The following is a 72,089-nucleotide window of genomic DNA, read 5'->3' on the forward strand; positions in this document are numbered from 1 at the left end:
GCTGTTTTCTCGCCTTTCCACCTAATCTATATGACAGGTTAAAACCTAGATTACTGTCTTGTATCCTCCGTTCCAGGTTTATCATATAAAGCTTGAACAGCACCGGTGATAGAGGACAGCCTTATCTTAATCCTTTGCATACTTTGACATCATCCGTACTTCTTATCCCTTCCCACGTAATTTCTACTTTGTTATCCCGGTATATTTTCTGTAGGAACTCTATTATCTCATAACCTATACTTTCTTTTTTAATATGTTCCACAGGAGTTCCCTGCTTACGTTGTCGTACGCCCCGTTTATGTCCAGGAAGGCCAAATACAAAGGTCTATTTTCCACTCTAGATATTTCGATGCATTGGGCAAGCACGAACAGGCTATCATCTAAGCGCCTACCATTTCTAAAGCCGTTCTGAAGTTCTCAGAGTATCTTGTTACTTTCAACCAATGCTTGCACCTTTAATTTCACCGCCTTTATGGCTAACCTGCACATAACAGATGTTATGGTAATCAGCCTGTAGTATTTTATGTGCATCCTGTCTCCTTTCCCTTTATGAATCAAATTCATTTTACCCTGCCGCCAGCAGTCCGGAATAGGCTTATTCGTTATGACTGTTTCCAGAGCTTTTTATAACGTTTCCTTACTTTTTGGACCGAGTTCACTAATCAGCTTGATCGGAATTCCATCTATTCCTGTGGATGTGTTTTTATGATTATTTTTCCCTGCCTTTTTCCAGTTTAGATTGGTCAGTTCTAAGCTGCTTTGTACTCTGCTACCTTGTGTTGCTTCCTGATTTGCAGAGATTACCCTATCGTCGCTATTAAATGACTCGGCTATAACTGATGTAATGTAGTTCCCTTGCGTTATCTCCTTTTAAACAATTTCCCTCGTTATCTTGAATCCGATCCTGCTTTCTTTGATTCTTCTTCCCTAGCCAGATTATATCGTTCCAGAATTTTCTTGCTCCGCCGCTAAAGGCATCGTGTATATCAGCCATGCAGCGATCGGTGGACTGTCTTATTTTACTTTGGACGAGGGCCTGCACTTGAAGTTTCTTTTGTCGATATGATTCCCATTTTTGGTCGATTTCCTCCTGAGATACCTGTGCTTTCTTTGCCATTCGGTGTTCCCTTGAAGCAGCCCGTCGTTGTTCAATAGCTTCCCTGATTTCCTTATTCCACCAGCTCCGTGGCTTCCTCTTTCCATTCCAGCGGTTTGCTACTTTAAACTCCTGAATTTTCCTCCTTATGAGTAGATCTGCCTGTTCATAATCCCAGTCTTCCATGGGGCTTTTCTCTATTGCTTCCTCTATGTCTGCTGTTATCTGCGCTATTTGATCGTCGTTTAATTTTGCGTTTACGTTTTGTCTAAGTTCCATTTCTCTTTTCATCAAGGGCCCAATGTGCAGACTAATACGTTTAGGGTCACTTCCCAGACTACACTTCCCTTCTTCGTCTATTTCCATTTTTGTGACCTTGCTATAAATTTCCTGCGACATTAGACAGTAGTCAATGGTCGTCTGCCTGTTGCGGAATTCCCACATGATTTGGCCTTCACATTTTGTTTCTCTATTTACTATAACTAGACCCTGTCGCTCATCGAAATCTAGCATTAGCTTGCCGTTACACTCCGTGTATCCATCCAGATCGTCGATGTGGCCGTTCATGTCCCCCAGTAGAAAAATATTGGCCCCGTTTCCGTTATGTCGTCACTGAGACATTCAACAAGATCCCTGTTTCCTTGCCTGCATTGATGTCCTGTTCCTAAATAAACTACCCCTAGCCATGTCCTTATGCCGGCAATTGTTCCTGAAACCCAGTTATGTTCTTTACAAGATGATTTAATTCGTTGCCAATTTGTTCCCTGGTGTATCAACATACCTACCCCTCCACCCTTTTTTTCCGTTCTCGTTCTGTTGCACCCTTCCCAGACGTAGCCTTCTATAAACGGCGGATCTTCTAGATCCCTGAGATGAGTCTCGCAAAGAGCGTAGACACCTATTTTGACATCCTTCAACTGCTATTCTATCTCTAGCGATTTTGCTCTTTTTCTACATCCTTGCATGTTTATGTAGCTGATCCTAGTATTAAATTGTCCTAGTGGAATGGATGGATGGATGGAATATAGGAGCGTCCCCTTTGAAACAGGGTGGTAGCAGTAGCTATCATGCTCATTTTCCTCCCTATATCTTAATTATTGATTTAGAATGGTTAACTAAATCATCATTCTATTTATTAAATTTTGTTCCTACATTACTAACATTATGTCACTTCTCTGCTTTAGGGCCACTAATCTTCCAGCCGTTTTTTGCCAGTTTCCACCGCCGGCTTATTCACCCGGCCACTGTTATCTCTAAACCCCAGGGCTTCAGGAACAGTGATTGCGTCTGCATCAACTTCCGGATGGATACCATTGCATTCGAGTAGAATATGGTCATTTGTTTCACTGGGGTTTCCACATACAGCACATGCGTCATCTCCATTGTTAAACTTCTTTTTGTAGCTTCGTGTTCTAAGGCACCCTGATCTAGCTTCAAAAAGTAGGGCACTGCCTCTTGAGTTATCAAAGAAATCTTCCTTCCTGATCTGCATTTTCCACTTTCGGTATAATTCCACACTCTATTTTTTTTTTCATCAAATTTATCCAATTTTTACCTTCTCTGTTTTTCACCTGTTGCTTAATGCTCTTTATTTCTCCGTCTTTATTACTAGCATACTTACTAGTTAGTTTCCTAGTTCTTTTCCTCGTTTGTGAGTCAACGATTTTTAGGTACAGGTATTTAAATACCTTAGCTCCCCATCTGTTACTGTCCAATTTCCTCAGGCGCTCCTCATATAATAATTTACTCTGAGCTTCCCGTACTTCGAAAGATGCCCAGCCCATATCTCCCTGTACCGCCTCATTTGTAGTTTTGCCCTGGGCACCTAGTGCTAATCGTCCAACGGATGTCTGATTTGTTTCTAATGTCGACTGTACCTCTGATTTTAGGCACAAAACCGCATTGATGTCCATTACAATAACACCACCTGGTGGCGATTTCTCCAGAACCGCATAAAGCCGCCTATGAAGCAGGTGCCGCCCATCTCCTTGTGATAGTCACCGGTCTTTTTAACGCGAAATACGTTAAGCACCATCAATTAAGCCGTCCTCGTTTCCGATATGCGTCACAATCAGGCGCTGACGGCTGCTTCAGACCCGTCGCCAGACGATGTAAGCAGGCGTCGCGGTGAAAAGCAACAGCCTTATATATCCACACAGTCGATAGAATGTGTCCTGGATTCACCCATGTTGTGTCCAGTAAACTTGCTCTTTCGCCTTCTTTCCTGTACCTCACGATGCCATGAAGCTATCTTAGCTGCCAAGGGACGAGGTCGTCCCCATCAATCAGCCGCAGGTCCTGGCCCCTCTTCTGACTCTTGATTACTATATCATGAAGCAGTCGGCAGAGTTTGTGGCTTTTAGAGGTGTAACGTCGCCACTGGCGTTGAAATTGGCGGGAACGTTTCTCACAGTTGGGATCTCGTTACGGCGAAAAGTCCAATGTACACAAGACCGATATGCGCAGTTCGTGAAGTCCTCACAGATCTCTCTGCGTCGTCTCTTGTCTGCGCTTCGTGGGTGCTTCCTGAAGGGCGATGTAACTTGTTCATCATTTTCCTTCACCTCCTCCTTCACATCGATCACAAACCCCATGCTGACTTCAAGAAGGTCGCTCACTGCCACGCACAGTTCTTCCAGGCTACGCTCTGGCGGCTGATACACAAGCGACCATCCGCATTTCAAATCATGTCCTCTCCGCAACTGCAGATGATACGACCCCTCCTATTCTTCATGCACCATTTCCGAGGCGTGGCCATTAACTCTCTACGGTCCTCACTCGAGAATAATGAAACACATTCTGATGTCACTGCGTAGGGATAGCCCTTGGCGAAAACGAGATGCAGTGAAGCGCTGAACAAAGCCGTTTAGTGAAATTCAGTTCAGTTCAGTTCAGTTCAGGCGTTCAGTCGTGTCCGACTCTTCGTGACCCTATGGACCATGTCACGCCACGCTTTCCGGTATCTCACTATCTTCTTAACATCACATAGCTTCATCTGCAATGCCTCGAGAATGCCATCTAACCATCGCGTTCGCTGCGTACCCCTTCTCCGGCGACCCTCAACCTTTCCCAACATCAAATCTTTCTCCAGTGACTCCGCTCTTTTCATCAGATGACCAAAGTAGCTGAGTTTTAACTTTAGAATTTGACCCTCCAATGAGCAGTCAGGGTTTATGGTCGACAATATCGACTGATTTGATCTTCTGGCAGTCCAAGGAACTCTTAAGAGTCTTCGCCAGCACCACAATTCAAACGCGTCAATTCTTCGGCGGTCAGCCTTTTTCACAGTCCAACTCTCGCATCCATACATCACAACTGGAAAGACCATAGCACGGGTTATACGGATCTTGGTTGGCAGACTAATGTCTCTGCTCTTTACTAGGCGGTCAAGGTTAACCATTGTTCTCTTTCCCAGAAGCAGGCGTCTCCTAATTTCATGGCTGCAGTCTCCTTCCGAGGTAATCTTGGCGCCCAAGAACAGAAAATCTGTCACAGCTTCCACTTCTTGTCCATTGATGCTCCAGGACTTGATAGGGCAAGACGCCATGATCTTCGTCCTTTTAATGTTCAGTTTAAGCCCAAACTTTTCACTCTCTTCTTGTACGCGCATCAGAAGTCTCTTGAGTTCCACTTCACTTTCTGCCATTAAAGTGGTATCATCCGCATATCTAAGGTTGTTGATACGTTTTCCAGCAATCTTCACTCCAGCTGAAGACTCGTCCAGACCGGCCTTCCTCATGATGCACTCTGCATATAGGTTAAATAGGCAGGGCGACAGTATGCAGCCTTGCCTCACCCCTTTCTCAATCGGAAACCAATCAGTAAGACCATGCCCAGTTCTGACTGTGGCCTCTTGCCCTTCATAAAGGTTCCTGAGGAGACAGATGAGGTGAATTGGAACTCCCATCTCTTGGAGAGCTTGCCACAATCTGCTGTGATCTACGCAGTCAAACGCTTTCGCATAATCAATAAAGCAGAAGTAAATGGGTTTCTGGAACTCTCTTGCAATTTCCGTGATCCAGCGAAGGTTGGCAATTTGGTCTCTAGTTCCTCTGCCCTTGCGAAACCCAGCTTGCACGTCCGGAAGCTCCCGATCCACATACTGCTGCAGCCTACCTTGCAGGATTTTTAACATCACCTTGCTAGCATGCGAAATAAGCGCGATCGTGCGGCAGTTGGAACAATCTTTGGCACTGCCTTTCTTTGGAATGGGGATGCAAACTGACCTCCTCCAATCCTGTGGCCACTGTAGGGTTGTCCAAATCTTTTGACATAATGTATGCAGTGTGTTAACAGCGTCGTGGTTGAAGTTTTGAAGCAACTCAGCTGGAATACCATCAATTCCGCTAGCTTTGTTCTTAGCAAGGCTGGCTAAGGCCCATTCAACTTCACTCTTCAGGATGCCCGGCTCGAGATCAGTAATCACAACCGTCCTATTTTGGGTTTGCACATCCGGGTCCTTCTTGTACAGTTCTTCTGTGTATTCCTGCCACCTCTTCTTTATCTCTGAGGCTTCAGTGAGGTCCTTGCCTCGTTTGTCCTTTATCACGCCCAAATTAGCACAGAAGCTTCCTTTTATATATTTGATTGTCTTATACAGAGCTCTTGTGTTCCTTAATTGGCTGTTGTCCTCAACTGCTTGACACCGTATGTTCAGGAAGGCATTCTTATCTCTCCTTGCTATTTTCTGAAAATCCGCATTGAGAACCTTGTATCTTTCTCTTTCCCCCATACCTTTTGCCATCCTCCTTTCCTCAGCTATTTGCAAAGCCTCTTCAGATAACCAGTTTGCTTTTTTGCATTTCTTTTGCTTTGGAACTACCTTAGTAGCAACTTCTTGTATTATATCACGAACATCAGTCCACATCTCTTCGGGCTCTTTGTCTTCTAGATCTAATTCTTGAAATCGATTCCTCACTTCCACAGCATATTCTAATGGAATCTGATCCAGATCATACCTGAAAGGCCTTCTAGTTTTTTGCGTTTTCCTCAATCGAAGCTTAATTTTGGCAACAAGAAGCTGATGATCGGTGCCACAATCGGCCCCAGGCCTTGTTTTTACTGCTTGTATAGCGCTTCTCCATCTCTGCCGGCAAATAATATATTCGATCTGATTCCTGTACAGACCGTCCGGTGAAATCCATGTGTACAGGCGCCTCTTGTGCTGTTGAAAATGAGTATTCGCTATGGTCAGGTTGTTTTCTTGACAGAACTCTACTAGCCTCTGCCCAGCTTCATTTGGCTCACCAAGACCGAACTTGCCTGTAATTCCGGATATTTCTTCACTCCCGACCTTAGCATTCCAGTCTCCTATGAGAAAAACGACGTCTGATGATGGGGTGCGGTCTAAAAGGCATTGTAGGTCCGCATAAAATCTCTCAACGTCAGCTTCTTCAGCAGCAGTGGTCGGTGCATAGACTTGGATAACTGTTATGTTGAAAGGGTGACCTTGGATCCGAAGTGAAATCATTCGGTCGTTTTTGGGGTTGTACCCTAGCACTGCTTTGCCCATTCTTCTGTTTACTATGAGAGCAACCCCATTCCTTCTCTTGGATTCGTGCCCACAATAAAAGACATAATTCAGATAGTGCCCACAATAAAAGACAGTGAAATTCAGATAGTGCTAAAATTCACCATTTGAATTAATCATTTTACCTGTTATACTCCGACGAGCGAACAATTATTCATTGAATTGAGTAAAGGTATGTATTTTGCTGTAACTCACCAAGCATTTGGGAACTATTTTCTAGCACGGAAACACTCGATGAAACCTATGTGCCAAGTGCTACTCATAGGTTCAAAGCGGTCAGCCATGATCTCAGGGTATAGCTCGGCAGCTATCCCTTGGAGAGGTTCCTTTAAAAGCTGGATGCCGCTTTTTTATTACACTTATACGACTATGGACAGTGAGGACACATCACACGGAATCTTGCGAACAGATCACGATCACGCGACATGTTGAGCCTTAGTTAAAAAGGTTTACGCCTTCAATAGACATCTGTGAAAAGATTTATTTCTTAGTTTTAAAACATATATTAATACAATAAATAAAATTGTTTATGCCTTGCGTTTCAGCAAAATTTACCTTTTCAGTACGAATATACATCTTTATCAAGCTTCCCAAATGCCAATTATATACCTAAAAAACCTTTCCTACCATTAGATGACACCGATATACAACACCTATGATTTTACAGTTCAGCAACGGCAGTCCGGCAGGAGGGCTTCATTACGCTGCGAAAGGTTTCTAATAAAATATCCTGATTAGCATGGTGGCGGCGGCAACAGCGCGGCGGTAACAACCCTAAAAAGCTTCATTAGATACGCTTGAAAAATTAATCACCACCGCACTCATCGCATTTAAATTTAAGGTAATAAATTTTACACATGAGATCCTGTGACCGTCTGCGACAATGCTGATTTGCGGATAAAGCACTGGATTTTAGCTATAATCATCTCAACGCATGCCGTAGCATTTAACATATACAAATACACATTACGCGGTTATGCGCCATTACTCCCTTCTTTGAAATGACTAATATCAATGCATTCAGAACAGAGGTAGATGAGAACTGGTCATGTGTGTAAATTATATTGCATCAAATTCCCAGTAGGCTAAGAAAAAATACTCAAAGTTTAAGCAGAAAGCCTTTGGTTCATGCTAACAATCTCGCGTCAGCGAGATTTATACATGTGTTCCCAGTGGCGTGTGTTACCTGACGCGATGCTGGAACTTTTCAAGCGGGCGTATGCTGGGAGGGGAGGTAGAGGCAGCTCCTGGCCCTACGGCGCTGGGAATGGTAGGCCCACGAGTTTGCGGCGGGGGCTCGCCTGTTACCGGTTCCTGTACCTATTGTGAGCCATCATTGTACCCGGAAACGCTTCGGTGGTGGACGATGGCTGTCTTTCCTTCTTCGTCTTCTCCATTTTATCTTCTGCCCGCACAAGCAGTGGAGGTCGCTCAGCTACATTGCCGTGAATTTTCATTTCCTTCTTCCTACAGTCGCAACAACAGCGCGCGGGAAGCTCTCAGGAATGTTTCTGTAGGCTGTAAATAGATTGCCGGTGTAATGTATGGGATTCTGAGGCGATGGAATTAGCAGCTAGTTTTAACGTATTACGCGGCGTTCCCGTAAGCAGGCACAAGTAAGAATTTCAAGTGTGAAAAATGGGTTCTTGTACGCGCGTTATGATGGTATCAATAACACTCATACAAACTATATTATAATGACACATCAAACTCAATAGAAAAGCAGACATTAAATATATCGAATTGTTCAAGCCAAAATCTTCACAGGTGCAGGTACAACGCATAAATATAAGGTCAAATTTATAGCCGTTTTTGACTGCGGTGTGTATTGTGCGAAAAATATGGGAAACAATTGATGAGCTGTCATTTTCAAAGATCTGAGAAAACATTGACATTTACCATCACCTAGTCACCTTGCACTACGTCACTGTAAAATACAGTGCTCTGACGCACAGCTCTGGGGATAGCAATGAAATATAATATTTCTATACGAAGATTCCCGAGATCACACATATAAAAACGTGTATAAAAGGAGGTGTTCTCTTCAGGCTAAGTATACAATATATTGCCGGCTCTAGCTCATCTTTCCTTGCAAGAATGATGTGGTGCGTTGTAGCCTTAATTATGGCGTTTGGCACCACTGCTAGCGTCAGTAAACCTTCAGTGCAAGACTTGGAAGCGGTGAGCAATCTTTCCTTCACACGTGACACGTGACAAGAGACAAATTTAAAGCTCTTGTATCGCTTTGGCATAGAATTCCCGTAAAGTAAAACATTGTTCGGAAAGAGCGGGACAACGTACGCATAAACAAAGCAATACAATTTTTCTCAGCTCTGGAAGTGTTTTTCGTGTTTCAGAACATTAGCGACTAAACATATTTTGTGTTTTCAGTCTCTTTCCGCAGCATCCTTCCTAAAGAGGCAGAGGCTTGCATTTTTGACGCTGAATTTGTTCGTGACATTATTGTCTCTCTTTCTTTGTGAAAATAGGTGAGACTATCTAATTTAGTGGTGTAGGCTTTAAACTGAGCGCTAGAAGACAGCAGGCAGTTCTATTGTATGAGTGGGGCAAAACAAGCTCATTCCAACCGCCTCCTATCTGTTCGTTTTTTGTGTCAGAAATTTTGCAAGATGACAATTTATTTGGATGTATTTCAGTGTCTGCCTTTCTGGTAAAATAATTTAACGGGTTATGCACATAAATTCATTTTATACATTGGTGTCTGCTTTTGCCTTCAAGGCCTCGATAGTATAAGGCGTAAAATATAAATAGCTCCACCTTTGAGCCGTTGTAGGGTATAGCATCAACTTTTATTCTTGAAAATTATCGAAAAACACTTCCTTGCAGCTAACGACGACTGCAGGGCGTTTAATGTACACGCTAGTTTAAAGTCACGACTAGTTTATAAAGCAATTTCTCTTCAACGCTTGAGGGGCAGAGTGCTGAAGTCTATCACTGCAGCTCATCACAGTGCGCTCAGTTCTTGCGGCGGCAATTTATTGCCGGTGAGAACAGCAACGTTATTCCGGTAATACAGTACAAAAATTTTTTGTTTGCTGAAAGAGCGAGTTGAATTTTATCTCGCCTACTAGGCTGTCACAAACACCGCATATTCTCAACGTGAAAAAGACAGGGACCACAATCTATTTTTATTGCCAGCGAATAATAGCTTCAGTGTAAAAAGTTTATGCGCTACATATTTACCGGTTCAGACCCACTCACGCAGGTAGCGAATACTCTGAGATGAGCACGTATGCAATACATCAGGATGAATATTTGTAAGATGTAGGTAACAATTCCATCTAGAGCATTTCCCTGACGTGCTCAACAGATGAAAGAGCATGATTCTTTACGTTCCTCCTGCACACTTTATTTGCTGCAAATAAGGATGCACATAAATAATCATATATTTTGGTCTCAGCGCATCAGGTTTCCACAACAGCATAGAACACTTCTTGAAGTCAGTTGTCATGCTCTTCTTGAATGGCTAAACTCATAACGAACAAACTAAATGTAGCGTATTAGAATCTCTTTACTATGCAAGCAGTATGTTTTGGAGGCGAAGGGCTCCCTCAGCCAGTATATATAGTTCTCAGTTGAGTAAAGTTCCTACTACTATTGAGTGAAAACGTCACCAAAATTGGTTAGGATGTCGTCCAAACCATTCTGCGCTCTGCTTTCGAATCCGCTTATAAAAATAAAATGTTGCTTTTTTTTGTTTTAAAACCAGAGAACTGGGAGTTTTCTTGTAGCAGCTGTCCTTTGCGAGTGAACATATGCTGGCTAGCCGTTTTTTCATTCATGATACAACATCCAGTTTTCGCCTCAAAGCAACACACTTAAGATTGAAAATGCGCATCGTAAAATTGCTTTATTCTACAAAGAGGAAAGAAGCCAACAGTCGGCGAGGCCAAGGAAAGCGTTGGGGATGGTACTTTTTTTTTATGTTTACTTGGATAATCACAGAGATTAGTAATGTAATCTGTTTAGGGGAAAGATAATTAAACACAAAGTAGAAGAAAAAACAACGTGCCCACCATCGGCACGTTGTTTATCGGCACGTTGTTTTTTCTTCTACTTTGTGTTTATTATCTTTCCCCTAAACAGATTACATTACTAATTTATGTGATCATCCAAGCAAACATTAAAAAAAAGAAGACAAAGTACCATCCCCAACGCTTTCCTCGGCCTCGCCGACTGTTGGCTTCTTTCCTTTATGTATTATAATGAGCACCCTCATTTCGCCTTAATTGATCTGCTTTATTCTACAAAGTATGTTTTGGTAATATTCTTCTCCCCAGGCCTTACACACCTATTACCTACTTTGGACTGTCTTCCGAAATTTCGAGCGCGACACTGTATATGGAAAACACTCCTGTGTTTATGCTCTACCAATATCCCTGAAAAAAGATGATTATAGATTTTATTATGGTTTTAACGATGGAGACTGGTGGTGAGTAACGTCTAAACGTTTTACTGCGAAAATATTTACGAATTGCAAGACCCTTAAAATAAAATTAAAAACTCGCTTAGAAAAAGCGTCTGTTTGGATTCAAGATTACAATGTCTACATTTATACGCTTATACTTAATATTTTTCTCGGACCGTAATCAAATATTTTCGCTCTTATAAAACTTCTTATTTCTCGTGGCACTGAAGTTCTTCACACTTGTCTGCATACCCCTCTCTCTGACCGCCTACTTGGGCCGAGTGGTCTACACCATGGAATAAATGAAGAAAGAAATAAACAACAAAGAAATAAATAATATATAAAGAAATGGACACCAACTGCTGTGATAATGAAACCTCTCAGGCAGCATCAAAGCCAATTGCTGATAGTCAAGACATTGTCAATAAAGGGACTGCCACCTTATGTTCGAGAACAAACTTATTTCAAATGCCCAAAGCATGCCGTGCCACCGCGGAGCCGTTCAAAAATCCCTACTAAATATTTATAGAAGCTAATAATGGATAGTTCAGTTATTTGTGTTACGCCTAATTCCGTAAACCAAGATAGCTAAGTGAAGTATTCAAGACTTCAACATCACTTGTGCAGCTGTAGCACAGGTTTGTGGCAAACCATTATAAACACGTCTTTTTTAAGGCACAAGTAATATTACCAAATGTTTTGAATTGCGCCAAAATGGGTATACTGTTGTTTTGTTTCGCAATAGAAATTACTAATCGCCAAGTGATTTCGAAAACTGACCTAGGCAAATAGATCAGTTTAAATGGGGCACATTGGTTAGACCACCACGACATATCATAACAGCTTCCTTCACGCACTAAGCAAGCTATATCTCAGGCAGCACTTTTGATGCCATCTTGACTTGTTCCCTTTAGAACACTCCTTCCTTCATTGTAAAAAACGCCTAAAATAACCTTCTATACTTAGATAAGCGATGCAATAAATATCATTTCTTTCCGCCACCGCAGTTCAGGTGCTTCAGATATCAGATAGCAGATACCAGGGCTGGCAAATATTCTTAAACAAGGGAATTGCGCTAAAAAAAAAAGTCACGGACGAGAAGAGGGCAAACATCTTCTCCTTCTTCCTGTATATATAATAGAATAACCAGTACAACAACAACAACATCATCCGTACTTACTTTAAGCTAAATTTAGCACACTTTATTCATTACCAACTGTAGTAGTAGAAAAGCTTTTGTTGACGCGCATGGTGACTAAGCTACGGCCCCCATGATGATTGAAGGATTGTGCAGCCTCGTCCACTTCTAGCTTTAACATGGTGACTGCTTTCAAAGCGCCATTACATGTGAACTGTCCCCACAGTAAAGCTAACTGGCATTTCATATGAAGCAGCACTTCCGCGCCCATCTGTGCTGGCATCGCTTTCCATCGACATGTAAATAGTTTAGACGTAATGTTGCTTTTAAAGCAGTGACCGGGTTACAGCTAGAAGTGGATGACCCTGTGCGTACTGTTGTGGTGTTCTCCCTATTTCTGAAACAAGAGTATCCTACTGTTAGTATACAGACACTCATGTACATGCTTGTTTCCTGTTAGGAACCGATGACTTGTTATTCGTAATTCTGCATGGCATTTTCTCAGTTACTATGAATTGATGCTCCTTAGACAAGCTACACGCCTTGGGCAATTCCCGTTTTATCATGTACCCACGTATCGTGCTTCTTGGGATAAAAGAAGAAATTCAAAAATCGAATGGTTTCTTTGTTTCTATGAAGATGTATTGAAGCATCTCGATTCGTCTTGTATGAGCACAGAAACTTTTTTGTTAGGGGAAATACGATATAAAGTTGAATCTTCATCTAAATTTGGGAAAGCTTCTTGATGCTGGAGCGTACCTCTGATTTTGTTATAATTAATAAAAACAGAAGGCGTTAATTTGAAACTTCAATTGCAGGAAGCACAATATTTTGTATGCAAAACTACAGCAGGAAGGCGATAATGCTGTATTTGTTGTGAGCGAAAAAAAAGGTGAGAGAAAAAGAGGAAGTATATTTATTTACTTATTATTCGCGATAATGAGAACAAAGGCTTGATCATAACTGTTGAGCTGTGAACCTAAACAAATATCTAGATGAACAAAACAAATTATACCATTAAGGTGGAACTTGAAAGACAACTCTAAATTGCTAATATGGAGCTTCAGAATAGGTGGAGCCAAACGGTCAATGGCGTGGGGAACAAGCGGGGCTAACTGCTCACTCGTGAAATTGTGCGATGAATGGGTCAGGGCTAAGGCAATCATTCTGAGCATTACCCTACTCCTTAGGAGAGAGTGTTCCGTTTTTTACTAAAACTCCCTAATACTGTCAGCCGTGCCCTCCACACTTGCTACTGCCTGCAAAACGATCACAAAAATGCTCAAGAACTCGGGTGCTGCCGCTGGACTGGACCCCGCTTCGGCGCCTGTCTCTTGACAAGCTGCTGGTTCAGAAAACTCTGGTCTTGCCCATCCCGCCTGACGGCTCGGGTTACTGCAGCAACCAATAATAATAATAGTAATAATAATAAAATTAATAATAATAATAATAATAATAATAATAATAATAATAATAATAATAATAATAATAATAATAATAATAATAATAATAATAATAATAATAATAATAATTTACAAATTTACAAATTTGCAAAAAAATAACCAGCCCGTTTAAGCATACATGCTTGCTAACAGAGCTGGGCAGTACAGCGTCATTGCATACGTGCCGAGCCATGTACACACAAAAAGAAGACAGAAAAAACAATATTCAAAAACAGCATTGATAGAAAAATACATGGAATGAAAAGAGCAAAAAATGACAAAGCATTTACAACACAAATTAATGAAAGGGTAAAAAAAAATCTGCTATACAGTATTCCTTACTGATAATGTATCGAGAATGAAACAGCACAGGCGAACCGTAAAACGCTCAATCGCATTGCACAAATGACCGAATGGACTGTTTAAATTTTCGAAGAGAGGTGAGTGACGATTCAATTTCAAATTTATTGATTATAGAAGGTACATAAAAATACCGGGTTTTTTTCCCGTAATTTGTATAGACACGCGGAACTATGAATTTTTTTTGTATGGCGCAGACATCGCGTTTTTCTATTCTCATCATTTGAAAGCTGCAGAAAAGTAGTGCTTATACAAAATTTCATATGAAAACTGCTTCTCTATGGACCATATGTCGAAAGGAACCATGTTCAGTAATACACTTTCACTGTGGAAGTTAGTACCATAGGAGGCTAGATGCAATTCAACTTAAAATACTGTTTAGAACATTTAATTTGTAAGTAGATGCGGACCCATTTACAGTGAGACCATATCTGAGTACCGACTCACCTATGCTCTTGTAGACCATTTCACTTATACGTGCATCCCACAGCGATTTATAGGAGAATATGTATCCACAAGCCGTCCTTAAACGTTTGGCTACTTCGGCGATATGAACATTTCATGATAGTGTACAATGGAAGGTCATGCCTAAGTATTTGGTGCTGTTCATGATCGGAATGGGAATACACGAGAAATTTCCAAAGCAATTGTAATGCAAGAAAATTGGTTTGTAGTTTGAAATGATTTTATGTGGGTTGGGTGAAAACATATTGCAGCGTGTGGAAGCAGCCGCTAGGCGGCTGTTCATCGAGAGTCTCGTGCGCGGACTCGAAGAAGTGGCCCCCCGGCGTTCGAGAAGAAGCTGAAGTCGACTCCTGACACTCGGTGCTCTGGACCTGCTCTTCTGTGGCTGCGAGGTCAACCCCCTATTAAAACCAACCTTCTGGTTACGGGCCTAAACGGCTACGTGACACTGGTGGAGGTGAGGCCTTGAACTACATGTCTCAGGCCTCTCGCAGCCGCTCATCGAATCCGAACCGGCTTCCGCTCGTGTCGACACGCGTTCATCGCTGCAGCCGTCGCCTCCGGGGTCTGGCGCAGGAATTCGCTCCTCTACCTGAACCAACGCCAGCTGACCAGCAGTTCGAGACTTCTGCAATGGTCCAGGCAAGTCAGCATCAGTTGCTGCTTCAGCAGCCTCGTGCGCCCCCCAGTTTCCATGACGGTACTGGAGAAGATGCCGACGACTGGATCGACCAGTTCGAGCGAGTGGCGCAATTTAATCCGTGGAGCCCGGCTCAGAAACTGCGCAATGTATATTTCGCGCTTGAGGACTGTGCTAAAACGTGATATTAGAATAGGCAGGCCAGTCTTCAAAACTGGGATTCCTTTCGCCAGAAGCTGCGAGAAACCTTTGCCAGCCACGGCCGCCGTGATCGCGCTCGCCGCCTCCTAGAAGCTCGTGTGCAACTACCTAACGAAAGCGTGGCCATGTTCGCCCGACATGACGGAATCAGCGAAGTTGCGCCACCTGATGCAGGGCGTAAACGAACCTCACTTCGCTGGTCTGGTTCGCAGTCCACCTGAAACCGTCGCGGACTTTATCAATGAAGCTACCCTCATTGAGCGAGCCCTGCAGCAACGATACCGGCGCACGGAGTCTGCCTGTGGTCAGCCCTTCAGCAGTGTGGCCACATTGAACAGGTCCACTAAAGATCACTCTCTGCGTGAGCTGATCCGCGAGGTAGTTCGCGAGGAACTCCTCAAGTTCAATCTCGGATCGCCTAACGCGACTGGCGCGGCTGTCACTGAAGCCGTGCGTGAAGAAATCCGTCAAACATTTTCACCGCCTGAGTCACTGCTGGAGCCACGTTCTATGAACTACGCAGCGGCTCTTCATCGGCCTGCAGTGCTTTCCTAGGCAACAGCTTCGTTTCGAAGCACAGCCGCCGCCCACTCTGCAGTCGTCGTTCTACCAACCTTCCTACCAGCCACCAAACCAGCAGAGCCTCGTCATGCAGCCGTCCGCTCCTCAGCCACTGTCCTACCAACCTCCCTACCAGCCGCCATCCCAGCAGAGCCCCGTCATGCAGCAACCCCTTCGGAAGGCAGACATCTGGCGCACTCCTCGCCAACGGCCGCTTTGCTACCACTGCGGAGAACCCGGCCACTTGTACCGTCGTTGTCCATACCGTGAACTCGGTCTTCGCGGTTTTGCTCGTGATTCCCCGCGTCCCCGGGTCGGCGAACGCCCTCCAGAAATCGAAGAATATCTGGCAACCCGTGCAAACTCTTTGAGCGACAGTACACAGTCTTCTCCCGTGCGCTACTCGTCACCCGGCCGCCGTGAGTTGAATCATGTGCCGAGGCGCCGGTCGCCAAGCCCACACCGGGGAAACTGAAGGCGACGACCTCTGGGGGCAGGTTGCTGACGAAAGGAATCGATGTCACGAAGACCCGCCCGTGACGACTGAGCCCGATGCTGTTGACTACGATGCCTCCGCCGCCCCATGAACCCGAAACTCCCAATCAACCTCAAGCCGATCACGTTGTTAGCGCCGACCTTTCCGTTCTCGTCGACGGACACCCAGTAACCGCTTTGGTAGACACCGGAGCAGACGTCTTAATAATAAGCAAGAATTTTGCAGATCGGCTCTCCAAGGTGAAAACTGAATGGCTGCGGCCGCAAATTCGTACTGCTGGCGGTAACCTTATGACGCCGATCGGATGATGCACTGCCCGAGTAACCATCGCCGATTCAGCCTTTGTAGCCGTTTTTTTATTCTGCCGCTCTGCTGCAAGGACCTAATACTCGGCATGGACGTTTTACGTGAGCATGGAGCCATTATTAGTGTTCCCTGCCGTACGTTAACGTTTTCGACGCCTGCAACGATGACCGCTGACTCTGAACGACGCCACGCACCTTGACGCATCGTTGATGCGGATGTATCCATGCCGCCACGTTCGTCTGCTCTCGTCCAGTGAGGTGACCGACAAGTCCTGTTCTTCCGGCGTTGCCGAACAGAACACTAAGCTTCTGTTACATCATGGAGTCTGTGTTGCACGCGGTATAGTTCATCTGACTAATGGTCTAGCTCACATGCTGATTAAAAACTTTGGGAACGAACAGCAACGCATCGCTAAAGGCACCACGGTAGCCTATTTTGAAGGTGTCGCAGAAGCAGCCCACGACTGCATTGTTCTTGAGACCAACACGTCTGCCAGCCAAACGCCCAACTTCGACCCTGACGTGAATCCCGCTCTATCACCGGCAGAGAAGGACAGACTCGTCAGGCTACTCTTTCAGTTTCAAGACTGCTTCTCATCCCCCTCCACGGTTAAACAGACGCCCTTGACCAAGAACCGCATAATAACCGACGACCGCACCCGACCAGAGTGACAGAACCCCAACCGAGTGTCACCGCAGGAACGCGAAGTCATTGCTCAACAGGTACACGAGATGTTAAATGACGGTGTCATACAACCATCGAGGAGTCCCTGGGCTTCGCCTGTAGTCCTCGTTAAGAAGAAAGACGGAAGTTTAAGGTTCTGTATGGACTACCGTAAGCTCAATCAGGTCACAAAAAAGACGTCTACTCGCTGCCACGCATTGATGACTCAATAGACCGGCTGCGCCATGCGCTACTTTTCATCGCTTGATCTTAAAAGCGGTTACTGGCAAATCGAAGTCGATGAACGTGATCGCGAGAAGGCAGCGTTTGTCACGCCCGACGGACTTTATGTATTCAAAGTCCTACCTTTCGGATTGTGCTGCACTCCAGCGACATTTCAGCGAATGATGGACGCAGCTCTATCTGGTCTTAAATGGCAGATGTGTCTAGTCTACCTGAACGACGTTGTTGTGTTTTCACCAACGTTCGAGGAACACCTCCAACGTCTCTCCGCTGTGCTACGGGCTATCAGATCACCGGCCTCACGTTAAAACCACAAAACTGTCACATTGGCTATGAAGAGCTCCTGTTCTTGGGCCACATCATCAGCCATCGAGGAGTTCGTCCCGATCCCGCTAAAACAACAGCCGTCACCAAATTCCCTACTCCACGTAACAAGAAGACAGTTCGTCGTTTCTTGGGCCTCTGCGCCTATTACCCCAGGTTTATTGAAAACTTTTCACGCATTGCCGCTCCGTTGACACGTCTCACCCAGGATGATGTCACCTGCACCTGGACGGACGAACAGCAAAAGGCATTCGACGAGGTACGGCACCGCTTGCAGACAACACCTGTGCTTGCCCATTTCGATGCGAATGCCGAGACTCTGGTCCACACAGATGCCAGCAATGTGGGTTTAGGTGCTGTACTCGTCCAGTGGCAAGACGGTGCCGAGCGAGTTATCGCATACGCCAGCTGGACTCTGTCACGTGCCGAATCGAACTATTCCACCACCGAAAAAGAATGTCTGGCTGTTGTATGGGCGGTGATGAAATTTCGACCATATCTTTATGGCCGGCACTTTCGGGTTGTGGGTGACCACCATTTTCTGTGCTGGTTAACTAACTTGCGAGAGCCGTCCGGACGCCTTGCACGACGGTGTTTAAGGCTACAGGAGTTCGACATGACCATCGTGTATAAGTCTGGACGTCAGCACAACGACGCCGACTGCTTGTCCCGTTCACCTGTCGAGGCTGCGCGGGAAGACGAAGAACCAGACTTCCTCCTTATCGCAGCCGTCGACGCGCTCACTGTTTCGCAGCAGCAACGTGACGACCCGGCTCTCGCACCACTTATTGATTTTCTGGAAGCGCGTACTACAGAAGTTCCCCGTCTCTTCGCCAGAACGCATTCATCGCATAATATCCTCCTCATTCCGTGGGTACCCAAATGGGTACCTCGGTTTCTAATTTGACAGCGATTTTCAGATCAACTTCGATCCGACGGGAAGAGATTACCTCCTCGTCGTACCAGAGTCTCTTCGCGAAGAAATCTTACAGATATGTCATGACGAGCCCACCGCGGGTCACCTGGGGTATGCTCGATTTCTGGCCCGAATTAAGAAGAGTTATTACTGGCCAAACATTGCGGCCGCAGTACGCCATTACGTGAGAACATGCCATGATTGCCAGCGACGGAAAACACCGCCTGTGAAACCAGCCGGTTTACTGCATCCTGTTCAAGTGCCAAGATACCCATTCGAACAAGTCGGCATGGATCTGTTGGATCCTTTTCCAATTTCTGATTCGGGCAACAGGTGGATAATTGTCGCTACAGATTACCTTACGCGTTACGCTGAAACGAAGGCTCTCCAGCGCGGTACAGCAATCGAGGCAGCGAAATTGTTTATAGAACGCATCGTCCTGAGGCACGGCGCCCCGACAGTTATAATAACGGACCAAGGCACTGCTTTCGCTGCCAACCTACTGGAATCTGTCATGCAGCTAAGCGGCACTACCCATCGCAGGTCAACCGCCTACCATCCACAAACTTATGGCTTGACAGAACGTCTGAACAAAACTCTCGCCGACATAATGTCCATGTACGTGGATGTTGAACATCGGTCTTGGGATGACGTTCTGCCATACGTCACGTTTGCGTACAACACGGCGCAGCAGGAAACAACGCAAATGACGCCGTTCTCCTTATTGTATGGCCGCGAAGTTTCGACAATTCTCGAAGCCATGTTGCCCCACGACGGCCGTGACCTCGAAGTAGGCGCCGAGGAGTTCACTCAACGCGCAGAAGAAGCGCGATAGCTGGCGAGGGCCCGCATCCGGAACCAGCAGAGTCGAGACGCCCAGCGTAACGATCACCGCCACCGTGTAGTGACTTTCGAACCGGGCGACAGAGTGTGGCTCTGGACTCCGATTAGACGTCGGGGACTATCCGAAAAACTTCTGAAGCAGTACTTTGGCCCATAACAAAGTGCTCCGTCAGCTGAGTGACGTCACGTACGAAGTGCTTCCGGACGGCTTTTCTTCTACTCGTCGCCAGTAGAAATCCGAGGTTGTCCATGTCGTGCGCATAAAGTCGTACTTTTCGCGAGAAAATTAGCGCACCGCCTACCGCATGTTTCTTGCTTTATTTTTTTTTACTCTCTGCTTTCGAATTCATCAAGTTGACATTTATTTTTTTAGAGAGGGGGGTAATGTAGCGTGTGCAACAGCAGCCGCCAGGCGGCTGCTCATCGAGAATCTCGTGCACGGACTCGAAGAAGTGGCCCCGTGGCGTTCGAGAAGCTGAAGTCGACTCCTGACACTCAGTGCTCTGGACCTGCTCTTCTGTGCCTGCTAGGTCAACCCCCTATTAAAAACCAACCTTATGGTTACGGGCCTAACCGGCTACGTGACAGTATAAGGTTTGTTTTGGATTTGTTAATTACTATTTTACTGTGCGCAAACCGTCAAAGCGCTTGTATTATATCATTTTGTAATATATATCCCCAAGATCGCTATAACATTTTCCAGGCAGTGCAAGGGCAGTGTCATCTGCATACAAGTATAGTGTGGATTTCAGTGGCAGAGTGGCTAAATCATTGATATAAATATTAAATACGAGGGGACCTAGAATCGAGCCTTGGGGTACTCCAGATTTAGTGTCTAATAACTTACTGTAAAAATTTATTTTTACGCATTGTTGCCGATCTTCGAAGTAATTATGAAGAAATGTTCGGTATGGCCCTCTGAAACAGAAATTCTCTAATTTGTTCAGCAAATGTTGATGAATAATTGTATCAAACGCTTTCTGAAGATCAACAAAAAGTGTTCGAACAATACTATTTCTATCAATGCCAGAGCAAATGATGTCCTTAAAATCTTATAAAAGGTGAATAGTGCTGTGACCTGAACGAAAACCGTATTGGACGTGGCTTAGTAAATCCCACTTTTGACAGAATGCCACCATATGGGCGTGAACAACCTTTTCAAGAATACAAAGAACTGAAGTAAGGATGGCCACTTGTCTATAGTTATCGTAACTATTTCGTGATCCTTTCTTAAAAAGGGGTCTCCCTACACTAGTTTTCAGTTCAAGATGAATCAGGCCTGTTCTCAGTGTTTAATTAATCATATAAAGGAGGACTGCTTTCAGTTTATCAAAGTTTACAATATTATCCTTGATTCTAATGCGATCGTGACCAGGCGACCTTGTCATACGTATCGTTTTCACGATATTCCAGAGTTCTGTTTCCGAGATAGAAGGAACATAAAAAGAATAAATATTTGATGTGTTAGGTGTGACGCTACTGGAAAAAGATGCATTAGGAAAAAGTATCTTGCTAACAGAATATATGAAGTGCCTATTAAAATCTTCAGCTAGCTTAAAGCTGTCCACATTCGGGAAGGCTTGTGTTATTGAATTATCAATTGTCCGTTCCTGTGTTCTTGTCTCACACCACTGAAATTTGGTTACGTTAAGTTTGTGGGGTTTAACATGCCAAAGCTGCTCAGGCTATGAGAGACGCCGTGGTTGAGGACTGAGGAAATTTTGACCACCTTTGGCTTTTTAGCATGCACTGACATCACACAGCACACGGGTGTCTCATATTCTTCAGAAACTACACAATCGTTCATGTAGAATCACGAAAAAAGTCTTCTCTACTAAAGGGGGATATAATAAGATGCTTATGACAGCTAGTAAGGCCTTTCAAAGCTCGTCTGGGGAGGTTAAGCGCTTGATGACGGTGGGATGTGATAGACATAAATAGTCATAATGCTTGAATGCAGATTTGTACTACGCAACATTGTACGCTGGGTAACAGAGCGTGGCAGTAAATTCAGGATAAAAGCTTTGTAGCAGTTACATGTAAAATTTCTAAGAATTATTTGGCACTGGCCGTAACCCAAAACTCTCTTTGCTTGGAATAAAGGCTGTGGTTTACAATATTAGCTTATTTGGATAAAGATGGCATCTTTGCAGTTTGGCGTGGCAATAAATAATCTCATCATCCCGCTTGTAGATGACATCGTCCGTGGGGTCGGCCTTTCTGGGACCTGTTGTAAAACAGCAAACTTGCAAACATTTCACTGGGGTTTGTCAGCGTACAAAACCACACTTCTCTTGTTTCAAAAGTGTTTGGAGGGGCTGCAAGTAAGAATAATATTCTGTAGCATATATTTTTGAGTACATGCTGCCTTGTGAAACTTAATAAGTATACTATCAAAAAGCACAGATAGCCGGTCCGTCATTGGAGTCATTTACTGCAGCTAGGAAGCACCCCTTCGATGTTGTATGAAAGGCACGAGTTCGCAGAAGAATGAGGTTAACAGGAAATATTTTGCAAAGCTTGTGAAAAGAAACTTTATTCAACTATTCTGCAGTGATTGTGAGATATTTCTTTGAGATCGTTGCAATCTATATGTCGCTTTGCTGATGCGCAGTATTTCTTGGGCAGTGATTGTGCTGATCATAGAGGTTTAGCTGTTAACAAAGCCCGCTTTCTTCCGAGATAAACATGCAGCTGATATCCGCGACACCGGATCGGGGTATACCATAACGATTCCTAATAAAATATTCCCCACTTTGTTTCATTTTGTAAAGAATAAGTATTGAGGTATACGAGCGAACACTATTGAGTGAGGAATACGGAAAACCATGCTGTCGGTTATTTCGCCGAGATGTTCTTAAACATTTTACGATCTATTGCAGATGGAGAGAGACATCCACACACATTGGAATATTGGAATCCCAAAGACCATTGCCTTATATTTACGGTTATGAATAGAACAACCAGTAAGTGTGTACCTTAAACGGTTCACAAAGGTGCCAAAAATGAAGCCCGTTTAGCCACATTTTGTATGTTTTAGATGCAAGTTCTTTTATTGGAGCTTTCCAGCACATCTGAATATGAGCATGGGATTATCGCATTTTATTCCCGTGCAGCAGCACTTCATGCTTAATCATCGTATATTCCTCGTCAATTGTAAGCCGAAATAGTAGCCCAAATCAACGCTTTCCTTGTGCTGGCCACATACGAAAAGAATTAGCAGTGTGACATGATCTTTTGCTTGGTTTTTACAATACTATCTTTTAGGTTGATTTCATCGCTCGACTATTTCGTGCTCACGTAAGTAAGTAAAAGAAATTTTTCAAGGCGAACATTGAAGATCAGAGGTTACAGTAAGCATGAAGTCAAATCCAAACTTAAACGTCAGGCATTACTCATGGTATTGAGTTCATTTAGTCATGTGATCATGCACAAACTAGCAGAGGCTCTTTCATCTACCTGTGGGTATCAAGGCAAAAGCACACTTGCGCGAAAATGCAAGATTGTTTCGTCCTTCGACGACCACATGACAGCGTGATCTGCTCTGTAGTTTTATTTCTGCTTATAAAGCGCGTATCACGAGCCTCCTACTCATCTGAAAACGCCCCCTGTCGTATGGTACCTGTTGTGTTAGATAATGAGGTCTGACAATGTCAGCTTAGCTACAATCCCTATCGAAATCTCGTGTAGTAGATACATGGTAATTAAGGAGCGGAGAGAGGCGCCATTAGCTGCACGAATACTCATGGCATCAGACCTTAAATACGAACGAAAATTCTGATGCCCAGTGTAGAGCCTTTCGATATGTCTCGAGTGTAATTGGTGCGTTAGAGGCGACAAAATGGAGAACCGCTCCTCCAAAAAAGAACGTTTTGTGCATTATGTTGTCCAACTCGCCACGTAGGTGCTAAGGCGGCTGATGCGGATTGTGGAACCAGAATGCTAGTCTCTAGATTTCGCTGACAATGACTCGACTGTCTGGGAGTGCGTCTGTCTAACCTTGAAGATCTATATGAAATAAGAGCAGAAAGAGAGGATAATGTGGTTCAACCAGAGACGGGTATTAATCAGGAGCTCAGAGTGCATGTGGTTTTTAACAGGAGCAGTCGGTTTCTTTAATTTGTGGTTTCAGAGCCCGGGTGCTGTCCTGACCGATCCTCGATGTCTTCGTAATACAAAATCCTGTGCTGCTCACCTGATGTTGCCGGGAAACAACGAAGATCTTTGCAAAGAGCTGGCTTTGTTATTTGGCCAGTTCAATATGTTTAAACTTGCCGCCTTAAGTGACGCGACAGCTGGCTTCAGTAATGCTACTAGTTCCGTTAAGGCAATCGCATTCTAGAGTTATAAACAAACTGGCTCTTGACAGCATAAACACATGATTATAAGATTCGTGTTGATTACCCCTGCGTTGTTTGGGTTCTTTCGTTCTTTAACAAACGTGTGATGAACGGCAAACAACCCTATTTCCTTCTTAAAACCTATTTCTGCCACATACTCCTGGAGGCAATCCCAACCGACTACCAGGTACTTGCAGCATCCATGAAGTAGAGCAAAGCCACCAGGGAAGGTGAAACTGTATTTGAGAGGTGCAGACACTAATCCCCTGAAAGCAGGCCCTCCCACTCTGCGGATCTCCGGCCTAGTGGATGGCGTGAAATATGTTGTGAGGATAGTGGGTAGAAGACTGATTATAACAGAGAAATCAGCACCGGTATGCTAGCTTGCAGTTTCCTCGTTGTTGTCGGTGCTACTTGTATTTTCAGTCTTTCACAGCCCGGCTAGTTTTCTTTTTTTTCAGGCCTAAGTTGTAATCGACGGGATATCGCGTCAATGGCTCTTGATGGTTCACTTCTGTCGCCCCTATTCCAGGAGAAAACCATAGTTACATTTCACGCTTTCAGTATGTGCCTTAACTGAATTGGTGTCGGTTGATAGCTTGAAAAAAATCTTCCTGGAGGTAGGGTTTAGGGCAGGCGTGAAGTCTCGGTGAGGGGCCTGCATGGTAAAGACCTGATAGTTCTCGTTCATTGGGGCATGCTCTGGCAACGTCGGGAGGAAACCTCTGTAAACCATTCTCTGGTAGAGGCTGTTACCCATGATGCGGCCAAGCTCCCTTCTGTAGTATCAAGGTGGCGGGTAAGTGGACATTGACAACAACTTGGCTTCCCATGACGAGCCTGATTTAAAGCGCCGTAGCGTTCACGGCAGACATTGGGCGTACATTTCCTGACCTCATGTTTGCCAGGACCGGCCCGGCTAATAGGTGCCATCGCGTCTTTAATACACAGAGGGGAACACTGTCTTTCGCTGCAATGATCTCGATTGCAGCACAGTTTCAGCCTTTATTTTTCTGCCATTTGTATACCTATTTTCTTTCGACGGAAGTCTTCCCAGGTGGTAAAAGAGATTTTGATTTTTGTAACAGGTCTTCACAGAAGCATGCAGTGCGAAGTAAATTATCGCAGTATACCTTAAGCGACAACCGGGTCAAATCCCACTACACATTGGAAAGCGTAAATTCTTCAAGGTCTTTGAGAATATGCTCTTGGGAAAACAGGGGCGACTGAAGTGCGTGGAAGGAGAACGATGAGACAGGTTCAGAATGCAGACTCTATAATATGGCTGCTCATAGTAGAAATGATGGAACTTGCTGACGTTAACGCACTGCAGAACGGAGGTTCTGGGGTTGTCAAGCAGCTGCGCGCATTTTGACGGGTTTTGTCACTTTGTCTCTCAAGGGAAGGATCACACATTAGGAAATTATAATTTACTAATTAGAAGACAAAATACTGTAAAATAGCATATGCGACTCTGAAAAGTTCCGAATTGGATTCGCTATGCACGCGCTGTCATTATGTTTTGAAATCTCGGTTACATTTAGCTTGATGCTTCAAGAATTATGGGTGCGCCTAAGAACCCTGAAGAGCGATGAGGCGAAACACTTAGGGTCTAGTTTTACTGTAGTGTTTGACTGATGTGCTTTTTATCACAATAGGAGACTAATTCTTCCGTTACGAAAACAGCTCTACTTAAGTTGAGGACACTGCTGAGGACTATGGAATGAAAAATGGTAGGAGATAGGAAGTGCGCAAATTGGGTCAGAGAAAAAGGTCGAGCTAGTGATATTATAATTGCAATCATGAAATAATGGGCATGGGCAGGTTGTGCAGTCCGTATAGAGGACAATAAATGATCGTCCAGGGTAATAAATTGGATTCCATTTAAATGAAATCATAGCAGAGGGCGGCAGAAAGTCAAGTGGATGGTTGTGGTTAAGAAGTTCGCAGGGGTTAAGTGGATGTAGCTAGCACAGGTCCGGGTTAGGTGCAGGAGTATGGGCGAGGACTTGATATCTCTTGAGAATGTTGATATATCCTTTTGCCATTGTCAGCTAGGAATTACATCTGGCGCACGAAAGTGTCCCGTCCTAAGACCGCACAACCCATCAATCGATGTTCGTCCATCTGAATGATTGGTCGGCTATTGTGATAAATTGGATTCTATAGGAATGAAAGCCTAGCAGGGGGCCGCAGGAAGTAGTGTGGATGGATGAGGTTGAGAAACTCGCAGGGGTCAAGGGAATGCAGCTAGCACAGGTCCGGGTTAAGTGGAGAAGTATGGGCAAGGACTTGATACCTTTTGAGGATGTTGATATCTCCATTTGCCATTGTCAGCTAGGAAGTACATCTGGCGCACGAACATGCCGCATCCTAGGACCGCACAACCCATCAACCAATGTTCATACGTCTGACGCCGGGGCAAGGCTCCCTCTCTCTCCCATTTTTAAGGGACTGTTGCTATTTTGGGAAAAGGTAATACCAGGGCAATGTGCTGTATCGCACTTCAGGAGCCTTGAGACGCTTTGAGCGGCCTGCTGATTGCCACGCAAAGCTATCATATTGCTGACGATCAACACCTATTGCTGTTGTTGCAGTGTCCACCATCAAATGAGATGGAGCGTTTAAAAGGGGTGAATCTGGAGCGTTGCATCGGTCAGCTGCATCTCTGTTGTGAAAGTGTCGGTGTGTTATTGGTTCCAGCAAAACTCTGCGCTTTTTTTTCGTCCTCACGGAGTAGACCTATCATCATCATCATCATCATCATCATCATCATCATCATCAGCAGCAGCAGCAGCCTGATTATACCCACTGCAGAACGAAGGCCTCTCCAATATTTCTCCACTTAACCCGGTTCTGTGCTAGCTGCATCCACTTGACCTCTGCGAACTTCTTAATCTCATCCGCCCAGCTAACTTTCTGCCGCCCCCTGCTACGTTTTCTTCCCTTGGAATCCAGTTTGTTACCCTCAGCGACCATCGGTTATCCTCTCTTCGCATTACATGTCCTGCCCACGTCCATTTCTTCTTCTTAATTTCCACTAGAATGTCGGTAACTTGAGTTATTTCTCTGACCCACTCTGCACGCTTTCTATCTCTTAATGTTACCCCTACCATTTTACCCCTACCCTACCAATAATCTTACCCCTACTTAAGTTGAGGACAGCCCTCTGGGTTGTCCTCAACTTAGGTAGAACTCCCTTGGTTTGCCTCCACGTTCCAGCCCCATAGGTGAGTACAGGCAAGATGCAACTGTTGTATACTTTCCTCTTGAGCGATACCGGTAAGCTGCTAGTCATAATCTGCGAGTGCTTGCCGAATGCGCTCCATCCCAATCTTATTCTTCTTGTTATTTCCTTTTCATGGTCCGGATCTGTGGTTGCTACCTGTCCTAAGTAGACATATTCGCCTACTACTTCCAGTGTTTCGCTACCTAATGTAAACTGCTGTTTCTTCCCGAGGCTGTTGAACATTACCTTAGTCTTCCGCATATTGACTTTCAAGCCTACCTTTCTACTTTTTCTGTCTAGGTCATCAATCATTATTTGCAGTTCATCCCCCGAGTTGCTTAGCAAGTCAATGTCATCAGCAAATCACAGATTACTGAGGTATTCTCCATCTAGCTTTATCCCTAACTGCTCCCATTCCAAGTTTCTGAATACTTCCTCTAAACAAGCTGTGAATAGTACTGGGGAGATTGTGTCTCCTTGCCTAACACCTTTCTTTATGGGAATTTTGTTACTTTCTTTATGCAGAACTATGGTTGCTGTGCATCCACTATATATATCTTCCAGCACTTTCACGTACGGCTCGTCTACCCCCTGATTTCGCAATGCCTGCATCACCGCCGAGGTTTCAACTGAGTCAAATGCTTTTTCGTAATCAATGAATGCTATGTATAAGGCTGGTTATATTCCCAGCATTTTTCTATCACCTGATTGATGGTATGGATATGATCGATAGTAGAGTTCCATCTCCGAAACCCTGCTTGATCCTTTGCTTGATTGCAGTCTAAGGTTGTCCTGATTCTATTAGCGATAACCTTAGGAAATACCTTATACGTAACGGACAGTAATCTGATTGGTCTGTAATTTTTAAGGTCCTTAGAGTCCCCTTTCCTGTGAATGAGGATAATGTTTGAATTCTTCCATGGTTCCGGTACCGTCGATGACACCAGGCACTGCGTATACAGGGTGGCCAGTTTTTCTAGCAGGATATCCCCCCCGTCCTTCAGCAAATCTGTAGTTATCTGATCCTCTCCAGCTGATTTCCCCCTTTTCATAGTTTCTAGTGCTTTCTTGACCTCGTCCTTCGTCACTGGTGGAACACCTGACTGTTTTTCCCTACCGCCAATCTCATATGTAGACCTATGTAGTAGACCTATGAGCTGTTGACAATTTATTTACAGGAGAGTATAAATCGCTGATGGAAAATTTTGTAAGACCCAAAATTTCTCGAAGATTGCGGAAAGAAGTGTGGACGGGAAAGTTGTTTATCCACTTGTACTCGCGTACCCAGCGGCAGGATACCCTGAGCTGTCATGCGACGGCCGAGATAATCGAGGCTCTCCAAATCGAAGATGCTTTGCTGCGGTCACTGCACCATACAATGTTCCTCATGATGCTCGAGGAGGAGGCGAAGTTGGTTCTCTTGTTCGGCCGGAGTTTTGCTAGCCACCCAGATATCGTCCCAATACACGAATGCAAGACAGTCCGTAAGTGACGTCGTTGATAAACTGCTGAAAACTTTGTGCGGTATTTGAAGCTGTACGGCATGCGCACAACTCAAAAAGGCCAAAAGGCGTTGTTTCGGCAATCCTGGGGATATCAAAGAATTTTATGACAGATGATGAACAAGGCGTTTTTATGTGGATTTTGTTTCCGGAAAGGCGAGAGCTCTAGTCAAGCTGTGGGGCAATGGTTATTAATCCGGTGTGTTCCTAGGGTTTAGGGAGTGGAACTCGCTACAATGTCGCCAGTTTCCTTTTTCCTCTATAGCCATTAAATGCAGTGAAGAGGACGATTTGCTGGCAGAAAGACCTATGATACCGACCTGGAGCATACGTTCGCACTCACGGCGAGTATTTTCCGGCCAATGTCAAGCAAGTTGTTGGAGTCTGGCTGCGACATGTGGTTCAGTGGTGACTCTACTATTGTTACTGTATGCATGATCGGAAGTTTCATGTTGCGCGGCTTCCTGAACGCTGAAAATTCGGCCAGAGGTTTGTCATATCTTGAAGTGGGGCGGAAAGAGATGTCGAAAGTGGGCAGTTTTGACTTTGGCCAAGTCCAACAAGCGCCGTATATATAGTGCTGCCGTTCAGCTGCCGATCAAAAACGCTGACATCCAGGCTGTAGTACCTTAAAACATGCGAGACTAGGATTACAAAATTGACGTTTGCTACTATGAACATCCACCTGAACAGGTGCCTGTGTAAGATGTTCCCCATGATAGACTTACCTATAAGGGAATTGCGGCATTGTTTACCACGTGTAATGTGGATGCGACCTTACCACGACGGCGATCTTTGGGTGTTGCAGTTACGATGTACAGTCCGGCTCGTGTTTCAACTACCAAGTGCCCGTAATGTAGTCGACCACGAAGAAAAGGCGGCTAGACCCATCAACTCAGCGGCATGTTACATTTTGTGCCTAGTCGGTGAGCTTCCCATACACGAGCAAGGTTGCGTGCAGCGGAAACGTTTGTGATACGAGAAGAGATGGCGGTCAGTCTCCTGAGGCTGGCTATGGGACAGCGATCTCTCACGTAATGACGGGTAGTAACATCTGGAGCTGTGTTGAGCATCGTTGTTGGCGGTGAGCTTCTACATCGCAGCTGCGACACGGTCGGCTCGTGCCTCTTGGGATGACATTCGGTCTCTTTGCTCAGAAACTTGGGCTGAGGTGATTAGCATTGCTGTTGATGAGCTGCAGTCCGTGATACGGTCAGCCAACCTGGCGAGGCGGTCGAGAGTGATATCCTCGGAGCCAGCAGATATTCGCATGGACTTGTGGAAGTCGGTGCAGAAGCGACTCGCGAAGGATGCGAAACAGTTTGCTTTTTCAAGCCTTATTACCATGATCTCTCGCATGCGGTGAAGCAGCTGTGTGGGACTTAGGTCCCCAAAGTCTTGCATGCAAAGAAACTGCAGGGATCTGGCTTACTTAGAAATGTGGGCACGTTGAAGAATCGCCCTCGTGAGCTTGTGATACAGTTGTCAGCAGGGCAGATAAATGTGTCGTCTACGGTGTCGTTGATATCAAGAGGCAGCACAGTGACCACGTGAATATAGTTTGCAGACTACGAAGCGATACGCTGGCAGCTCGAAGCGAGCCTCGACTTGGATAGACCACACTCGCGGATTCCTTTGCCACAAGTTCGCAAGCCTCAGGTCTGCGACCATGGTGAAAGGAGAGCTCGGCGTGGTGTGTTGTTCATTTTCGAGGGTGGCTGCTCCCTGTTGCTGGGTCACCAGTTTGTAGCGAGCACTCTGCAGTTCAAACCGAAACCGAGCAAATATCCCGTCCACAGAGGACGGAGGCTCAAAGCTGATTGTTATATTTGCCAAGCGAGAGGAGCGCGAATGGACAGCGCGGAAGCCGGAAATTCGATGAAGATTTTGCGTTTGGCTTGTGGTGAGAACCGAGCTCCGGGCAGCCGGCAGGACGTCTGGAATGTACAACAGCAGAGCGCCGTGAGCAGAGATCCCTGAAGCTTCGCGCTGCCAGCCAACCAGTGCCGTAACGCAGCCTCTTGTTCCCCTGCTTCTGTGGCCTCGGCTCTACCACGAATACGCCACAAATGCAAGAGACGACCGTGCAAGTTTTCCTACCTTTTCCCACTCAGGCGTTTTCTGTGCTTAGTGTTTGGTTGTCTTGCGCACATAATCAGAGCAGTGTTGAAGTCAATGAGAATATCTGAGGTATTTTAGGTTGAAAGCTTCACTCGCCAAGCCGGAGTGACCAACCCGGCTGCGAAACACGAGAACTGCATAGACGCATGCAAGTGCGGCGCTCGCTTCTTCTACCTCGCACACCGGCTGCTTATTCCTCAAACACGTGGAATAGTTCATTCGTTTCGTGCCATATGGTCGCAAACATGAAACGTTACCTCGCACAGTAGCGCAGAGTCTTCCACTCCTTAGCTTACCCTTTCTTTCCACCTCCGCTGCTTCCCATTTGGCTTTCATCCTAGGATTTCCCCTTCAAACCTCTGTCACCACCTTCACTTCGCATACAAGAGTATCATGCCCATATGATTCGCAAACAAACAGGACCGTCACGAGCTGGAACCAATGCTTTGGCAGCATTTCCTTGAGGACTTAAAACAGAAAGCCATTGATGATTTAGGCCACAGAAAACCATGTTTGACAATAATAAATCTATTCCACTCTCTAAACTAATTTTAGGTCTACGTCAATCTAACTTAGAATAGCAATGCAGAATAATCAAGCACAAAAAATTGCGTTTTGAAGAGCGGTGTCGATGATGTGGGCTGTAGGTATTTTTTGAAGAAGGCTTTTTAAGCGGCCCAGCCTTGCTGACTGGAGAGCCAAAAATAAAAGACAGAAGCATGCGCCAGCCATGAATGTGCCTAAAAGAAATGCCCCTAAAACTTTTCTGATAACAAAAGCTCTCCTAGCGAGATTTACAATAATACGAGGAGCACAGAGTGAAGGCTTCACTTGTCTAATAAATAAAATTATTTAAACCCTAACAATATGTTACTTATATCAGCTCAACTAATAATTCATTTTCTTCATGTCAAGATATTCCTTTACGATGGGATAAATTTGTTGAACCGTTTATTGAAAAAGAACAGTGTTGCCAGCCTGTTACAGCAATGTCAGCGTTCGTAATACAAAAGACCGTTCATATAACCCCGCTGTAATGACTCAGACGTGCATACCACTTTTGAACAAAAGCGTAATGTCATTTTAAAAAGTGCTGCCGAATATCTCTCAACATTGATTTCACCAGAAGAGCTTTTAAACTTAACTGATATAAACTACTCCAGGAATATCGAACTCTCCACCAAAACAGTTGCTAAATGCATTTTATTCATTCCTTTACCTGTATCGACCAACTAAAAGATGTTTGATAAAGTATGATACAACCACTACAAAGAAAACGGCTGCTTTGTAATTTAAAGAGCGCATCCTAAATTCCTTACAGCAGTCCCCCAAAACTTAATATGCTTTACCCTCATCGGGCTTATAGCACACATAAACACGGCTGTTGGCAATTAGTACAATTGGTCTGCATAATTTTTAAACACATTATTTCAATATCCTCCACATACAGGACGAAATCACTCCAAACATTCACTCCAGAATCCCACATGCCTCGGCTGTGGAGCAGCTGCATAGAAAGGATCATGGTGCCATTTGGACAACAGGAATAATAAGGATATCTGGCTAAATATAGGCTGCTTTTGTAACTTTCATCTGGACACATTCAATGCTACAACCTATGAGTGAGGTCAGTTGTGGCAGAGCATTCCGAGCAGCGTGCCGTACATAAATTAGACCTCATATGGCGCAGGGCGACTACGTGAACAATAAAGCCTATATTGATATAACGTTGGACGCGTGCCATGCCATACAACAGAGAAATGATAACAAGGTGTGGTGCTCCTGCTCCTGCTCCACTAACTTATATCGGTAAGATATACGAGTTTTAAAGAACAACAAACTTTGACATAGATCGTAATTCGGCCTAATAAGCGGAATATAACGGAAGTAGTACATGCCTACGATGGTGCAGCTACTCATAGTGGTCAGTTAGTCATTTGTTTCTCTGAAGACAAATCGTCATAACGTCAAGCAAAAACATGGTATACTCTACAGATGTGGAACTTCAAAGGCGAGGTCGGAAAGAAGGAAGCTGGAGGCCAGGCAATGAGTTGCTCGTGTTGGAATATTTATTAAGGAATTTGTTTCGGTGTCATGGTAATCTGTTCAGAAAAATGAATATTTAGAATTGGGACTGATAAACTTCAAATTGGAAGTTTTAAATGAAATAAATCTGATATTGGGTGAGGGGGGGGGGAGGCTGTAATTCTCGAATGGTGCAGAAGGCTGAGATCTTTGGAAGACATTTTTGCAGGGGCAAAAACTACCCAAGTTCTCTGGACTCAAAGAGGGAAGATGTAATTACATAAAAAAAAGGTAACTGAACCATCATCATCATCATAAGCCTGACTATAGCCACTGCAGGGCGAAGGCCTCTCCCATATTGCTCCACTTAGCCCGGTTCTGTGCTAGCTGCATCCACTTGACCCCTGCAAACATTTTAACCTCATCTGCCCACCTAACTTTCTGCCGCCCTCTGCTACGCTTCCCTTTCCTTGGAATCCAGTTTGTTACCCTAAGCGCCCATCGGTTATCCTCTCTTCACACTGCATGTCCTGCCCATGCCCATTTCGTCTTCATAATTTCCACTAGAATGTCGGTAACCTGAGTTATTTGTCTGATCCACTCTGCACGCTTCCTATTTCTTAATGTTACCCCTACCAATTTTCGTTCCATAGCCCTCTGGGTTGTTCTCAACTTAAGTAGAACTCTCTTGGTTAGCCTCCACGTTTCAGCCCCATAGGTGAGCCGGGTAAGATGCAACTGTTATATACTTTCCTCTTTAGCGATACCGGTAAGCTGCTAGTCATAATCTGTGAGTGTTTGCCAAATGCGCTCCATCCCAATTTTATTCTTCTTCTTATTTCTTTTTCATGGTCCAGGTATGCGGTTACTACCTGTCCTAAGTAGGCATATTCGCCTACTACTTCCAGTACTTCGCTACCTAATGTAAAGTGCTGTTCCTTTCCGAGGCTGTGGAACGTTACCTTAGTCTTCTGCATATTGATTTTCAAGCCTACCTTTCTACGTTTCCTGTCTAGGTCATCAATCATTATTTGCAGTTCATCCCCTGAGTTGCTTAGCAAGGCAATGTCATTAGCAAATCGCAGATTACTGAGGTATTCTCCATCTACCCATACCCCTAACTGCTCCCATTCCAAGTCTCTGAATACTTCCTCTAAACAAGCTGTGAATAATACTGGGGAAATTGTGTCTCCTTGCCTAACACTTTTCTTTATGGGAATTTTGTTACTTTCCTTATGCAGAACTATGGTTGCTGTGCAGCCACTATATATATCTTCCAGCACTTTCACGTACGGCTCGTCTACCCCTTGATTTCGCAGTGCCTGAATCACCGCCGAGGTTTCAACTGAGGCAAATGCTTTTTCGTAATCAATGAATGCTATGTATAAGGGCTGGTTATATTCCAAGCATTTTTCTATCACCTGATTGATGGTATGGATATGATCGAAAGTAGAGTACCGTTTCCGAAAACCTGCTTAATCCTTTGCTTGATTGCAGTCTAAGGTTGTCCTGATTCTATTAGCGATTACCTTAGTAAATACTTTATACGTAAGAGACAGTAAGCTGATTGGTCTGTAATTTTTAAGTTCCTTAGAGTCCCCTTTCTTATGGATGAGGATAATGTTTGCATTCTTCCATGGTTCCGGTACCGTCGATGACACCAGGCACTGCGTATACTAAATATTAACTAAAATATAACTAAATATTAAGCTCCAAAGGGAAAAAAAGGAGTTTCTTTTGCCACTTCCAACAATACTTTATAATGTAACTACCAAAGAAAACTATTTTGTCGAAGGAAATGAACGGATATGTTAGAGAAAATATAGTACTTAGCGCAATAAAACTAGCAGTTGAGCGAAACAAAACGCTGACCGGAAAAATGCCTCCTTCTCAGGCCGGTAGTTACCGGACCCTAGTTGTGTACTCCTCCTTGCACTTTATATTCGACTCCTGCGTCCGAGCTTCGCAGAAAAACTTCCTAGGAGTGTTTTGTTGTTTTAGCCCTGTTTAGTGACTTCGCTAACACCTATATGTGAGGTTACGATCCTCTTTCATTGCATGACGAGCTTCTGTTGAATCTTATATCTGGCCAGATATATTTCTATGTATGTATGTATATATTAATAATATAATTACGTGGTAGCAATAAACGAAAAGTATATGAACTCCGAAGAATATGAAACCGAGCGATGGCTTCAACAGGAATCATCGGATGAGTCGTTAGCAATAAAAAGGGAGCGGCGTTTAGGCGGAATTTCAGAAGTACGGCACTCAATTTCCGGTGCATAAATTCGCTGACCGGGTGATGTTTATCCGAAATGCACATAGTGGAAGTGAATGCGGAACTGTAAATAAGTCTTGGTAAAAATATGTGGCAATATTTCATTCTTGACCAACTGAACATGGGTTGTAAAAACGGATTTTTATTACTAATACTGATTTGAATACCTCTGCTGATACCAGTCTACTCAGCGTTGCTATGCGGTAATCGTGCTAACTATATTTTCTCTTTTCTTCAGGTCAAAAAGAATGTCAACTGCTTGTGTGGGAAGCAAGTCTTAAGGCTCGCAGTCCTTCAGCACCATATCCTTGTGAACGCGACTATGATAAAATCTGCGGTGCAACACCCAAATATAAGCCTTACTCTGACACATGCAAAAAATAGCTCTCTCCTGTTTGGAAGCCATCGAAGGAGAAATTACACATTGTTGAAAATAAACGGCTGCTTTGTAGTGTATCCAGTATTTCTCATTTTCTTGTTATTTTTGAGCATCCTGTATTTTTATATGGCATTAATATATTTTACGGGCAAACGCCTCGCAGGTTGTTATTGACAGGCAGCATGGTGGGGCCCTAACTTGTCGGAAGGAGTCACATCTCGACAGCATATGAGATGGTTGAGCAAGCAGCTGTTGCTGACTACCCAAGTAGCACACAATGTGGGGCCCTACTGGTTCCTCTTAGGTGTGTAGGGCTGCTGCCACCTTTTTAACATCTGTGTCGCCCCCCTGTGGCCCATACGTGGTAAGGCCAAATAGGGTTTCCCCCTGTCGACCCAATAGGGTTACTTTGGAGTTCGCTTGGGCTAGTCCTGAGTACAGTTCTATACTGATTCAGGTACGTGAGAGCAGATGCTTCAATAATGTGGACTCCATGTTAAATAAGCCTGGTCAGCCGAAGTGGGCTCACCAAAACTAAGCGAGCTTTGCTCTCATATCTGCTGTGGAGGGGCTAGAAGCCTTGCTTACCCACATGGTTTCTGCAGGGGTCTCTTGTAGATTAATAATTTATGGTCTGCGCAACATACATGTAGGTTGTACGCTGTAACCATCTCATCACGTTTAATTGAATGTGCCCCAAAACACACTGTAGGCCCTACGTTGACATTGGCACCACTAGAAATTACCAACATCACGTGATGCGCACACAGGTTTCTTGTGGTGCACTTGAGTCCAGATGGAACATAAATGTGGGCTCTGTATCAGAAAATCCAGCTCACGCCTAAACGGGGCTGGCCACTCAAAGGTGCTAATGGTTCACATTGGCAGCGACGGTGCTTGAAAGCGGGTGCTCCCACAGTGCTGCAGCCGTCGGTCCTTTCTTGGGCACTTGAGGACAGAACGATTGTAAAAGTGGGTTCGGAGCTGTAACACCCCATATTTATTGTACTAATTTTAAAGAGATGAAGTTGGTGCGGAACTTTATCAAATGTCTTGGAAAAGACCAAAAATATGCATTCACTAAACGATTCGTTGTCTAATGCATCAGGAAGGTTGCTGGTGAAAGACAGAAGTTGCGTTTCTCAGGAGAAGTACTTACGGAAACCCTGCTGGAACGCACTAAAAAAAGACTTGTTTTCGGGAAATGACGTGAAGCTTGAGTAAATCACATATTCAAGGAGTTTGAAAGCAATGTATGTTAAATATATCGGCCTGTAGTTAAAAGGAGATTGGAGGTTACCGGATTTGAAAATTGAAACCACTTTGCCCGCTTTCCATTGAAACGACAGTGAAGAAGGCAGAATAGATTGAGTGGAAATATGCTGAGAATGACAGATGAATATATTTGTATGTTTTCGAGTTGATTTCATCAACATCGCAGCACGAAGGTAAAATAAATTTCGTAATTAAACTCGTAACTCCCATTGAATCGATAAAAACCGGTTCCATTGCAAAGAGTTCACAATTGTAATCACGATTAAGGTCATCGCATCTTAAGGTGAATGCACAAAATATGACGCAAAAACGTTATTTAGCAGGGTGCAGCAATCTTCGCGGTTAACGACATCACCAATCTGATGTAGATACTCTAGGCTTCCTTAACCTCATGACGATAAGAGGATATACGTCTCGATATGGTCAACAAAGAGCAGGCATATTGGTGCCTTTTCCTGATCTAAAAAGGCGCTTCTTAATGTTCAGTAAAGTTTTTAGGGCAATGGTGAACCATGGCGAGCTCTCTTTGGCTGATATTATCTGTAGTGGTATACATTTGATGGTTAGAAGAGCCATTTTACTACGGAATAAATTCCAGTTTTCTCCCACCGAGCGCTAAAAGAACGCATGCATGAAAACATGAATAAATAACTAAAGTTCTTTGCTTATTGCAGGATATTCCGTCTAGCGTAGTATGCGATATTTTTAGGCGCAGTCGATAAGCGTCCTGTGCTGCTTTGAACGATAAAGTGTAGAAAGTGATCAATTAAACCAGGAAAATCGGGTAAGAAATGTAAAAGAGAAGGATTATTAGCCAGAACAAAGTCTAGCTTGTTAGTTCAGGTAGGTATGGTCCTGTTAAGTTCAGTAACACTCTCTTTAAAATAATATTGTCACGTACACGGTGACTAAGGATACCAATGATAGCAGGGGGTAGCCCAGACACAACAACACAGCAGCACAGACGCAAACGTGCAAGCGACACTTTGTCGTCCTTTTCAACTTTGTCCTCCTTTCACACCTCAGTCATGCGCCACCTGGCAACGCTAGGTGGCATTACCCCCTCTTTCCGAAAAAAAAAATTGAGAAAGGCCGGTAAAAACGGTGTGAAAAGCAAGAGAGTGGTCCCGGCGGGTGGTCATACACTATCGGTGGTAGTACGGCTTCAGACGCACAATATGCAAATTTGTCCGAACTGTGCTTTCGACGTTTTGGTTGTGGGGCACCGTCTGGGATAACTTTATAACTGAGGTCACTCACACGGCGTAACACTTTGTACGGCCCGAAGTAGCGGGAAAGGAGTTTCTCTGACAATCCTGGACGCCGAACTGGCGTCCATACCCAGACTTGGTCTTCAGGCTTGTAGTGAACCTGGCGGTGCCGGAGGTTGTAACGGTGCGCGTCAGTGGTCTGCTGCTGCCCAATGTGCACACGGGCGAGCTGGCGGGCTTCCTCAGCGCGGATGGCATACTGCTGGGCATCTGAGGATAGCTAGTCATCATCTGGGCACGGGAGCATGGAATCGAGCATGCTCTGAACTTCGCGTCCGTAAAAAAGTCGAAATGGTGTGAAGCGCGTTGTCTCTTGTAAGGCTGTATTATACGCAAATGTGACATACGGCAGCACCTCGTCCCAGGTCTTTTGCTGCAGATCGACGTACATTGCCAATATATCCGCAATCGTCTTATTCAATCTTTCTGTAAGGTCATTGCTTTGTGGATGGTACGCTGTGGTCTTGCGATGGGTCGTCCAACTCAGCTCAAATATGCGGTCGATCAGCTGTGAAGAGAGAGCTGTCCCTCTGTCTGTAATGACTTAGGAAGGGGCGCCATGCCGCAAGACTAAGTTGTACATGAAAAACTCTGCTACTTCGGAAGCTGTGGCATGAGAGATTGCCTTTGTCTTAGCGTATCGAGTCAGGTAGTCAGCAGCGACTACTATCCATTTGTTTCCCGCCTGCGGCAAAGGAAAGGGCCAAGGAGATCCATTCCAATTTGGTCGAACGGAATGCGGGGTGCTTTAACGGGCTTGAGAAATCCAGCAGGCTTCTGGGGCGGTGTTTTACGGCGCTGGCATTCGCGACAGCTTCGTACTTAGCGTTTCACAGCTGCGGAGCGGCCTGGCCAGTAATAGATGTTGCGCACTCGAGCAAGAGTCCTTGAGCAATCCAAATGACCAGACGTCGGTTCATCATGGCAAGCAAGGAGAATATCCTCACGGAGCTTGCATGGCACTACCAGAAGGTAAGTTCTGTCTTGGCCCTGGGAGTTTCTTTTATACACAGCGCATTGCCGTATGCAAAAGGAGCCAAGGTGCCGAGATAGGTGTCGACGCAGGGTCATATCACGCCCTTCCAGATAATCGATGAGTTGAAGGATGTCTGGATCAGCTCTTTGTCGATCGCTGAGCTCAGATGCGCTGAGGGCTCCTAGAAAACCGCTATCGTAATCGGCTGTATTATCGCTAGTGTCAACGGGTGCTCGTGACAGCGTGTCGGCGTCTTCGTGTTTGCGGCCGGACTTGTAAACAATTGCTATGTCAAACTGCTGAAGCCGTAAACTCCAGCGTGCAAGTCGTCCAGATGGGTCTCGCAGATTTGCCAGCCAGCACACACAATGATGGTCCGTGACGACTTTAAATGGCCGGCCGTAAAGATAGGGGCGAAACTTCATAGTAGCCCATACGACCGCCAGGCATTCTTTTTCTGAGGTGAAGTAGTTCATTTCGGCCCGAGAGAGAGTGCGGCTAGCATAGGCTATCACTCGCTCAAACCCGTCTTGTTGCTGAACAAGGACTGCGCCGAGACCGATACTACTGGCGCCAGTGTGCACCTCAGTGTCAGCCGCTTCATAGAAGTGCGCCAGAACAGGGGATGTTTGAAGGCGCTCGCGAAGCAAAGAGAAGGCCATCTGCTGCTCAGAGTTCCACACAAAGGAGGTGTCCTTCCTTGTAAGGCGCGTCAGAGCTTCTGCGATCTGAGAAAAGTCCGCAATGAAACGCCGATAATATGCGCACACGCCGAGGAAGCGCTGTACAGCCCTCTTATTAACTGGAACGGGAAATCGTGCGACGGCAGCAGTCTTATCGGGATCCGGGCGAACCTCATCAGCGCTTACAACATGGCCGAGGAACATGAGTTCTGTACACCCGAAGTGGCATTTCTGGAGCTTCAGCGGGAGATCACCAGAATATGTAAGCATAAATTCTTAAAAGCAAAGCTTTCACTTGCCGCGTCATTGAGAGCAGGGCCGGATCCAGACCCGATTATTTTTGAAAAATCGAAGTCATCTTAAAGAAATAATGATTGGGATGGATATCTCATGACTGCGCTATTCAAAACGCCGTGTAGCTGACTGCAATAACCAGAAGTTTCGAAATTTCGACATGCACAAAAAATTACTCTTTGGAGTCCAAGCTTGACATCGACACAATTAAGTTGAAGCCTACAGGTTACAGGAATAGTATTTAATATTAGATTGTTTGCCGCAGCGATACGGACACCATCTCCAGATTTTATATTGCGATCACAACTATACATATTGCAGTTTTTGTCGCAGTTAAACTGTTCAGAAACTGCAATCTTTCCCGACAGCCACATTTCCGTCATTACGACAATATCAACCGCCCTGTCGTCACAAACTGAAGATAATGCAGCGATTTAGTTTTATATACTTCTCACATTTGAAAATAAAAACTGCAAACCGTCATGACCTGAATTCCGCTTAGCTCTAAATCTTATGATGAAGCCATGACAGCGCAAGAGAGATTTCAGCGATAATAATTAACTTCTGCGTATCGATTGAGACCCTACTCAAGTTATAATACGCTGTCGGCTACTGGACAATAAAGATAACTTTTCTTAATTATGTATAATTTATAGCGCACTGAAAATGTTTGGCCTCTTGAGTTTCCAGGATTATGAAGTTTTTTACCGCAATGACTGTGTGGCCTTACAGAATTGTTCATTTGCAGACATTTTTGAGTCCTTCAGTTTCTCTAAGATGTTAGTATGGCGTCCCGAAACTTATATTCTAAAAACGTCGCGATAATAGGTTTGCACTTTCCAGCCAATATTTCCTTAGCCTGTGGGCACGAGCTTCACGATGATTACTACTACTCAAGTTACTACTACACATTCAGCATATGTTCATTGGAGCTATCGTCAGGAATTCGAATAAAAATAAATTTTCTAGGCGAGAGTGGTATACGAGCTCGTTAAGCAATTTTAAAACTCCTATCACTTGTAGGCGTTTGTTGTCGCCAGCTTATAAACTTTCCGACAGGCAAACAACAACACAGTATTAAAATTCTTTCATTCGTGTAGTGACCATATGTTGACCGCAGAAGCGCCTGCGTCGTCTAAAAACATTGAATTGCCGATGGCGTAGACACTAGTGTCAGGTATTGGAGCGATGGTGCTTTTGGAGGCCAAAACATCAGGATTTTACTGCTCCGTTAGGGTAAGCTACGCAGTATGCTGTTCAGCGTCGTTCCGGTTAAGTGAAAAGAGCAGCCTGAAATGAGTAATATTCAGTGACTTAAGGAATGACGAACAAGCGTGACGAACAAGCCCACCTTGTTAGCCAAAACCACTACCGTTTATCATTTAGAGAACATCATGTCATCGGCTAGAAAACTGAGGATATGCTTTGTGATGACGCCACCGAGACATTCAAGAGCTCCTTTACGGCTCCAGTTCTTGTTTTGAAGAGGTACCTTCCCACATTCGTTTCTTCATGTATTGTCGTCTCTTGAGAACCTAACTGCGAAGGTTGTTTACTAGCTCCCAATCAGAGACTGCAAACTTACCTGCAATGCGACGTTAGCCACTTCTCATCGTTGAACTTCAAGAGGGGCCCTTGGCATGTTAAGGAGGAAAAAAGAGATCTCAAGAATATCGCGCACTTTCCGCCAGCCGGCCCATTGAAGTCCAAAGTGGTGCTATTTGGCCTCTGCTCCGCACAAGTGACATTCCAATGAGTAATGACTACTTTTCTGGCAGGCGTAAAATAAAAACAAAATGTGTCTAGTGCCTTAGTTCGCATCGTTGTCATTGTTCAAGTGTTGAAAACATGCATTGTCTTCAAGCATTGAAGACAAGCTGCAAAGGTTCTGAATAGTGATGATAACATTAAAGTCATGAGCACCTGCTTTAAAGCAAGAATAATGCCACTTCTCCTCCAAGGAGCTGGTGTTCTTTGGCCTTCGATTACAATGATTGCAAGAAGAGACCTGCTATCGCTCCAGTTGAAAAACCTATTAACAGAAAAGCAAGGCGCAGTTTCATTGAACATATTTATAAACATTTCGCGCGCTGCCGAATAATTTACAAAGTGTGACGAGCTTCAACTGTAAGCGCCGCAAGCAAACGTTTCAAGAATTATAAGCATCGCTTACTGTTCTCTCCCGTCCTAACGAACTTCATTGAAAATGCCGAGACAGAAATTCTTTCTGGTCGAAGCAGCATGTACGTAGAAGCGTGCCACTTACATAGGAATAAGCACAAGAGAGAGTTGTGGCTCAAGCTGGTGTTTTCCTGTCGAAAACCGAAACCAAGTATTCGAAGTTTAAGAGACAATGTCTTCCAATCATTTTCGCCGCGTACAAATTTCGTCCCTACTTGTATAGATGAGCATTCAAGACTGCGAGATACCAACATGTCTGCTTTGGTCCACAATTTTAAACTTACCTCCAGCCTTTTGCGTGACGAAGCCTCTGTATTCAAGAATTCGGCATCACCCCCCCCCCTCCCCCTACAAGTACGGTACAACCAATCCTACGAAGACTGCTTTTCACGCATCCCACTCGAAGCGTTCCCCCCAAAAAAGATGAAAATAATTTCAGCAGCGGTAATTGGCAGCTCTTTCGCACTACAGCTGCGCTCGGACTTCGGAAAGCAGTTCATTGTCTTGTACGTACCATTGACTGCTCTTTTTATCCGCTCTCATACAGTAACGTAACGAGGTGTAGTAGAATGTGTACAAAATAAAATGGGAAGGAGGTATAATTCAGCATTCTATATTCAGTAGAAGTGCTGCCGAAATGCGCGTCATACTCTCCTTTCTTGCTGGGACAATTAAAAAATTTTCTTGTAATGTATATAAGGAAATAGCCCAGCACTTTAAAAGGTAAATATACATTAGAGAGCTAGGGATGATAAAACCTATTAGGTTATCGTCACTAAAACCAGCAGATTGCACCGCATTTTCTTGATTTTTCTCTGAACATAGAACACTTTTTTAAGTTTATTAGTGATGAACATTTTCCTGACCAAGGCGCTCCCATCACTGAAAGTACAGCTAAGCATTTCTCCTCGACGTGCTTCCTACCAGATGTAGTTCAGACCAAAACGGTCGCTGAAAGATAAGAGAAGCAAGTCACTCGGTGAAATATGACGCGTGCACGGTGAGAAGAAAACCGTTTCACGCTTGAGCAAGAGATAAGAAACGAATCAATATGCACTACTGGGGTCTGGTCTTAATGGATCAGCTCAACCTGCTGCCAATTATTTTTTCATGGTAACTTAATATCTATGTAACATTAAAAATGGTGGAAAAATGAACCAGCAGTTCTGTCAACCTATAATATTACTGTAACAATAAAGCTAAAAGAAATATTTATAAACGTTCGATATAAAGAACAAAATAACAATTGGAATTACGTATTGAATATAACGAAAACGGTGAGAAGAATAAAATATTGCTTTCACTGCCTCACGAATGAACTCTATGAAATGATGAAATGAACTGCAATGGGTTGTACAAAGTTGTAATTTTTGTTCCAATTATTTTCTCAAATACAGAATGCAGGCACTAGATCAATATCACATTGGAATCCTCATGACCTTCATAAATGGTGAATCGCTCTACATTTACAGGAGGCTGAGAGCGCTAAGTCTCCACCACCAACCATAATTAGAGAAAACACTAAGGTGCTTTCAAGTGTACTTCGCCGCTGTTACCAGTGTCTGTCAATCGATGTGTTTCTATTGCCTAGAGGACTCTGAAGTCGGTACGTGATACATATCAACGCATAATGTAAAGGTTTGACGTCAATAAGTCCAAACATACAAACAAGTCGTTGCAGTAATACTCTGCTTTGAAATTTTGTCTCGAGCACTGGAAGTAGTGAGATATTTCTTGGTCATTTTCGCACTATAACCTTAATTCTAGATGCGAATCTGGCAAACATTTTATATTCCGACGCAAGACAGCCCCCGAAAAAATAAACAGTAGCTTGAAAAACAATTTCTGCCATTTTGTCGGAAGACGCTTCCGCAAATGTCAACATTATTTCAAGGTGCCTTTCAAATTAGAGGAAATGCGATAACTTGGCAATGCTATCGTGTCTGTAGACCTCACGTGTCTGATGCAAATTTCCAAAGCGGGTATTGTATCTTAACCAAGTGTGAAGTGGTATGGGAACTTGTTTGTTGTAATTAAGGGGTAAAAAGACGGATGGACATCTAGTGCCAAACGGCACACAGATCAATGAAATAAAATGACAACTACATGTTTAATGAAACACCTAATGCACTAACACTTTTTAAATATTGAAGACGGTATAAGCGTGATACTTGGGCATGGCAGTAAGACCTTCCTCAAAGTAGAGCGCATTGTGATGTTCTAAATTTATCTTGCCTAAGTACAACGCCCGCAATAAATTCATAGTGGCAAAGGGAATGGCACATAGAGCCGCTGATATAGAATGGAGAACGTTTTGGGAAATGAAGTGCCTTGGCCTCAGTAGCAGAGTTCCGCGTGTTTTTCTTTTACTCTACGAGAATTAGTACTGATTTAAAACGTTTTACACAAAAAACCAGAAACCGAGCTTCCGACGGAGGATTTGTGCCAAATACGCAAGAAAACACGATTTTTAAGGTGAATTCATTTCATTTCTTTCTACTTATGAAACCTTTTAGGTATCAAGTAATAAGGTATCTGATAGCTAATCCACGGATTTGCTGCGATATCATAGTCTATCTTACGGGATCAGAGCATGCGCAAACTCGTAAGGAAACTGAAAACTGACTAAATGCCTCTTTTCGTGAAGTCATATACACCAGTGACTAATGAACACTTGACCACATGCCAGATGCCGGAGCACTCGTTTACTTCACAATGACTAGTAATCTCGTCCCATTCAACCTATGTAGACCTCTTAATCGCTAGTCAGTTCGACTCACAGTGCGCTCTTCGCCTTCTAACGGACGCTTTTGCAAGGGTGGCTGCATCTCTTCGAGTCTAATGAGCCACTCCTGAGGAAATCATTGGTGTCCTGAAGCCGACATGACATGCGCAAAAGTGCAATATTGAAGTCTGCTCATGCATGCGCAGAACGATAGTTGCTGACCTAATACTTTGAGTTCATTAGCCTACTCTGCAGCCGTCTAAATGTATTTCCTAGCACCGTGTGACGGCCGTGTAATTAAAAAAAATCATCAATGCTATGCGGCCTTGAATGTGACTCGACACCACGGCGAGGCACACAGTTCAAGCTGTCTGGCTGCTGAATTAAGCAACTATAAGCCTTCAGCTCAGCCTAGTACGCATTGGTTAAAGAACCAGTCTCTCCTCCTGAGAATATGTCAAGTTTCCATATGTCACAGATCTGTCAGAATGAAAGCTGGATAGTCACATGAATATTCGAGCTCAAATTATAATTCATGGCCGTTTTAGAAAATGCACCTAGTTCCTATTCTCTGAAAGTTTAAAGGATTCCCCCAATGTGGTCACGAATTGTTAAAAGGAATTAATGTCACGCGCTCGGTGACACCGATGCGATTAAAAGGAAAAGAATGCAGCTTGCTCAACTATTAAGCCACACTGATTGCTGATGACAGGGAAGAGGAAAGGTGGACATAGGGCTTCAAGCGCAAGACTTCGACGATCTCTGCGGAGTGTCAATGTCGATGGGCGACGGTGTGTGAGGGAACAACGCCGTATTTCACTGGAGACGTTTTCCGTAGTACTCTGCAAGGGCCAGCGTAGCGATGAAGGAAGTTCTTACACAAGCCAGGAATACGGACTAGTGTCCACAGGAGAACTTTTAACTACAACAGTTATAATCAATGCGTGGAAAACAAAAACGTTTGAAGGCAAAATGTTGGCGGAACATGTCGGAATCAGTTAATATTATGATGGACGGTTGATATGCGAATAACACAACATATGCGCCCCTTCGTAAAGCAGTGCGGCTAAAGACAGAATTCGCTTTCGCGGCAAAAAGCTGCAGTGCCTCTGTTCTGAATTCCAATACTTTTTTTTGCCGGAAGTATACTGGCCACATTTCGCTTAAAGTATTTCTTAAACTGCGATATTTAAGGCGGAATTCACATCCGGTGCCCCTGAAGCACATGATGAGTTTTGGCCTATCTAAAGATACGCGTTAAACATACAAAGGCCATCCCACAGTAAAGGTTATGTTCCTTCATTGGAGATGATTCAATAAGATATTATCGATTATTGAATAAATATTTTATCGGTCCATTTAAAGTGACATATTCTAAAGTCGTCTACGTAATTTCTGCCTAAATTTTGTTTACCACTTGGATTCTAGAGCATTGCACTACTGGCACCTTGTAAATGGTTATTCCCGCGACATAACATCCCAATTCGACTGCATAGGCATAGGCTAAGGAAGGAACTCTTAAAACATCATATGTGTAGGTGTATGTGTGTTAAGTGTTGTTTATCGAGGAGAATATTCCTGAGATGGTGATGTCGCCGACAGCGAAACGAAATGAAAGAAATAAAATTATAAACAATACCCAAACACACAATAAGAGAAGAAGAACAGAAGAAAAAGAGAAAGAACTTTCGCTATTCAGCTCGGAACAAAATGCAATGCTGTGTTTTTGTACCAGGCACAAATAATAATTATCCTCCTTACATAGATACGATAACTGCAATAACGGAGAAATTACTCAGTGACATCCACACAAGCGCAGCCATAAGGCTACAAGGGAAAGCTATTCACCTTTTTCAAAAACATTTGTTTTGCTCAGTGGATCGAACCCGGGACCACTGCTTTTACGGCACAGTCAGTCTACTAATTGAGCTAAACAGAACGGTCAGCCCGTCAGATGGTAGAAGACAGAGGGATATCAAAAGGTGAGAGCGAATTGATCAATAACTCGAAGTGTGAGTATTGCTGGTGGAATACTTAGGGGTAACCCCATGGTGGAGTGGATTTCTAATAAAGGAGTAATTACGCATTGCCTTCCACCCAAACGCAGCCATTGGGCTACTTCTTACCAAATAGAGAATATCTTGGGACCAGGACGAACTTATTTTTAAACTACGAAGTTAGCGGGAAAGCTTTATAGCTTTCCTTTGTAGCTGCAGGGCTGCGCTTGAGTGGATATCAGTGAGTGAATACTCCCGTATTGCAGATCAAACGTCACCTCCACATGAGAAAAACATACGTTGGCAAAAATGTTCCTTCATTGTTACAACGTTAGGTTCTCGCACGTCATTTTGACAACGTGCGCTAAAGCTTCCTGTCTTCGGAGCACAGTCATAACTTTAAACCTAGACAAAGATGCGACGATTTGGCTGGGGTCTTAATGGCTCGGCTTAACCAGCAATCCCTTTTGATGTTGCATAATCAACTTTACTTGTAATATCACAAAGTAACCAAGAATAAAGGGGCAGAGCTGGCGACCGCAATGGTGTGGTACTATAACATGTAGGCTAACATAAACGATTTCGATCTACTAAAAACAAAAAGATTAAATATTTGAATTCGAATGGCCTATTAGAATAACCCGCAGAATTGAATACAGTACGTTATATCTCTTATTGCGTCATGAATTAAATCTATCAAATTATGAAATGGACTAAAATGACCCGTATACAAGGCAAGTTTTGTTGGATATTTATATCATAAGCAGAATGCCGGATGTAGCGCTGGATCACGACCTTCAAGTGAAATTGGTGAGTTTTGGCATATTTATTTTAAACCGCGGCCACAAATTTCCACACCTGTTGCATCAATAGAAAAAATAAGGTCCTTTGCAGTGTATTTCGGCGACGTCAGAAGTCCCTGTCAGTCGATGTGTTTTCTGTTGTTTACAACTCGAGTAAGTAAAAACCCACGAATTGGTCAATGAGAAGAATATTTCCTTTGAAATTGTGCAGCAAGCACTGAAAAATGCTTAAAAATTTGTTTTATTTGCACATGTATTCCAAGAATCTATGAGGTGATATTTCAAGAATTTCATATTATCATGCCTGAAGGTGACCGAATATATAAACAGTAGCTCAGATGAGAAGTGTAAACAATTCTGTATTTCTTTACCGGAAAACCTTTCGCAAATTTCACCATTTAATTCAATGTCACTTTAGAATCTGAGGAACATATGTAACTTGGCAACATTCTCTCTCTGCGGAAGTCATAAGTATGTATGATGCTAATTTTCAAAGCTGACATTGTATCTTACCCAAATCTGAGGGCGGTATGCAAACTATCCCGCTTGTAGTTCAAACGTGAGAAGAGGGACCGACGTACAGTGTCAATCGACATAAACAGAGGGATGAAATAAAATAAAAACTATATATTTTATAAAGAGGTGAAGTACTAGCAATTTTCGAATATTGTAGCTGGCATTAACTTGGTATTGGAAATTAACATGAGACTTATCTTAACATGTAGGCTACTGTGGAGTTTACAAATAATCTGGTCTGCTGTTAACGCGCAGAAATAAATTCACTGTTACTGAGTTGATAGAAACGCGTGGTACTCTTAATGAATGGGGAGATATAGGAAAATAAATCACCTCATTCTCACTATAGTAGAGTGTCTTACGTCTGCACATTGGTTTACGCCACGGCAAACATTACTAAGAAAAGGTTTTACATAAAATGCCGGAAACCGGGCATCCAAGAGAGAAGGCTTTTCCGGAATATGCCTAATTCTAAGCTGCATTATTTTGATTGTCGGCTACTTAAAGCAAATTCCAGAAGCACTGCAGAATGTGCACTGGGGGAATGCGAAAGCTTCAGCCATGCTGCGATTCATAGGCGATGTTACAGGGCGAGCTCATATGGAAACTGAAAGGCAGCTGCAAACTCCGCTGTGTTACCTGAGCTCCTGACGTCGCACAAAAGGTTAATCAATGAGCGCTTGGTCACGTGTCACATGCCATAGATCCCATTTAATCCAAATGTCTTGGGACGAGTGGATTATGAAGACGGCGCGAAAGCGACGAGGACAAGCAAGGAACACCAAAATAACAGGACAGGCGCCAACTTTCAACTGATGTTTATTCGCTCAAACCCTTTCATATTTATGAAGCACCCAAACCGTATCACAAAGGCCTATCACAAAGTCATCCACGTGGAGCACTCAGATCACCAGCGGTATCGGTCAAAGACAAGAAAACCTCACAGCATAATCAGCCAGTAAACAAATATTAGCAATTCATCAGGCTATCCAAAAATATATAAAAGCAACCTGTTCGAAAGTGTCCTAAGATTATCGGAGTGCACAAACACACAAAATAAACATATCAACCACAAATTGAAATCAACCACACAATGCAAATACGCTCGCGCCCCAGACAAACACGGCACGTGTTTGTAATCCTCCCTTCGACCGCAATAACAAAAACAGGTGACAAAGATTATCAGAAAGACCAATAGAAACGCCGAAAAAAAAATATACACAACAAGGCTTGAACAGGTGACAATGGAAACAAAAATGACCAACAGAAACTCGGAAAGAACGTGCAAAGAAGTTTAAAAGCTAAGGGAATCACCTCATCGTCAACGTAAAGCGAAAACAACCGACAACACCTGTCAAGAATAAATAAAACCAAAGTATAAAATCTACAGGAATCCTTCAAGAAAAGCCACCTCAGAGTCGTTGATTGATATGGACGGCTTGCTAACGCACAAACGTCCTACTTTCTTGATGAAATAAGCCTCTACTACTTCTCGCTCAACTTTATCTCTACCAGATTTCAAAAAAATCCTCTTTTCTAGTTCCGGACGACACCCTTGGCAGGCTTTGCAGTGGTCTGCTAGGAAGCTTCCATGCTGATTGCGAACATTCCGCATATGTTCACTGGCACGCTCATTGAAACAGCGACCGGTTTGCCTTATGTAGACCAAACCACAGCTCAAAGGAATCTGATACACAACTCTTGACTTACATTTGGTGAACTTTTTTTGATGTTTAATAGTGCAAACCGGTCGTTTATCTGGCTTATTCATTGAGCAAAGCTTAGAAAGTTTTGAAGGCGCAGAAAACACAACTTGAACCTAAAATTTACTTGCAACTTTTTTGATGCCATTTGAAACTTTATGGATGCAAGGAATAACTGGCATAGGCTTCCTTCGTACTTCCGGGTTTCTTTCAACATTTTGTCTCTTCACTTTCTGAAGCAACAATTCAGAAACAGCCAAAAAATGGGGGCGGGTAGCCTGCTTCTTCCAGCCTTTTTACTTGGGCGCCAAAGCTAACCGACATCATGTGATGACATGATTTTCCTAAAGAGCTCTGAAGGGCATTCGCAATTATAGCTCTTTTGACCAGCTTCGAGTGGGCACTGTCAAAAGGTAGCAATCCTTTCTTTGATCTGGGATTGTACGTCCAGCAAATATGGTCGTTCTTGAACACAAGCCTTAAGTCTAAGAACTGCAGTTCGTTGTTAACTGGTTCCTCCCATGTAAATCTAAGGCCTTGGCTGTGATTGCGGAAAACAGACAACGTCCTAGTCACTCTCTCAGCTAAATCAAACTCAGGTGCCCCCTTCAGAATAACCAAAAAATCATCGACATATCTGAAAACGGAAACAATATTCGGGTCATGGAGTTGACTTTTGATTTCATTTCCAACAGCTGACAAGAAAATGTACAAAGAACAGGTGCCACAGAAGACCCAATACAGACACCTCTTTTTTGAACAAAGAAATCACCTTCAAACGAAATAGCGGTTGAGTTCAAGTAGAATTCTAGCAAAGCTACAAAGCTCTCGCTGCTAATCCCAGCGGAATTTTGAAACTGAACAACACCTGTGTCCATGATCTTTTCTCTGACCGCACTTAGGAGTCCTTGATGAGGAACGGAATAATACAATTCTTCAATGTCGATAGAGAACCCATTATATTCTAGGGGGGGCAAAGACTCTAGTTGCTGTACGACGTTTGAAGAACTGCGCACAAGGAAGGGATCATCGCTCACCAGTGTGCAAAGGTTCTTCTGCAGGTAGCAACTGACGACCCGTTGCCACGTTCCTCTTTCCGAAACAATGGTGCGTAGTAGCATTCCAGGCTTCTGAGTCTTTACTGTAAAGAATACTTCAAGGAAAGTTCTATCTTCGTCTTTTGCTCTCTTCTTGATGGCGTCGAAATGCAAATCGTCCAGAATCTTAAGTGCTTGCCGTTTTACAGAGCGCGCATTGAACTTGACGCGTTTGAAGTTCTTGTTGGCGGCTGCAGTAGCCTTTTCCCGGAACAGCCACGTCGGCAGGACAGCGAAACCACCTTCCTTGTCAGCTTGGAGTGCTAGAAGATCATTTTCCTTGAGAGCTTGCGACACTTTTTCAAGCGGCGGGTGTTTTGGGCGATTAGCCCCAACGCATCTCACAACGCAGGCGACGCCATCTCCTATGATCCTTTCTTTTTCTCTCTCCGGTGCATGGCCAGCCACTCTTCTGACCATAGCCAGCAACTCTTGACGTTTGGCGCGTAGTGGTAAGCTGAACTTTGGTCCTTTCTCCAAAAGTTTCTTGACTTTTTCTGGAAGAACCGCGTCTCCAAAAACGGTGAGCTGTCTCGAGCGGTCACCCGAAGATTCCTTCGGCCGGGAAATCAGACTCGTCAAAGCACGTTGCCAAAGAAACTCTGTAGTTCTTGCCGCCAGCCTTTTCATTTCTTCTAACCGCCTGTGCTCTTTTATCGGTTCTCTTCCAAGCAATATAAGGACGCGCGCCCAATCATGAAACATCCGGACTTGCCTCCAGTACTCAGACTTGAGTATCTTACAAATGCGTCTTGCGTGGCCCCATGATGGCTGCAGGACGCCGATGAGGGCATGAACCTCTAAGAGAATTATTTTCCGCTTTAAGCAGAAGGTGACCACTCGTGATTGGCAGGTAGATACGGCGATAAGGTTAGCACAAGCAATTTCAGGGTCGGTGCGGAAACTTTGATACAGGAAAGGGCCCAATGAAGAAGAGATATGCTCAAGAAGTACTTTGCTTTGGGCTAGTTGGTTCATGGTTGAAGTGGATTATGAAGACGGCGCGAAAGCGACGAGGACAAGCAAGGAACACCAAAATAACAGCACAGGCACCAACTTTCAACTGATGTTTATTCGCTCAAACCCTTCCATATTTATGAAGCACCCAAACCGTATCACAAAGGCCTATCACAAAGTCATCCACGTGGAGCACTCAGATCACCAGCGGTATTGGTCACAGACAAGAAAACCTCACAGTATAATCAGCCAGTAAACAAATAATAGCAATTCATCAGGCTATCCAAAAATATATAAAAGCAACCTGTTCGAAAGAGTCCTAAGATTATCTGAGTGCACAAACACACAAAATAAACATATCAACCACAAATTGAAATCAACCACACAATGCAAATACGCTCGTGCCCCAGACAAACACGGCACGTGTTTGTAATCCTCCCTTCGACCGCAATAACAAAAACAGGTGACAAAGATTATCAGAAAGACCAACAGAAACGCCGAAAAAAAAAATTATATTTTTGGATAGCCTGATGAATTGCTATTTTTTGTTTACTGGCTGATTATACTGTGAGGTTTTCTTGTCTGTGACCAATACCGCTGGTGATCTGAGTGCTCCACGTGGATGACTTTGTGATAGGCCTTTGTGATACGGTTTGGGTGCTTCATAAATATGGAAGGGTTTGAGCGAATAAACATCAGTTGAAAGTTGGCGCCTGTCCTGTTATTCTGGCGTTCCTTGGTTGTCCTCGTCGCTTTCGCGCCGTCTTCATAATCCACTTCAACCATGAACCAACTAGCCCAAAGCAAAGTACTTCTTGTCTTGTTCTACACCCTTCTGACCCCTTAGCGCTCGTCAATTTGACAAATCCGGCGGGATCTTGGCCTTCTAACTAGTGAGCGCTTTCGCAGAGGTATGTACACCTCTTAGCGCCTAGGCGTCTCGACGAAGGAACCAGCATGGCACTGAAGCCTACATAACATTTGCCGAATTTTGATGTTCTGGTATCCGCATGGACAGAAGGAAATCTCATTCCTGGCATGAAGTCTTGGGGCCTTGAAGCCTTTCTGGCGTCAAATATTTTGACGTCAAGCATGATGCGACCGCCGCTAATAAACAAGAAGCGCATAGGTCAAACCTTCGGACCGCTGTATTCATCAACAGAGCCTCCACCGTAACCTTACATCATGAGTGTTAAAAAGCCAATTTCTCGCAAAGTGCACCACAGTCTTCGTAACCTTCATTTCATTTGCTGACCGAACAGAATACAACACTCCGTATATACTTGCATGTGCAACCAACGTTTAAACTTGTGGCCGCATAACAAAGACGTGCCTAGTGTCTCTTTTCAATAATGTTTAGGGGAATTCCCATAGGTGGAGCAAATTTGCAAAAAAGAATAATTACCCATTAACAAACGGCTAATGGCTGCCATTAGGCTGTGACGAAAGATATGTAGCTTTCTCATCAGATACGTTTTTAGAAGAGCAGCAATGTTTTTCTTTGAAGCCATAAGACTATCCTCGGGTCAATCATTATGGGCACATACTGCCTTTCTACCAGTGCCTTGTGTTCAGAGGAAAGAGGGCAAGCTGGTTGCTTCGTAGCCGTCCATCGGCCTATACTACTATCTGATACAATTAAGTAGACATGCAATGCCGCAGGCGCCAACGACTTTTTGGGCTGCCTTCATGTCATCGCACCGGGAATGAGCAGATGTATCATATCTTCGCCTGCACACCCGGCACATATAAGGACGTTTCCACCAGTCAACTTCTAGCCTGCAAATGCCTCTGCGTTTACGCTGATTTATGCCCTAAGCCTGTGTACTTAGCGCTATCAGTTTTTTCTCGCTGTTTTAACGCGGGCACAATTCAATTTCTAGCTGTGTAATCGTAACGAACTATTGTCTAGACCAGACAGTGCCTTCCGTCCAGGCTTCTAAACCCCAACGGGAACAGCCACGAAAAGCGCACATATACTAAAGGCGGTACAAGTGTCAGCTGCATCGATAACACAAAAATCTGTTGCTTCAAGGCGCTTTCCACGGATTAGAAAAACGAGGCGGCAGGGTTTTCATAGTCGGATAATAACAGCGCGGCGAAAAGGCGGTTACGCTCAGACGCGCAGGGTTGATGTTATGCTCGATACAAGGGGGCGTCAGCAAAACGAAGGTAGTGATGATCGGAAGGTGGTGCCTGTAGAAAAAGGAAGGTTACCGGTTTAGAAAGGTGAAGACCGCAGCGAAGCGTACGCAAGCAGAGTGCGGCGACAGTGAAACCTTGCCAAGTGTCGTTATCATAACTGTGAGTAAAACATACCGAGAAGGCATTAATCAGACACACTTCGTAAGCGGAAGTTTCTGCAAAAAGCACAGTACAAAAAGTTAGAGGAGTATCCTAGTTTGCGCTGCCGCTGGGCTAATTGGACGGCGGAGAGCTAAAAACGCTTATCATTTTAGGGTTATGTTTTGAAAAAATAGAATTTGCGCTCTTTAATAAGCACGTCCGTTATCTATAAGTGCCTTTGGAATAAATGCGGTTGATTTGCTCCCATATAAAATGATGTTCAAAGACTTTAAACACCCTGCGGGTTTTTTGGAAATCTTTACGATGATACCAGGCCTAACTATTACACAATTGTAAATGGTTATCCGCAAGTAACAGTGCTATCTACCAGTCTTCTCTATTATAATATTGAGCAGTATACTGCAGAGTTGGTTTGTCATTTCTGATACTTGAATTTGCGGTACAACTAGAGATCCTACCAGGAAGGCTGAGGAGAAGACTAAGAGATTTTAAAAATAAGTATGCTTGTTTTCTGTGTTTCCATTCAATATTTTTTTTATTACATTCATTCATGACATATACTCAGTAATAATGAACTGTGGTGAAAAGAGCTATTATTCAGTTTTAAGTGCACAATCCGCTACTTCGACGATTGTCAATTTGAGTATGGTCGAACGATAGAGTTACCTTCAGTAAAGATTCGGTGGTGTGCAACACTAGTCTGTCCCAGTCACGGGGAAGTGGCATCAAAAATGACTTGGTGATGTCGAAGCAATGTCAGCAGTTCTTGGCGTTGGTTAGGCGTGAGGTTTGAGAGAACAGGAAAAGTGCAGTCTGTCGAAACTCGCTGCTGAGGCAGAGGGGTGGTGAGCGCCATCAAGGACAAAGGTTGACCATCCAACATGCAAGGGAGAGAAGTTCTTTTTGGGAACACGAGGGATTCAAGTGAAGTGTTAGTGGCCGCGACGGTCGCTGAGCCGTTGCGGGACCGGACAAGACTTGACGAGAAGGCGATGCCGCGTGCAAGATGACGATGGGATAGCGCGATGAGTACGTTTCCGTCAGTGATGTGGTCAGAAACAACGGTAAGTAGTTTTTCGCACTGAGGAGACAAAACAGTATGAGCTGCGGCAATGAGGGGATAATGTCGTTCAGAAAAGTCAGATGCAAAATCACTCTCTGTCGTACGGATGACACGGTCGCCACAGGAAATTAACGCTGAAGCAGTTGACCAAAATTCTGATCCAAAAATTATCGGATGCGCACACGGTGACAGCCCAGCAAACTGCACATGGTGGCAGACGCCGTCGATAACTCGCACAGTACACTTTGCTGAAGGACGCAGAGGAACGTCATTGGCTCCACGCAGTTCAGATCCATCATATGGTGTCGTCACTTTTCGTAAGCGGTAGCACAAATCAGCGTGAATAACAGAAATTGCAGCCCCTGTATCAATCAAAGCTTCGACCAATAACCCTTCAGCGAAAACAGAAATCATATTGCACGGGCGATGAGAAGGAATTTTAGTAAGGTCGCTGAGTGTAGTTTGATCTCCAGCAACTGCATCACTTAGTTTTCAGAATGGCGGACAGGGAGAGTTGTTCCGGGACGGAGAGGAGAAACTGAGCGGCGGTATGAGGATGGGGAGCGCCGTCGAGATACATGGGCCCCACTAGGCTCAGACGAGGACACCGGAGGCGGGGAGGATCGATGAGGCGGGCTGGGAATAGGCCGACGTTGATAATACGAAGTTGAAGGCAGATCAGTTTCGAAGGCGTCGTAACCACGGCGTTCGTTCTTAAGGCGGCGCCGACAAAAACGGGATATATGTCCTCTAATACCACAATAGTAGCAGACTGGTCGGGAGGGGGCCAAGGTGCGTAATAGGCTGATGCAGGTTGGGCAGTCGCCATTGCAGTAATGTGATTGCAGGGCGGTGCCAGTCGGGGCGGCGGAACAAAAGGAGGGGGGGAGGGTGCTGCGACGCGCGCATACGTCGGTGCTGAGCGGGGTGCAGGAGGGTCGGATGGCATAGGTGGGGTGATTGTTGCAAGCTCTTTAATGATGCTGCGGAGACCAGCGTCATTACAAGTTACGGAAGAATGATCACATCCGTGTCGATAGACAGGCTTGAGGGCTTGGAGCTCTTCGCGGACGATGGCTCGGGTCAGTGCCCGCAGATCGAGGTCAGCAGAGGTCGGGCCAGTAGCGATGCTGGGCTGCAATCCGAAGGACTGCAGCTGGTCGAGGCGTTGGCCGCTCGTAATAACTGCATCAACAGTTGAAGGAATTCTGGGCAATTAGGGTGTTATAAGCCACAGAATTATTTCCTTACATGACGTGGTGTACGCGCTCAGCTTCCGGCATAGTGAGACTAATACGCCGGCAAAGTGCAAGTATGGCCTCTATGTAAGAGGCATATGACTCATCGGGACCATGGATGCGGGAAGCGAGCTTGGTCTTCGCGATCTCAGTCCGAACTGCCGGGTCCACGAAGTATTGGCCAGTCATCGACGTCTTCATCGCGACGACTAGCGAACAGCGGCAGGTCACGTTGTCGTGTGGGCACAGTCGGAGAGGGCGGTGCAGCATAGGTAGAGGGTCCTGCGGGTTCGTGGGTCCTATCGGTAGACATAACGATGGTGGCAGGTGGTAAACAGCGACCGGAACGTAGCTCCAGTGAGAAGCAGGGCACAGAACAGCAAGTGGATCAAGTCTCACCTCCATCCCTTGTGGAAGAAGGCCAGGTCGAGACGACAAGTTCGAGATGGCAAGGCAAAGGATGCCGTGTCTGGCGTTTATTCCGATGGACAACCAAGACGCGTGCCACCCATGGTGCCGCGGGATGATGAAGATGACGATGCTATGTACACGTGAAAGAAGAAGATCCTTGGAAGGCTCGCATTATTCTCACTTTCGTCGACTTCGCCCCCCGATAATCCGATGCCGCGGCTCTGCTATGAATAGATTCAGCAACTGTTGCAGGTGGTTTGGTGAAGGTATTTAAACGGATAGGTTTTCTGAGAGAAATTATTTCTGACCAGGGCTCCTGTTTCACTTCTGAGAAGATGAGTGAGGTTAATGATCTACTGGCAGTAAAACATAATAGCACGAATTCGTACAACCTCATGAGAATACAGGTGGTGAAGATTGGCGGCATACTCAAGAATATGCTGTGGATGCTTAGTCAGGAGCAACCCAAAACTTGATATCAGTTTATTGCTCCGTGCTGCTCGCCTGCAGGGAGATACCGTAGGATAATTTGGGATTTCTCCATATGAGTTAGTTTTTGGGCGACACGTTCCAGGAACGCTCACTGTCCTCATAGAGCTCTGGACAAGAAAAGAGCTGGAACGGATATGAGGACGGCGTACGGCTACGTACTCAACTTAAGCGAAAGTATCGACCAGAGCACATCAAAATCTTGTATGTTCTCAACGGACTCAGAACAGATATTGTGACAGCGACAGTAAAAAACAGCATTTAAAAGTTGAGGGTTGAGCCCTCATAATTTTGCTCAGTATGCATGATAAACTCTTAATGTAGTGGAAAGATCAATTTGTGGACTGTGGAAAGAAGAACTAGGCTTGATTTTGGTTCGCCTTGGTCTACGCTATTAAACTGTTTCACTTCAATATACTTAAACAATACGAAGAGCGTGCATCTCAAAAACTCTGTGGAGGCGTCATCTTTCGTCGTAACTGAGGGCAATTGGGAAGAACAACTGCCTACCTTTACAGTCAGTTCAGTTCAGTTCAGTCATTCAGTCGTGTCCGACTCTTCGTGCCCCTATGGACCATGGCACGCCACGCTTTCCGGTCTCTCACTATTTTCCTAATATCACATAACTTCATCTGCAGTGCCTTGAGGATGCCATCTAACCATCGCGCTCGCTGCCTACCCCTTCTCCGGTGACCCTTAACCTTTCCCAACATCAAATCTTTCTCCAGCGACTCCTCTCCTCTCATCAGATGACCAAAGTAGCTGAGCTTTAACTTTAGAATTTGACCCTCCGATGAGCAGTCAGGGTTTATGGTCGACAATATCTACTGATTTGATCTTGTGGCAGTCCAAGGAACTCTCAAGAGCCTTCGCCAGCACCACAATTCAAACGCGTCAATTCTTCGGCGGTCAGCCTTTTTCACAGTCCAACTCCTGCATCCATACATCACAACTGGAAAGACCATAGCACGAGTTATACGGATCTTGGTTAGCAGACTAATGTATCTGCTCTTTACTAGGCGGTCATGGCTAACCATTGCTCTCTTTCCCAAAAACAGGCGTCTCCTAATTTCATGGCTGCAGTCTCCTTCCGAGGTAATCTTGGAGCCCAAGAAGAGAAAATCTGTCACAGCTTCCACTTCTCGTCCATTGATGCTCCAGGACTTGATCTTTGTCTTTTTAATGTTCAGTTTAAGCCCAAACTTCTCACTCTCTTCTTGTACGCGCATCAGAAGTCTCTTGAGTTCCACTTCACTTTCTGCCATTAAAGTGGTATCATCCGCATATCTAAGGTTGTTGATGCGTTTTCCAGCAATCTTCACTCCAGCTGAAGACTCGTCCAGACCGGCCTTCCTCATGATGCACTCTGCATATAGGTTAAATAGGCAGGGCGACAGTATGCAGCCTTGCCTCACTCCTTTCTCAATCGGAACCCAATCAGTAAGACCATGCTCAGGTCTGTGATGTAGCCTCTTGTCCTTCATACAGGTCCCTGAGGAGACAGATGAGGTGAATTGGAACTCCCATCTTTTGGAGAGCTTGCCACAATCTGCTGCGATCAACGCAGTCAAACACTTTCGCATAATCATTAAAGCAGAAGTAGATGGGTTTCTGGAACTCTCTTGCTTTTTCCATGATCCAGCGAAGGTTTGCAATTTGGTCTCTAGTTCCTCTGCCCTTACGAAACCCAGCTTGCACGTCCGGAAGCTCCCTATCCACATACTGCTGCAGCCTTCCTTGGAGGATTTTCAGCATCACCTTGCTGGCATGCGAAATAAGCGCGATCGTGCGGTAGTTGGAACATTCTTTGGCACTGCCTTTCTTTGGAATGGGGATGTAAACTGACCTCCTCCAATCTTGTGGCCACTGCAGGGTTGCCCAAATCTTCTGATATAACGTATGCACAATGTTAACAGTGTCATGGTTGAGGTTTTGAAGCAACTCAGCTGGAATGCCATCAATTCCGCTAGCTTTGTTTTTAGCAAGGCTGGCTAAGGCCCATTCAACTTCACTCTTCAGGATGCCCGTCTCGAGATCAGTACTCACAACCGGCTTATGTTGGGTTTGCACATTCGGATTCTTGTACAGTTCTTCTGTGTTTTCCTGCCACCTCTTCTTTATCTCTAGGGCTTCAGTGAGGTCCTTGCCTCGTTTGTCCTTTATCACTCTCAGGTTAGCACAGAAACTTCCTTTGATATCTTTGATTGTCTTATACAGAGCTCTTGTGTTTCTTAATTGGCTGTTGTCCTCAACTACTTGGCACTGTATGTTCAGGAAGGCATTCTTATCTCTCTTTGCTATTTTCTGAAAATCCGCATTGAGAGCCTTGTATCTTTGTCTTTCCCCCATAACTTTTGCCATCCTCCTTTCCTCAGCTATTTGCAAAGCCTCTTCAGATAACCAGTTTGCTTTCTTGCATTTCTTTTGCTTTGAAACTATCTTAGTAGCAACTTCTTGTACTATATCACGAACATCAGTCCACATCCCTTTGGGCTCTCTGTCTTCTAGATATAATTCTTGAAATCGATTCCTCACTTTCACAGCATATTCTAATGGAATTTGATCCAGATCATACTTGAAAGGCCTTCTAGTTTTCCTCGTTTTCCTCAATCGAAGCTTAATTGTAGTAAAAAGAAGCTGATGATCGGTGCCACAATTGGCCCTAGGCCTTGTTTTTACTGCTTCATTAGCGCTTCTTCATCTCTGCCGGCAAAGAATATAATCGATCTGATTCCTGTACAGAGCATCTGGTGAATCCTTGTGTACAGGCGCCTCTTGTGCTGTTGAAAATGAGTATTCGCTATGGTCAAGTTGTTTACTTGGCAAAACTCTGCTAGCCTCTGCCCAGCTTCATTTGGCTCGCCAAGACCGAACTTGTCTATAATTCGGATATTTCTTCACTCCCGACCTTAGCATTACAGTCACCTATGAGAAAAACGACGTCTGATGATGGGGTGCGATCTAAAAGGCATTCTAGGTCCGCATAAAATCTCTCAACGTCAGCTTTTTCAGCAGTAGTGGTCGGTGCATAGACTTGGATAACTGTTATGTTGAAAGGGTGACCTTTGATCCGAAGTAAAGTCATTCGGTCGTTTTTGGGGTTGTACCCTAGAACTGCTTTGCCCATTCTTCTGTTTACTATGAGAGCGACCGCATTCCTTCTCTTAGATTCGTGCCCACAATAAAAGACATAATGGTCGCCGGAGTTAAATTCTCCCATTCCGGTCCACTTGAGCTCGCTGATACCCAAGATATCAATGTTCAATCTGTCCATTTCTCGCTTGACGACATGCAGTTTACCTTGCGTCATAGATATTACATTCCATGTTGCTATGTGATATATATCCTTGCAACATCGGACTTTCCGGTCGCTTCCCGACACATCCACAACTGAGCGTCCTTTTGGCTTTAGCCCAGCCGCTTCATTCGTCCTGGATCTACTAGGAATCGCCCTTTGTTCATCCCCAGTAACATGTGTGACGCCTTCCAACCTGAGGGGCTCATCTTCTGGCATCATATCTTTAATGGTATTGTGACTGGCCATAGGGTTTTCTTGGCAGGAAATACTGGAGTGGGTTGCCATTACCTTCTCCAGTGAATCACAATTCGTCAGAACTCTCTGCCGTGACCTGTCTATCTTGGGTGGCCCTACACAGCAGAGCTCACGACTTCATCGCGTTTCGCAAGCCCCTCCGCCACGACAAGGCAGTGATCCATGAAGGGGTCCTTTACAATGGACCACAGTAAAGTTATTGAAGCCGTGCAGGTCTCACCCGATCTCGACGAATAGATGCAGAAAGAGATATGGAGTTTACTTATAAGGTATAAAGACACCTTTTCTGAAATTCCTGCAAAACTGATCTCCTGGAATGCCAAGTTGAGCTCGCCACTTTGGATGTCGTGAATACCCTGGAATACCCTTGCCTTTTGCCTTAAAGGACGTGGTAGAAAAAATAGCTAACACAAATGACTAAATTAGAGGTCATTGAACGTTTACGACCTCTATACAATTCTCCACTCGATTTGATCAAGAAGAAAGGCAACACATATCGCACTTGCATCGAATTTAGACCTATCAATGTTGTCCTTGTGTCCGATGCAGTCATCCTTGTAAGAATTGATGTAGCATTTGCCGAGGTGGGAACTAAGGTGTACTTTTTGTAATCTGATCTTATTAAAGGCAAGTAACTTCAGATGAAGATTCGAGACCGAAAACAGCGTTCTCAAACCAATCCATCTATTATCAGTTCGTCCACATGGCCTTCTGAATTAGGACAGCATCGGCTATTATTACACATATGCGCATTTTGTTAGAGGACGCAGCGTTGCTCTTTACACCGACAATGTTCTCGTAGCGACCTCTCGAACATAACATAATCGAAGAACATAATCGGACTTTACACAGGCTGTCTAACAGGGTACACGAGGCTGACGTCAGAATAAAACGGCAGAAGAATGAGATCGGGGCCATTAACATCTCCTTTCTTGGGCACAAGCTTAGAGAAGGGAAATTCGGCCATTGAAAACGGTGGTGGAAAAGCTCGTCAATATGCCACTTGCGAAGACCAAGAAGCAAGAGCGTTAATTCTTAGGGCTTGTCCGATACTACCGTGAATTCATTCCTGGCTATGCCGACAAAGTTCTACCGTACATTTATATGACAAGCAAAAATGAACCCCATCTTGCCTCCAGAACATCACAGAAGGAAGTCATTTTTGACGAACTTAAGAGGGCACTAACATCTAGACCGGTGTTAAAAGCTTTTAGTGAGCAGCTCATGCTTTGCGCAGATTTTGCCGAGGTTAGCATAGGGGCTGTTCTTTTACAGAACATGATGGCGTTCTCCAACCGGTATCATACGGGAGCCGAGAGTTAATACCTCGCGAATCCCCTTCTTCAGCGATCGAACGCGAGGGTCTGGTGATAGTCTCGGATGTGGAGCAATTCCACATATTCCAGTACGAAACGGGCTTCATAATTCATGCTGGCCAACAAACCTTACATTATCAGACGGAAGCGAAGCACTTGAATAGCAGGTACTGCGCTGGAGTCTAACGTTACAATAGTATACCTTTCGTGTAGAGTACATCAAGGGACCGGAAAACATTGGCTCTGACTGCATGGGACATTTGTAAAATCCCCAGGGATGATGTCCATACAGTTCCATTCTCCGGTGATTACCATGCTTATCTGTACAATGATAGTGTGATGGTTTATTAATGTGTATTTCTCTATCGTTAGGAGTTGTTGCAGCGTGAAAATGGTGATCTTTGGAGTACAAATGTATGCGCATTTATTATTGCTTTCTTTGAAGGCTTTTGTGAAAAGAATAGTCAAGCTAATTGTTTAGTTGAGCCAAACGGAGAATAGTGAAACGAATCTCGTACCGTACGCACATGTGTGATTGTGCCTAGTGGATTCTTCCCAAGTTTCTCAACTATATTTCAGAATACGATGTGCACCTGATTTGGGGCATCGAACTTGCCTCCTGCCCTTGTGAAGTTTGTGATGTTTTCTTTACTATTAAAAGAAAACTATCGTTATGTGAAGGGGGGCATATATTTTCTTTTTTGGGGTTAAACACAGGATTTCTGAGTGTGCCGACAGCGGAGCGATGCACGTGAACTACCAGCTCTACGTGAGCGAGCGTGTGAGGGGCCAGAACGACGAAGCGCGTATCTGGCACGAGGAGAGGAGAGTTGGCATGTCCAGAAACCGAGAATCAAGGAAGAGGGAAATAGAAGAATTGTCGTTCAAGTGTAGAGTTCAACAGAGGACGGATGTTTGGTCCGTGCTGCTAATAGGCCTCTCTTGGATCACTGATGCAGAGCTGGCCAGATTATTCCTGCAGCGGGCCGGCAGGCTGTCGACGGGTCTGAGGCTAGTCTCGAAAATCGGTTACGCTACAGCTGCCAACTTCCTGGGGCAACGGACGCAAGTCCACCCGCTTCTTCTTCTGGTACTCTATTCTCCTGAATCCACGTGACTGTTCGTAGAGCACTCCTTAACACTTCACCGCGGACGAAACGCAGGCCACTCTAACGCGTCTGGCCTGGCTACAAAACAGTCCTTCCTTTTCTGGGCATTCCTTATCCGTGATTGCTTTCATTTACCTTACTGAGTTGTGCGCGTTTTGTATGTGTTTTGCTTTAAGTGAGTTTTTTTATTGATGTTCTAGCTTGATATTATGAAAATGCTTCGTTTAGTTTTGTTTTATTTGGTTGGGATCGTGTTCGAATCTGCTTGCGATAGAGCTCTCCCTTTGCATTTGGGGACGTATTTCGTAAAATCACGACAATGTCCCGTACACAAGCTCTGCTCCCTTTGCAGACCAGTGGACTTGCCGAACAGCGGGGTGACTCCGGGAGCTGAGCGTAGCACAGCAAAAACTCGCTGCAATACTGGAAGCGACACTGGCTAGCTTCCCGAAGCGACACAACCGCAATAAATTGGACGCGTCGCGTCTATCTGTTAACACGCGCCAAGGCAATCGAACACACGTAGGTAACTTTCACTGTTCAAGTATCGCCTCCTCTCGCCGTCAAGATGCGCGTAATAATTGGTCAGCTTCGGCCGAACCATCTCAAGCCATCCAGTTGTCTGGTCGGATGATTCATCGTCGCTGTCAAGTGATGTGGAGAGCGTGACGCCAATGCACACAATGCTACGCGCTCCCATCGCACGGAAAAGGAGACATTTCTCCAAGCTTCTCTAACCCTCTAAGCGACGTAACGGGCGCTTCCTTCGCGCCGCGCTGGCTCAACGAATCATGTGAGCCGATTTCGTGACAGCGGGCCTCTGAGCTCAATCCCGTCAAAACCATCTAACTTCGCGAACATCTGGAATTGTCTAGAGCGTCTTCGACTACAATAACTATCTCCTAGTCTAAGCTACTAACGCACCGCATCAACACTGCTGTTGTCTCACTTTACGTTGCGACCGCACCGCGTCTTTCATGCTGAACGCCAAATAATCAATGCCGAAGTTACTAAAGTGCTTGAAAAGAACGTTGTGCAGCCCTTGAGAGTCTCTTGGCCTCAGGCGTCCAGGTGAAGAAAAAAGACGAAATATATCATTTTGGCATCTAAATATTAAAACACAAAAGACGCATACCCCTTTCCGCGAATCAACTACAGCCTCTAAAGTCCTATTTTCTCCTCTATGGGTCTCTCTGGCTATTCAAAGATAGCACTGTATGGCATGTAGCTCAATAAGACTACATTTGGAACACCTGATGAGGTTTACCAATTTAAAAGGATGCCCTTTGGATCACGTAACGCGCCGGCCTTTTTGAGCTTATGGTGGACACACTTCTGCAAGGTTTCAAGTGGTCCACTTGCCTCTATCTCGACGACGTGATTCTCTTCTCCTCCACCTTGCTATTGACCTCGCTGGCCTCTATAAGATTCTTTCCTTTTTTCGTCATTCCAGCCTTCAGCTCATCCCAAGTGCCGTGTCTGGCGTCGTCAGCTCAATATCTTGCGTCACGTTGTCGATGCTGCTAGCGTTTACTCCTACCCAGGCAAGCTTTAAGCCACCGAGGAGTTTATGCTGCCTTATTCCTGCAAAGACGTGCGCGGCTTCTTGTGACTATATTTATAATTTCGTCGATTTGTGCCAGCTTTTGCCGACATCCCAGGCCTCCTCAAAGATCTCAAAAAGGGCGTGGATTTCTATTCCGACCGTAGCCAAAATAAAGCTTTTGCTGAGCCCACCTTTTAGCTGACGACGTCGCCCATTGGGACACTTCGATGTGCACTCCCCACTGATGTGTGTACTGACGCTAGCGGTCGCAAAATTGCCGCTGTACTTTCTCAGCAACTATCCAGGTACGGTCGTGTCATCGGTCAAACCAGCCGCCTATTTTCGCACACAGAGAATGTTACCCAGTCACTGAACTTGACTGCTTAGCTGGAATATGGACCATTAGGAAATTTCGCCTGTATGATATGGCAACCATTTTACTTTGTTCGCAGACTACCATGAGCTCTGCGATCTCTAATTTTTAAAACACCTCATGGAACGGCATTTGCGACTTCAAGAGTTTTATTACGCTGTGGTGTGTAAATTTAGTCACCTGCACATCGATGCCGACTGCCTTTACCGTTACCCTGCTGACCCACCAAAGAATTCAGGTGGTGCTTACATAGCCGACCTCTTGCCGGTCTCGTTTTTGCAACCTTTTGTGACGAGTAGCGATAGAATACCGATCCGCGTTATGTTTATCAGACGGTCGGTTAAAAGTCGGTTATTAGTATTGGACATGGAGCGCAAATATTCACAACACCTCAACGCCGAAATTGATTTTTTAGAGATTTAAGCTTATTCCTATGGACTGTTTTTTTTTCTTGACACCGCGAAGCTACCGGTGTCCGCAGATAAACGTTCATATGAGGCTTTTGGTTTAAGACAGTATAAAGACCTGAGTGCAGTTCCCTCTCATTTTTACTGACTATCGCTATCGGTGCTGCTTCGAGCTGACAAAATATATTTTCTCTAATCGCTTTATAAGAAAAGTTAGTGGCTGCAGCAGCGACAGTCAAAGCGCTGAGGTACACGGAGTAAGTCTTGGGATCGAACTCAGGAAGCTTGGTGTCAGTGCGGACACGACCTTGCTGTTTTGACTTCAGAGAGGTCATCGGTGGCATATCTAACTATGAGAGACTGACAGCGATACCGGCGCCAGGTCAAAAAAGGCAAAAGTTGCTTTGAACTTTCAGAACTACTATCTGTGATGAAGTCCGTGCTATGAGAGTGCCACGCTTGAAAGAAAATAGCTGACACCAAAAGGAGCAATGTCGCCAAATAACAGCCGCTACCACGTCTCAGCAGTCAGCCGAAGTCGAAACACGTTAATGATTAAGATGGGCCACTGCTAGTTCAGTCATTTTCATTTATCTATTTTACCTGTTTCATAAAAGTTTCTAATAACAATTGATAATAGAATAGACATGAGTCTTAAGATCGGAATAAAACCTAGACTGAACACAGTGGCGCTATACATCGTTGACACTTCAAGCAACTGTAAGGTAAATACACGATTAAAATTCTACACACGCGCTTCCAATTACACGATACTAGGTGCCTTTTCAGAGCTCATAAATTGATGTTTTTGCGTCCAATGATTTGCAAATGAGACAAATAAGCACCCATTTTACACAATGAAATTTGGAGAATCTAGCTTGGCGCTAAGTAATTGCGAAATGATGTGATATTTACTCGCCTCTCAAGGGCATAACAAATATATTCAATGTTTTGAGCTCCAAAATATAGCATGTTTTGCAAGGACGAACGTATAAAAACGACCGATTCTTCGTGCGCAGCACTAGACGGCCAGTAGCAAAGCTTGCTAAAGAATATCGGGAAGTATGAACTGTCTTACTTTATCCTTACTTTTGGCGATCAGTGCCACTGCTGTTCTCGCCACAACCACGAAGGAGGAGCTTTACAAGGTGATAAATTTCATTTTGTGCATGTGACCACACCTTTGTAAATATTTTTGAACAAGTTAGAAGTAATTCAACGAAGATACTGCTCTCTGTGAAGTAATGTTCAGTAAGAGAATGCGATACATATTCAAGTATTAATGTTGGCTAGAAGAGATTGTATATGCACCGGTTAATTTGCATATCTTCTAATTGATTGTTGAAAGCGAAAATAGCCACTCGGACAGAGTGCAGTCTGGCAGTGGCAGAGGCGGGCGGGCTCATTATAAAAACATGCAAAGTTCGACATGACCAAGTCACTGAAAAACGCCCAAATGGAACGCATAGGATATATTGACTACAGTGATTTTTTTATTGTGCTTTTCTGTAACAGAGCAGAAATGCGTTCTTTATTCCGCTTTCGAGATATTTTCCGCCACAGCGCTAGAATTAGTCGCCGGATGCCAAAGCAGCTGAATAAATCCATTATTTGAAAGTTTTGTTATGAAGCAGAGGACGTAGCTCTCAACTAGAGACCACTGCAAATTTACCCAACTGTTCTGATGCTGTTCCTCTTCTATTTTATATGTAAGGGAAAATTTGCGCAACAAAACCAAAGGTGTTCTAGTGAACGTGGCATAATACTAAATTTTGTTCTATATTTTTGTGCCTTCGTTCAAATACTGGTTTGACGTTCTGCGCCATGGGGGGAGGGGGGGGGGGAGTCGCACAAGCTTCAGAAAGTACTTTTTGAATTTATTCGCCACAGCTTAACAGGTACAAGAAATCTGTGTACACGCAAGGGTTTATGAGTCGTCGACCGCAAGTCACGGGACTCTGGTAGATCATCACTAATTAACGAACCAGCAACCTTCCAACAAGAAAACTACTTTATAATTTAACAAACATTTCATTTATAAGGACACATCTTAAAATATGATAATGGAATAATTGGTTATCAGAGAACAGCAGTAACAAAGGAAAAGAGCAAAAAAGCTATTTCCTATACTTGATAAAATTGTTAAAACTATCAAAACGAAAATCACAAAATAAAAAAAAAGAACGCAATCTAAAAATGCATCAAAACTGCATACAGGGGTAAATATATGATCGAAAGAAAAATAATATAGAAAACTTGTACAAAAACTAAAAATGTGCCACCCAGACAGGTGCATAGTGAATGTAGGTATTTCTAGTAAATAAATATACATATGTAATTTACCGTTGCTCGTCTACAGGCGGAAACTAAGTAAATAAAGGTTAAAGAAAAATTTTAGGTTTATCATTAGTTTACATAGCGCATGCTGCAGTAGGGAGGAAACAATCGGAATTATTGACACTTTTGCATATATATATGGAACAAATTTGCAAGGTCCTGTGATGAAATGAGTATACAAAATCAGAAATGTTCTCTGAGGCTACCTGACTAGATTTTGAAGGAAAACTGTGAAGATAATTGGATGGGATAAAGATATGCTTTGCAGTCCAAGCTAGAAAGGGAGAGGCTTAATGGAGGGCTGCGTTAGAGTAATTTCCCTTGTTATGGGTATATGAACGCAGATGATGGTGCTTACGATGATATAGGAAAGCTAAATAATGGATATTTAATTGAACAGATGCATTCCCCGTTATTATATTTGACGTAATTTTTACACAGGGATGTAAAATTTGGCGCTATTGTGGCTATTGTGTCCGATTTTAAATTGAGTAGACGGAGTCAGAAAACATAGGTTACTAAGTAGCATTGCTCGGGAAAGAAGTAATGAAAACAGACCAGCTTCTCTTGTTGTTTTACGTATTCCGCTTAGGTCTAGTAGTCATTCCAAAATAAAATCAAAACCTTGTCGCACAGATATTTAGACAATAAGGCAAAGTGTGCATTTCTGTGATAGGTCACATACCTGTTCTCTCCTCTTGAAGTGGTGTAGAATATATCAGGTTGCACTTGTTTATTAATTGAGCGCGTCGCTTGAAAAAAGTGCTGATATTTATTGGCAAACAGGGTAATTAGATACTGCGAGTAATAGCAGGTTCAATAATTTAATGTTGTTTATTCTTTGGCTGGGGGAAGAGTTCTAGTTGCTGTTACTATGTGCTTTCATTTCTGCAGTAATCTCTACAGCCACTGCTCTCCCTCGATCAATGTGGCTTTCGGCTAATACGACCGCCTATTCCCTTTTTGAAACAGTATTTTGTGCGTATTGTTGGAATGTGAAACCAACTACATCGTTATATGAGCAGTTTGTTGCTTGCCGCCGAATGCGAGTTGAAACTCGATAAGGACACTTGCCCTGCAAGCTGCCTCAAATACACCACCTATTTTACGCGTAAGCTTTACAGAGATAAGTAATAGTTAAATTAGAGGGCTTCTTTATGAAATACTGGATGAAATTAGTATGAAGGCATGCTTCTAAGCTGCTTTCCTTTGCGCATTAAGCGTTAATGGCCATATGAGAAACATATGGCTCGCCAAAATATATGACCACAGAATTCATGCAAAATATTATAAGAATATGAATGTTGGAGTAAGTTGATATTCATAAGTTGTCTTGATTAGTAATTTGTGCTCCTTGTTTAAGAATATGACTATAAATTTATGCGTCTGCATTTCTCTGTTTTTAGATTATAGAACATATAATAAATATTTGAAATCATTGGGCCACCCGTAATTGTTCTATGCTCTGCGATGCTGAATGAATTTTGCAGAACGTGTTCACATCATCATGATTACCTTTTTTTCCAATACTTTCTTGAGCAGGCTTTGAACACTGAGGAGAAAATATGGATCGAAAGACGGAGTTATCAGCGCTATAGTAATGAAGGAAAGGAACACACATGCGTTTACGTAAGCAAAGACTCACTGGAAGGGGACGATTACAAATTTCAGCAAAACTATAAAGTTGAAAACACATGGTAAGTGCGAATATGTCCTGATAGTTGGAATGCTTTTTACTGCTTAGAACGCCGTTAGCCCGTCTTCACCTCAACTGACGCCAGTATTGTGTAGCGTATCTATAGACATTATATTCCAGCGTCTTGTAAAAATCACTACAATTTTTATTAAAAACTTCTTGGCTATACCATATGAAGACAAGCATGAATTTAGGAAATACTTGCCTATGAAATGAAGAATATAATTTCAACATACACACACACACACACGCACATATATATATATATATATATATATATATATATATATATATATATATATATATATATATATATATATATATATATATATGCTTGCAAAAAAGGTGTTCTTGGCTGCAGAAGCAATTAATAGCGAAGATCATTAACACTTCATTTATTCTTCGACGACGTTTCGACCGGGGTCCAGTCTTTTTAAAGTCTTTACTATATATATAATTCTGCCTCAAATTGGCAGCCAGCCTATCCCTAATATAGTCCCTAGTCCCTGGCACTGCAATGAGCGTTAAATCAGCACTCTTGTTATAAAAAAATTGCAGACTGTTAAAAAACGGCTTACATAAGTTTGTAGCAAAGGTTCAGTGAAACCATGGAAAGCGCAAGGAAACATCTCTTCTTTTTGCATTTTATAGTGCTGCTAAAAAAGAAAAGAATAGTAATTATGAAACTGGAAGGTGACTGATTATAAATAAAATATAAGCAACACATGCCTGTAGCCGGTTTCTATATCGAAACACTGAAATCTTCTACCAATTTATCTAAAATGGCAGCTGTTCATGTTTTTGTTCTGCAAGCGCTAAGTTGCGTCCCTTCTCCTAGCGCGGCCAAGTCCATTGTGCATTACCGCGACTGCTGCGTGGATGGCGGAAAAACGGGGAGGGCGGAGGCTCTGCGCATAAATTTTCTTTTACGTCCAGCATCAAGCAACGAGAATGAAGGCCCTGTAAAGCTCTTGAGAAGAAAAGCGCAGAGAGATGAAGTAGTGATTTCACGTGTATCTAAGAATATATATATATATATATATATATATATATATATATATATATATATATATATATATATATATATATATATATATATATATATATATATACATATCTGGAGACTTCCCGCTTAGTATTTTTTTAATCTTCTACATAGCGCTCCTTTTTCAATGAGGAAACAGTCAGGGCACGTGTGTCAGAAACCAATTAGGAAAAATCGTGGGGTTTTTAAACAATGACCACTAGGTAATGCTGATATTTTGATTTAGTCCGGTAAAACAGCCATACTTTTCGTTATAAAACAGGATCTCGGAGACCTTATACGGAAAGCTTTCAGAAGAGGATAATTATGCACAACTTAAAGTCAGCAAGGAAAAAGGTGAGAGCTAAATGCTGCATCTTTTTCATTTGAAGTTTTGCCCCAAGCGGGCACGTTTACTCGGAGTAAGCTGTAAGTAAAAATATCCCGGCATTTAACTAAATCTAAGCCCATTAGGACGTGCGATAGCGCCTCTTTGCGAGGTTGGGCTAAATTTTCTTGGTGTCTTGTCATTTAAACTGTGACAATTTGGCAAAATATCAAACGTCTTTAGTCCTTTTGCTTTCGCATGGAAAGAAGTGCATTGTTTCTGCTCGACTTCTTGGTGGGCGCCTACACTTACAATTACGAAATAAATTCAGGTGTATATATGCCGTCTGATCGAGCCTTTGTGGAACTTAGCCTCAAGTTTAACCAGCAGATGGATGTTAAATTAGAAGCGCAATGTTATGACACCGTATTTCATGCATCAAAAATGCTGTGTACAAGTTTTGAGGCCTTTTCTCGTATAATTGCGGGATGCGAAGAGCCTACAGGACCACTCAGAGTCCTGTAGGCTCTCTACTAAAGTGACAATTCTGTACCATTTGCAATATATCCAAAAGATTGCACTCGCAGAGCTGTGCTTCGAGATTGAGAAGATTTTATGGGTCGTAACTTCACAGAACCTGCCAAAGCATCTCTACCGTCTTGTTATTCCTCTTGTATTCTCTGATGTAATAAACGTTTCCTAGGCATTCGGTCGGTAAACTCTTGGTCAGAAGTCTTGAAGCCAAAGAGTTTCATTTCAGCCTCAAAACGTCGTCGTCAAGCCATTATTAAAGCCCAAAAATAATTTAAAATGGTACGAAGTGATCACTCAGCACAGCAAGAAACTGTATCGTAGCATTCGCCGGGGCAGCTTTATTTTGTGGC

General features: G+C 44.0%; 1 protein-coding gene across 1 annotated transcript; it reads left to right on the plus strand.

Moving 5' to 3' along the window:
* Window positions 1-8,652: 8,652 nt before the first annotated feature.
* Window positions 8,653-35,607, plus strand: LOC146181521 (uncharacterized). The gene is made up of 5 exons (XM_084577894.1): window positions 8,653-8,807; window positions 10,928-11,079; window positions 13,012-13,085; window positions 22,536-22,619; window positions 35,390-35,607. The coding sequence occupies exons 1-5, from the start codon at window positions 8,724-8,726 to the stop codon at window positions 35,533-35,535; spliced, it is 540 nt and encodes a 179-aa protein (XP_084434020.1). The 5' UTR covers window positions 8,653-8,723; the 3' UTR covers window positions 35,536-35,607.
* Window positions 35,608-72,089: the final 36,482 nt, after the last annotated feature.

Source organism: Amblyomma maculatum, chromosome 8 (genome assembly GCF_055883805.1).
Source record: "Amblyomma maculatum isolate TAMU_Amacu chromosome 8, ASM5588380v1, whole genome shotgun sequence".
Classification (NCBI taxonomy): domain Eukaryota; kingdom Metazoa; phylum Arthropoda; class Arachnida; order Ixodida; family Ixodidae; genus Amblyomma; species Amblyomma maculatum.

What these genes read in the sequence shown, in the direction of transcription:
- LOC146181521 (XM_084577894.1), top strand. Translation starts at nt 8,724, where the DNA reads ATGATGTGGTGCGTTGTAGCCTTAATTATGGCGTTTGGCACCACTGCT. An exon ending in TTTAACGATGGAGACTGGTG is followed by an intron (nt 11,080 to 13,011) that starts GTGAGTAACGTC and finishes CTTCAATTGCAG; the next exon opens with GAAGCACAATATTTTGTATG. An exon ending in GGTTATGAATAGAACAACCA is followed by an intron (nt 22,620 to 35,389) that starts GTAAGTGTGTAC and finishes TCTTTTCTTCAG; the next exon opens with GTCAAAAAGAATGTCAACTG.